Here is a 60,948-nt window from a genome sequence, read left to right as displayed (position 1 = left end):
TGATGTGAATCCTGCACTCCTGTCTTATTATCTTTTGAGCTGCATTGGGTCATCCGGGATCCTCTCTGGAAGCTGCAGGATCTTACTACTCCATGACCTTACTACTCCATGACCTTTGGTTTCTCTTATGGCCCGATTGGAACTTATTAGTGCCCAGGGGCGGACTGACCATTGGGCCACTCGGGCACTGCCCGAGGGCCCCATGCCACTAGGGGGCCCCATCAGGGTTGCCAGCCTCAGTAAAACCAGGGACAGTTGGTCTAAAAATCCTGAGATTATAGTTGCTCCACCTCTCCAATACCTTTTTAGCCAATAGAAACATGTCTGTGTATACTGTGTGATTGTATACTGTGTGTGTGTGTTTGTGTCTACTGTGTGGCCCCATAACATCTGATTGCCTGGGGGCCCCATAATCTGCTATTACCCGGGGGCCCCATGAGTTGTCAGTCCGCCGCTGAGTGCCATTGATATTGAATATTAAAAGCTGGGACTTGTAGCGCGCTGTGGTGGTTTGTGCATTTTCTAATTCAATGAGCCATTTTGGACAAATGGACCTTCAGGCATGATAACGTCATTGCACTGTTGTTGCCCATCCTTTACAGACGAATAATTTTACACAGGAGGCAGTGCTAAGTAAATGTTTACTATTGCATTACTATTGTCAGGAATTTAATGAGCCTTAATCCATTTAATTGCTAGTTATAAACCCTCCCATAGAACAGAAGCCTTGTATACACTTTTGGCACTGGTACCTTGTAAACTTTTTAACCACACCAATATTAACTGCTGGAAATACATTTTTCCAGTGAAGGGCTTGTCCAATTGATAGCCCTTATATAAGTGGATGTTGAAGGCTTCTGCAGGCAAGTGGTCAAGATGAACCATCACTTTGGTTTCATGCTGCTCCTTTGCTCTGGATGGCGTCTGTCTCACGCAGCCACCACAAGTGAGTATAACTAGCAAAAGTATGTTCATGCATTTAACAGGATGAATGCTAATTGGGGGGGGGTTGCTCCACTATGATAATCAAATGGGGTGTACAATGGTATCTAGGCACAGTGTGAAGAGGGGGCGCAGAAAGAAATGTAGGCACATTGGAGAGATGGGTTGTACAAGGGGGTGTAGGCGCAGTAGTAGTAGAGAATAAGAGGGGGTGTGCAGGGGCACGGTGGTGAGAAGGGATGTGCAAGCAGAGTGGTGACATGGGATATACAGGGGAATGCAGGCATTGTGGTGAGAGGGAGTGTGCATGCAAGGTGATGACATGGGATTTGCAGGGTGATGCAGGCGAGGGGGTAAGAGGGAGTGTGCAGGCATTGTGGTGACATAAAGTATGCAGGGGAAATGCAGACATGGTGATAACATGAGGTATGAAGGGAAAGGAAAGAGGGTTGCTAGTATTGTGGTGACACCTAAAAACCTTTGGAAAAAGGGCCTGAAAATGGGGGTGAAATAAGGTGGCAGGGTAGTTGAGAGGATAGTAGGGCTGGCATACTGGTCCATTCCAGAACATCTTTAGCGGTTGTGGCTTGCATAAAAATAGTGGTGATAGTTGTGGCACATCACAACAAGCTGAAGAATTTAATAAAGCGGAGCTTCATCCAAAAGGATAAGTTTTGCTTTAAGGCCCTTTTTTGGGGGAAGGGGGAGCAGGTTGAAGAATGAAGATCAATATGTACTCCATATGGAGTTTGATTGACAAGTACACATGTAACACTATACTTGAAGTAATGTACTGATTATGTAATGTCATATAACCAAACAAACTATGTCATATAACCAAACACACATATTACCAATTGTAACTACAATAAAGTAACTATATACTAACTAATACATATTAAAGCGGGAGTCCACCGGGAGTTCCGCCATTTTTTTTTTAAAAGCCAGCAGCTACAAATACTGCAGCTGCTGACTTTTAAAATAAGGACACTTACCCGCCCAGCGCGCCCGAGATGTCGGCACCCGAAGCCGATCTCTCGATCGTCTCTCGGGTGCTGCCGCCGCCATCTTGGGTATGGGAATCAGGAAGTGGAGCCTTTCGGCTTCATTTCCCAGTTCCCTACTGCGCATGCGCGAGTCGCGCTGCACAATAAGGATGGACCCGCTGCCTCTGGGATCTGTGTGTTTCCCAGCAGGCAGCAGGGGACTTTCGGAAAGGGGCGTGATCTACGCCCCTTTCCGCAGAGAGCTATCCCGGAAGTGGGTGCAGATACCTGTACTGTACAGGTACCTGCACCCCCTCCCCCCTGAAAGGTGCCAATCGTGGCGCCGGAGGGGGGGAGATTCCAATGAGCGGAAGGTCCACTTTAGGGTGGACCTCCGCTTTAATATGACTGAGACTACACTAAACTTACTTAACAAGATATAAACAAAAAATATATAATTCCTCTAACTACCTAAACTGATCTATTCTTGTCTTCTCATGACATTCTATACCAAGATACCTTATATGTCATACTGAAATTGGCTACACAAGAAACATCCAGCAATGCTCAGCTTTAGATGGGGCTATATTTTACTGAACATTTGATCAAGGTCATTCATACACACTATATTTATTATGACTAATCATAAAACCAAATATGTTTTGCAAGTTTGCCATGAATATAATAGAACACCTATAAGTGCCGAATTATGAATTTGAAATACCGTATATACTCGAGTATAAGCCGAGATTTTCAGCCTCTTTTTTGAGGCTGAAAGTGCCCCCCTCGGCTTATACTCGAGTCATCGCCGTCTGCCTGCCCGATCAGCGTGTCGAGCAGACAGACGGCGGCCATTCTACTATTCAAAAGACGCGCCTCCCTGTCTGTGATAGGCGGAACACTCAATTTCCCAGCAGTCAGTGGTCCGCCTATCATGGACATCCGCTCATCCTCATTCTACGGACGAGGATGAGAGGATGTCCGTGATAGGCGGAACACAGACTGCTGGGAAATTGAGTGTTCCGCCTATCACAGACGGAGGCGCGGCTTTTGAACAGTGGAATGGCCGCCGAGGCGCCGACGCCGTCTGTCAGACGAGAAGAGCGGCGATCCTGGCATAGCAGAAGCACACAGGCTCGGGACGCAGGCGGGACGCAGGCTCGGGACGCAGGCTCGGGACGCAGGCTCGGGACGCAGGTAGGCTGGACACACAAGGCTGCACACACAGGGATGGACGGACACACAGGGATGGACGGACACACAGGGATGGACGGACACACAGGGATGGACGGACACACAGGGATGGACAGGCATGTCTCACCCTCGGCTTATACACGAGTCAATAAGTTTCCCGGTTTTTTTGTGGTAAATTGGGGGCCTCGGCTTATATTCGGGTCGGCCTATACTCGAGTATATACGGTAATATTCTAACACAGGTACCTGGTTTTGACAGGTACCCGCTCCCCACTTCTGCTTGGAACGCTTAAAGGACCTGAGTGGAAGTTCTCCTCCCTCTTCCATCCTGTAGTCTTCTGGGACATGTCACAGGTCCCAGAAGACTGTAGGACTATTCACAATGAGTAGCATGGCTCGCACATGCGCAGTGGGCACCTAGGTGTGATGACACAAGCTGTCACAGCTGGGCACCCACAGTTAAGATGCTGATGCCGGGGACCAAAAAGGGATGGATAAAATTGCTTGGGTGAGCACGGCGCTGGATCTTGGGGCAGGTGAATGTCTATTTATTAAAAGTCAGCAGCTACAATTATGTCCGGAGCTCCTCTTGCCTACTTGCCTACTGGGCACTTTTATCCCATTTCTGCCAAGGGCAATTTTCACCTTACAGCATTGTCACACTTTGATTGACAACTGTGCGGTCATGCAACACTATACCCAAAAATGGGATTTTTATATACAGCTTACCTGTAAAATCCTTTTCTTGAGAGTACATCACGGAACACAGGAGCTTCATTACATAGTGGGTTATATAGGCACCTCTGGTGATTGGACACTGGTTGACCCTAATTAAGGAGAATTCCTCCCCTATATAACCCCTCCCATCTGGGAGGCACCTCAGTTTTGTAGCAAAGCAATAAGAAACCCGTAAAACCCAAGAGGGGCGGGAGCCCTGTGTCCCGTGATGTACTCTCAAGAAAAGGATTTTACAGGTAAGCTGTATATAAAAATCCAATTTTCTTGATCATACATCACGGGACACAGGAGCTTCATTACATAGTGGGATGTCCCATAGCAATGCTCAGATTGAGGGGAGGGAGACACAGATCATAAACATAGACCGCCAGGGACCTGAGGACCTAAACTGCAGCCTGCAGTACACTGCGCCCGAAGGCGATATCCTCTTGCCCTCTGACATCCACCTGATAGAATCTGGTGAATGTGTGGACTGATGACCAAGTCGCAGCCTTACAGATCTGAGCCAGGGAGGCCTGGTGATGCACTGCCCAAGAAGCACTGACAGCCCTAGTAGAGTGCGCTTTCACCTGAAAAGGAGGAATCTTCCCCTTTAAGCTATAGGCCTGAGAAATAACCTGTCTGATCCACTTTGAGAGAGTGGACTTTGACGCTGCCTGACCCCTTCTAGGGCCTTCTGGCAGAATAAATAAACAGTCAGTTCTTCTTATCTGAGCAGTTGCTTGAAGATAAAGACTGATTGCTCTAACCACATCTAAAGTGTGTAAAGAGTCTTCCTCTATGGACTGAGGGTTCTGAAAAAAGGATGGTAGGATTATATCCTGATTCAGATGGAAACCCGGAACCACCTTAGGTAGAAAGGACCCGTTGGGACGCATAACCACCCGGTCCTTATGGATAATTAAATAGGGGTCTTTACTGGAAAGAGCTGCCAATTCTGATACTCTTCTAGCCGTGGATATGGCTACTAAGAAGACCAGCTTTTTAGTCAAGAGAGCTAAAGAAGCCAGATGCAAAGGTTCAAATGGTTGGCCCTGTAAGGCCGAGAGAACCAAATTCAGATCCCATGGGCATACCGGAGGTTTAACTGGCGGTTTTATCCGCATAGCTCCCTGGATAAAAGCCCGTACTAGGGAGTGTGATGCAAGAGGTTTTTGAAAAAATACCGACAGGGCCGAAATCTGCACCTTGATGGTGCTTATGGCCAAATTCATTTCTAGGCCTGACTGGAGAAAGGCCAAGATTCTGTTAATGACATACTTTCTAGGATGCCATCTCCTGAGTTCACACCAGGAAACATATGTCCTCCAGATCTTGTAATAGATACGCCTGGAGGCCGGCTTTCTGGCATTGACCAGAGTAGAAAGGACTGGCCCCGAAAGGCCACAGTCTCTCAGAATGTGGGTCTCAGCAGCCAGACCGTCAAATTCAGACTGCGTAAAGCAGGATGGTAGATTGGATCCTGTGAGAGCAGATCTGGCCGGAGAGGGAGGGTCCATGGCCTGCCCACTGCCAACTTCATGATTTCTGCAAACCATGGTCGCCTGGGCCAAGCTGAGGCTACCAAAAGGACCGACTTCGACTCCCTCTTGACCCTTCCCAGGAACCGCGATAGCAGCGGGCTCAGGGGGAAGGCATAGATCAGATTGTACCGATCCCAGGGAACTGTCAGAGAATCTGACCCCTGGGCAAGCGCATCTCTTGTCCTTGACACAAACTTGTCCAGTTTCCTGTTGAATCTGGACGCAAACAGATCCACGTCTGGAGTGCCCCACCTGTGACATATGTTCTGAAACACGTCGGGGTGCAGAGCCCATTCTCTTGGGCATAACTGCTGGCGGCTGAGAAAATCCGCCTGCCAATTCTCCACTCCTGGGATGAAGACTGCAGAAAGACACGGAACATGCTCTTTCTGCCCAGACAAGTATGCGATTCACCTCCTTTTGGGCCACCAGACTTCTGGTACCGCCCTGGTGATTGATGTAAGCCACTGCGGTGGCATTGTCGGACTGAATCCGAACCGGGAAACCTCGCAGTCTGTAAGACCACTCTATGAGTGCCATGTAAACTGCCGGAATCTCCAAGATATTTATGGGCAGCAGACTTTCGGTCGCAGACCATTTCCCCTGCGAGCACGTTCCTTTGAATACGGCTCCCCAGCCTGTCAGGCTGGCATCCGTTGTGACAATCTTCCATGAGAGGGGAAGAAAAGTTTTGCCTTTCAGCAAATTCCTGGTTTGTAACCACCAGACAAGACTTTTGCGTGTCCCGGGGGATAAACGCATAGGAAGATCCAGGGATTGGGGCTACCTGTTCCAAGCCGCAAGGATGCATCCTTGCAGAGGCCTCGAGTGGAACTGGGCGAATGGGACAGCCTCGAAGGAGGCGACCATCTTTCCCAATAGTCTCATGCACAACCGAATGGAGGAAGATCTTCTGCCCAGAATCAGGCGCACCAGATCTCCGATGGCCAAGGCCCTTAGCCTTGGAAGAAACACCCTGCCCTGAGCGGTGTCGATAATCATACCTAGGTATTCCAACCTGGTAGTCGGTTGTAGGGACGACTCTTCTAGGTTTATAATCCAACCTAGGCGTTCTAGATGTTCTAGCGTTTTGGTGACGCTGCGACTTAGGAACGCTGCAGTTCTCTCCACGAGAAGCAAGTCGTCTAGATAAGCCATGACGGCTATACCCTGAACTCTTAAGATTGCTAAGAGAGGGTCCAGAATCTTCGTGAAGACTCGAGGGGCTGTAGCCAGCCCGAACGGCAAGGCCACAAATAAAAAAATGGCGCCGCTCTACCGCGAACCTTAGAAATTTCTGGTGTGCGGGAAAAATTGGCACATGGAGATATGCATCCTTGATATCTACTGATGCCATGAATTCTCCCCCATGCAAGGAGGAGACCACAGTGCGGATTGACTGCATTCGGAAGGTCTGGATGTGTAAAAACCGGTTTAGGTCTTTCAGATCCAGGATAGGTCTGACACTTCCATTTGGTTTTGAAACGGTGAAGAGATTTGAATAAAACCCTGAACCCTGATCTTTCTGGCTCACTTCTACTATCACACCCTGGGATAGTAATTGATCTAAGGCCAGGAATAGCGGTTTTTGCTTTACTGGATCCCTGGGGATCCTTGACCTTAGGAAACGAGAAGGTGGAATCTCCTGAAACTCTAGCTTGTAGCCCAGAGATACTGAAGAGATCACCCACTTGTCCTGAATCTCTTCCCGCCAGGCGCCTGCAACTGCAGGAGCCTTCCCCCCACTCTGCCGAGTGGGGGCGCCCCTTCACAAGGAGGTTTTGGGGCTCTGCTTGGCAGGCTTTCCCCCCAAGTCTTTTTCTGTCCCTGGACTCGGCCTTGAGCCTTTCTAGCAGAGGAGGACTGAGAAGGCCGTCGCCACTGTTTAGAGCTTGATGCTCTAAAGAGAGAGAGCACGCCTGAATGAAGGACGCTTGCTCTTTTTGACTGGAAGGAGAGTAGACTTACCTCCTGAAATATTTTGGACGAATTTATCTAATTCTTCCCCAAACAAACGCTCCCCTTTAAACGGGAACCCAGTCAAATGCTTTTTGCATGACAGCTCAGCAGCCCAATTCTTTAGCCATAGAGCCCTGCGCATGTGTACCAACATGAGGGATAAACGTGATGCTTGTTGGACAGAATCCAAAATCGCATCAATTATGAAACACAGGATGTGAGGCAATTCTGCATAATCTTCTACTTCCTCACTGGGAAGGAGCCCAAACATCTGTTTAACCTGTTCCTTGAGGAACTGACACAACCCCACGGCTGCGACTGTAGGTTGCACCACAGCGCCAGCTATGGAAAAGGAGGTTTTTAATAAGGTTTCCAGCCTTTTATCAGTTGGATCCTTGAATACCTGTGCATTATCCAAAGGACAAGTTAGGTTTTTATTCACACAAGAAACAGCCGCATCGACAGATGGGACCCCCCACTTCTTGGTGAAACTTTCCTCCACAGAATAATGCATGGAAAACCCTTTTGGGAGGAGTAAACAGTTTATCGGGATGTCCCCAATCCTCATACATCAATTTATCCATTAAAGGATGAATCGGAAAGGAATAGGCAGTCTGTGGGGCTTTCCTGACTCCCAGGGAAGAGACAGAGGACATAGCGACTTCAGCAGCAGGCATTCTGAATGTGGTACGCACCAATTCAGTATAATACTGCACCTGCTTTCTGAGTGCCTGGGAGGAGGGGACTATCTCCTCTTCCTCTGACTCATCCGACTGCTCATGATCCCTATCCAAAGATAGGGATCCCTCCTCATTTTCAGAACAACTATCCGAGAGAGGGATTTCAGCAGAGGGAGGGGATCTACCCCTTTTCCTGCTATCTTTTAGGGAAGCAGAAATAAAATTCATGATTCTCCCTTCAAACCCTCCAATGTAGCCCTAAGGGAGTCCTCAATGACATAAACCGGGGCTGCGACATTAGGAGAGGCTGCAAAACCTGACAGGTGCACTGACTCGTTATGAGAGGCTGGCTCCAGTCTTGCAGAGGGGGATGGTAATTTACAGGCACTTTTGGAACCCCTGGACCTAGGCGGTGACTTGCCAGTGCTCTTATTACCTCCCCCTGAAACCCTCTTACGAGGAGACATAGTACTAAGCTACAAAGCAGAGGTACTAGTACAAGTGCGATCACTGTTGCGCTTAAAGTCTCACAATAAATCAATATATGCTTAAACTGCACAACCTGATGCTGAGTAGGTGTCTTAAGGTTTGCCTGGATCCAATCCCCACGGATGCTTACTGCCCACAGCTCCTGTGTCTCCAGTTACAGTCCCCTGACGCTCTGGGCTTTTTAAAAACTGCCGCCTGGCGCCTGCGCAGTACAGCGCCGTGCACACTGACATGCACGGCTCGCAACCACACCCCCCCCCCTCCTCCATAAGGCCGGGAGCGCGCCCGGCGCGCGTGCATGCGTCCGCGCGCATGCACGAGGACCGCGGAATCCGGGGGGGAGGAGAACCCAAAACGGAGCAGCGTGGGACCCCTGAACTGCGTGGGACCCCTGTTTACCTTCATCTGTGGCAGGGACTGTAATGGAGACGTGAGTAGCTGGAGAAACCAGGCTTTCACTGAGCGTGTTTGTATTGAAAGGCATGTAAGTATGCATCAGGCTGCTCTTACTCCCTCTAGTGGTGGAAACCAGGTAAGACATACAAACTACTCACAATTAAGAAATCCATTCATATATTTAAATATATAGGATGACTTCCCTTACCTGTCCCCGCCGCAGGAATTGCTGATATCAGACCAATTCCAGCCTTCACCCATCACGGCGGGTATTGTTAGCCAACCTTCAGGTATATCTGGGGCTCTTACGAAAAGATCCTCCCACCTGGGCTATGTAGAAAGCTCTGCCAGAAACTTACGGGCGCTCTGAGTAAACAGTACCCCAAGTCTGGTTTTCCCAGAGCCCAGTCTTCCAATGGAGAGGACTTACAGGCAGAACCTCGTTTCTTCGGCAGACGAGGCCCGGGTACCATATCATCATGGGAGTCAAATATCGGCCCGAGGTATGGATCCGGTTTGTTGTAGCCCTTCGGCCCTCGCAGGGACCTGCATAGAGCTAAGTTTTACGTGACCATCACCCAGACACTGGTGAAAAAACTGAGGTGCCTCCCAGATGGGAGGGGTTATATAGGGGAGGAATTCTCCTTAATTAGGGTCAACCAGTGTCCAATCACCAGAGGTGCCTATATAACCCACTATGTAATGAAGCTCCTGTGTCCCGTGATGTATGATCAAGAAATACATTTTTATAATTTTTTTCACACAAATAGAGCTTTCTTTTGGTGGTATTTAACCACTTCCCGACCGGCGCACGACGATTTACGTTGGCAGAATGGCACAGGCAGGCAAATTGACGTACAGGTACGTCCATTTGAAATTGGCGCCGTGCCATTGCATGCATGCCGGCGGCGGCACACGCATGCCAGTCGGGACCCCTGTGAGTCCGGTCGTAGATCAGTGTTCACTAAGACACAGCCACGCCCCCCCACAGTTAGTAACACACCCCTTGGGCACACTTAACCCCTACACTGCCACCCCCTGGATAACCCCTTCACTGCCAGTGTCATTTACACAGGAATCAGTGCATTTGTATAGAAATGATTGCTGTATAGATGACAATGGTCCCAAAAATGTGTCAAAAATGTCTGATGTGCCCAGTCACAATAAAAATTGCTGATCGCCGCCATTACTAGTAAAAAAAAAATATTAATATTATTAATACGCTATAAATTTTGCGCAAACCAATCAATAATCGCTTATTGCGATTTTTTTACCAAAAATATTTCGAAGAATACGTATCGGCCTAAACTGAAGGAAAAAAAGGTTTATTATAGCAAAAAGTAAAAAAGAATGCAGTTTTTTCAAAATTGTCGCTCTTTTTTTGTTTATAGCACAAAAAATAAAAACCGCAGGGGTGATCAAATACCACCAAAAGAAAGCTCTATTTGTGGGAAAAAAGGACGTTGCACGACCGTGCAATTGTCAGTTAAAGCGACGCAGTGGCGAATCGCAAAAAGTGGTCTGGTCTTAAGCCAGCAAAATGGTCTGGTCTGAAAGTGTTTAATCACCACTGGGTTTTTCTTTTTTTGCTAAATAAACCAAAAAATACAGAAAATGTGGAGAAAAAAAATGTTTTTCATTGTTTGTTATAAAATTTTGCAAAAAGAAAATTTTTCTCCTTCACTGATGTGCGCTGATGAGGCTGGACTAATGGGCATTGATAGCACCAATAGGCATCACGGATGGGCACTGTTGGGACTGCACTGATAATCACGCGTTTCTACAGTTGAATGGGAAGTTATACACAAAAAACCTTTCTATGTTTGCCTGCCTTGGAAGATAAAGTTTGAGATATCACTAGAACCTCAATTGTCAAGGAACCAGAGATCTTAAGGAGTCCAGCCACGCGGCCCGTGATTGTGATAAAGATCTAGAAGAGATTATGGCGTAGTCAAAAGTGTGAGATCCAGTGTATTTTGGGGTTATCCTAATCCAAACCTTACCATTCTTCCCATAATTTACCATGTGCAATAAACTTGTTCTATATGTTATAATTTATTACAGTGAATGATGTCCATAATGCTGAGCAAACAACTACAACTGAGATGCCAAGTAAGTGAATCTGGTACATTTCTAATGTAGCTGAAGATCAATATTCATGTTCAAATACTGAAGATCAGTTTAAAGTGATTGTAAAGTCTCTTTTTTTGTTAAGAATAATAAGTATATCATAATTACCTACTCTGTGTAATGGTTTTGCACAGAGTAGCCCTGATCCTCTCCTTCTCGGGTCCCTCTTTGGTGCTCCTGGACCCCCCCTCCTGTTAAGTGCTCCCACAGCAAACAGCTTTCTATTCAGCTTTCCATTCAGACACAGAGCTGCGGCCCAGCCCTTTCCCCTCTCTCTCCTCATTAGCTCACTGAATTTGACAGCAGCGGGAGCCAATGACGCTACACTTCCATCTCAGCCAATAAGGAGGGAGAGCCGAGACACTCCTGCAACATCCATCGATGGAGATGGGGCTCAGCTAAGTATTGGGGAAGTTGAGGGGGACTACTGTACACCCTGTTAAGTGGGCAGGTCATTCTTGGGGAGGGAATGTCTTCCGTGGAGAGGAAGGGCCAGACTCAGCAGAGGGGTAGAGCAGAAAGGCAGGAAGATTGGTTGGCAGTAAATGGAAGAAAAACCCTACCCCATCTTTAGCCAGGAAATTATCCACAACCATGCTGACATTGGCTTCTTCTTCAACATCTGCATTCTCATTGGGCTCATGATTGAGGTAGGAGTATCCCCCCCACCCGCAGAAATTCCATGAACCCCCTCCCCAGCCTGCATTTTTCTGGAGGTGGGGTCTATGCGAGGTCCTGCATAAGGCTCCCCACAGCACACTATGGCATGTGTGCAGATTGCTGATGTGTCCATCCAAATTCCTGATCCTCTTACCTCTGGAGAACAGCATTGGCCAGCCTGAGTGTCAGCTCTTCTGCCTCTACTAACACATTGCAGACCTAACACATCTTATCCTCATTCCTTTATTATACGATCACTGCCTCAATCCCAAGACATTACCCAGGGCAGTTATATAATGAACTCTCATTGTGTGTATATATATATATATATATATATATATATATATACCATCTTGTAAAAATGGGCACATAGCCAGACTGGACTTTGGATGGAGTAGAAGGACATGGTATGGAGCAGATGGGACTGAAGGAAGAGGAGGTCATAGGATGGAGGGAATTGGGATGAAGGAGATGAGACCGGAAGAGGACATGGAATGGAGGAGATGGGATTGGAGGATTGGAGGAGGACATCGGATGGAGGAGGAAGAGGTCATGAGATGGAGAAAGAGGACATAGGATGGAGATAGGACTGCAGGAGGAGGAGGATGTGGGGTGGAGGAGATAGGACTGGAGGAGGAAGAGGGCATGGGATCAAGGAAATGGAATGGAGGAAACGGAGTGGAGGAGGAAGAAATGGGATGGGGGAGATGGGACTGCAGAACAAGAAGGAGAAGGAGGACATGAAATGGAAGAGATGGGACTGAAGGAGAAAGAGGACATGAGATGGAAGAGATGGGACTGAAGGAGGACATAGGATGGAAGAGATGGTATTGGAGAAGGGAAATGGGACTAGAGGAAGAGGACATGGGATGGAGGATATATTAAGTTCTAAGAGTGTTAAAATAAAAGTGGGTGCACTGAAGGACTCAGTGGGATGGCCAGTGTTAGAAACTATTGCCACGTTTTTATTCCTTCCAGTATTCCTGCTGGGGAGATGTCATTTCTTTTCTTCCATACTGACACCACAAGTGACAGGATGTCACCAAAACAGGCAGTGAGGGCAATTCCCTTCATCAGACAAAAAAAAGAATGGCAGGGATGCTGACCGTTTTCACCTCTGTCAAAAACTGAACAAAAAAGATTTGGCTGGAGTTGGGATTTTAGTATAAAGCCGCGTACACACGGGCGGACTGTCTGGCCAACTAAGTCCGTCAGACAATCCGACGGACAGTCCGTCCTACTTTTGAAAGAACGGACTTGACCACACACGATGAACAGACAGTCTGTTGAAAGCTTGCGCGATGACGTGTACAGCACGTACGACGGGACTAGAAATAGGACGTCCAATACACTGCAATGCAACCTTTCGCCGTGTAAATCCTTTCTGAGCATGCGCCATACTTAGTCCGTCCAACTTGCCTACTCACGAGCGGACTGTCCGCTGAAACCAAAGTTGGACGGACAATATTACGGAAATTCCGAAAGACTTAGTCCGCCAGACTGTCCGCTGAAAAAGTCAGCTGAAGCCCACACACGAGCGGACTGTCCGCTGAAATGTGTTTCAGCGGACTAAGTTGGACAGACAGTCCGCCCGTGTGTACGCGGCCTATGTTTACATGTTTGACATGTGGACTTTATAGGAAGCTTTACAGATAAAAAGCTAACATTTTAGTAGAATTAAAATTTTAGAAAATTGTTTGCTTCTGTCGATGACTTAAATACAGACTATAGAATGACAGTAAACGTTTTTTTGTTTTTTTTATCTCTGCAGATACAACTTTTTCACTTCCTGTTGAAACCCGGAGATGTATTTCCAGACCAGGTTCAGTATTTTCCGTGTTACTATAATAACAATAAAAATTGAGGTTGTGATGGGTTAGCACTAGTACTGTAATAAGGAAATCAGTCAACTACATTATTTTAAAAGAAAAATAAAACTATAAAAATAGATTTCACAAAACACGTCACATCACCACTCCACATTTCCCGAGTCCTTTTATCACCATACCCAATTTTTCTAAAATATTAAAGCTATAGCCCTCATGTATAGTTGGGTAATAACTGCCCAGTGGCACCACAGATTGAAGAAGACTAAACAGGAACACGTAGCTGTTTTTCAATAAAAGGACTAAACACTAGTAGATTTTCCAGCAAAGGTTTGCACAAACATTCATATGAAAATTATTACCAATACATTAGATGATGTGGCAAACAAAAAGTGAATACATGAGTGCAAGCAAAATATATTAACTAAAAATATTACACAGTAGCGCAAATTAAAAACACCAGTAACAAAAAGTTCAGCTATTGTGAAATATTTTTAGTGTATATATTTTGCTTGCACTAATTTATTCACTTTTTGATTGGCTTTTTTTGTTGTTTTAAAGTAGCAGCAGTGATTTTATATATATATTTTTGCTAAATAATCTTTCATAGTGTAGTGTTTTTGAGTTAAGTTACATTTGATAATATGAAAATGCCACTGGAAAATACTTAAAAATTAGATTTTGGAATGAATAGACTTTCCCAAAGGAACACTTTTCTCATCACTACGGTCAAAAACAAATGTCAGTTTGACCCAACTAATGATTAGAAGATATTTAAATGGATGTTCTTAAAGCGGAGTTCCACCCAAAAATGGAACTTCCGCTTTTCGGATCCCCGGTGTCACATTTGGCACCTTTCAGGGGGGAGAAGATACCTGTCTAACACAGGTATTTTGCTCCCACTTTCGGGTATAGATACCCGAGCCACCCGCGGGTATCTATGCCACTTTGGGCGCCTTCTCCACCCCTTCCCCCGCTGGCTTCTGGGAGAAACACAGGTCCCAGAAGACAGCACGGACCAGTGGGATCGCGCAGCATGAGTCGCGCATGCGGAGTAAGGAACCAGGAAGTGAAGCCACAAGGCTTCACTTCCTGATTCCCCTACCGAAGATGGTGGCACCAGCACCCGAGAGCCGAGGGATCGATCGGCCTCGGGTGCCAACATTGCTGGTGCCCTGGACAGGTAAGTTTCCATATTTTAAAAGTCAGCAGCTGCAGTATTTGTAGCTGCTGACTTTAAAAAAAAATTTAAAAAAATCAGCGGAACTGCGCTTTAAAACATAAATTTTCCAACAGAATTCTACTAGTGTATGGCCAGCTCTAGGTGGATTATAATTGGCTAGTGGCTAGCACAGATTGGCGGTAGTTTCCAAAAGCACCACCTTAATCTGGAGATGCCCTTACCAGAAGCTGTAGACCCTCTAATTAAAGAGAGGTCAAATGCACATATGGCCACATACCCTGGCCAGGGTGAACACAGAGCTCTCCCACCACTTCGGATAACATGTAGCTTGTATTCTTTATCTTGCCATTACTCCATTAGAACCGTCAATTAATATAAGAAAAAGAAGCTCCGCATGGTGTAATATTGTACTGTTTAGTTTAACAATAAAAAAATAATTAAATTACAATTAAAAAGAACACAATTTGCAGATAAAAAACAGCCCGCCGCCGCGTCCCGCTCCTGCATACCTTCCTAAAAATGCAGCAAAAACGCAATCCCTTTAAATCCTATAGGACTCTTCACATCACTGTTCTGTGGGTGTGGTGAGTTTCATGCTGTATCTTTAGTGCTATTTTCAAAACCCCACCAACAATGCAGCTGACCATTGAAATGAATGGAAAAGCTTGGCAAAGATGCATTTAAAGGAAGGATGTGCTGGATGGAGCTAGAAGGAAGTGTAGCAGTACCTCCGCAGGGGCTACTTAATGATGTGGCCCACCTGTCACTCTGCCCAGCCCGACATTCACTTCTCAGTCACTTTAGAATCAATGAACAGTCCATATGTTTGTTTTTGTTTGTTTTTGTTGTTTTTATTGAGGGGATAAACTTGGATGGGTAAAGGAATATATGGGATGCCCCATAGGCGTGCGCACAGGATGTGACAGGTGTGACCGGGCACACCCTAATCACCACATTTGGTGCAGATTCCTACTGTTTAGACCCTCGGTATTTCAGTAAAGCCCCATAATGGAGCTCCTAAAAAAATAATGAAAAATAATAAAAGAAATAAAATTGTAAAAAATAAAATACTGAAAATAAAAACTAATGACACCAGCCACTGCCTTACTGACATCAATCTCTGCCCTACTGACACTGTTCATTGCTCTACTGACACCATCAGTATATATACACACACATGCACACAAATGCATATGTGGTTGGGGTTTGGGGTGCACACCCTAATAAAATAGGCTGTGCACACCTATGGGATGCCCAGTGGAACAATCAACTGGGAAGAAACTCTTTGTACATATTTATTTTCCAGACTCCTCCTGGACATCTCTTGCTTGCAGACTATTGATTTCTCCCTCTTCCTCCTGTACAACTCTTTACTCTAAGTGCAGCTAGCACATGTTTAGCCCTCAGTAATTACCATTTGCAGGCCAGGCCCCTATAGTGTAGCAGAAAATATGGAACGTCTCTTTAGTGCTAGCTGTCCTAACAGTTGGACTACTGCTCCCAGTCAGCCCTCTTCAAGCTCTGCCAGCCCTCCTGGCTGCAGCTGCCGACTCCACTGCCCGTAACATCACAGTTCACACTGCTGGCTCTGCACCCATCCCAGACTGCACACTCCCAGTCCTCTCAGGCATGCATCCCCAGTCCTCCTGACTGTGAATTTCACTCACCAGCCCTCTTGGTTCCCTCCTGAAGACTTGCCCGGCAGTACTAGCTCCTGCTGTCCTCTCTGACTCCTCCTGTGCCTCCTGCCATGATCCTTCATGCTTTCTTGAAAGGCCCAAAGTCACCTCCCAGACTGGGGAGCTCCCTCAAAGGCAGCCTAGAACTCCATCCTCAGTTTCACCCGACAACTCTTCCCCAGCCGGGCTGACTCTAGGTATTTAAGGAGGCCCACCCCCTGCCAAACCAGGTTGGGGATTGGTCAGGGCTCCTTAGAATACCCCAGGCAGCTCCACCTCACCTCTCCTCCTCTCCTTCTAGAATCCTCTTTAAGGAAGAGGGAGGTCTTGGCGGGACTGCCTGTGAGTCACTAGCTGCTAATCTCTGAGCCACTCCCAGCCCACACAATTCAAAACAAACATTCTAACTTCCAGCTAGGCCTGTCTAGATTTTACTACACTTACCAAAAAGACGGATATGCTGGAGCTGGAGAGAGTCCAAAGAAGGGCAAAAAAAACGAATAAGGGAACTGGGCGCCCTACATTACGAGGAACGACTACAAGCACTAAATTTATTCTTGCTGGAGCGGAGACATGTTTGAGAGGGGACATGATAGCGATCTACAAATACCTCAATTGGTGATCCCAGCATAGAAAAATAACTATTCAGTCTCAGGGAGTGTACAAGGACACGGGGCCACACAATGAAATTGGAGGAGAAACGTTTTAACCTTAAATTGCGCAGGGGGTTTTCAATGTCAGGGCAATAAGGATGTGGAACTCTCTTCCACAATCGGTGGAGGGAGAGGGGAGTATGGATATTTTTAAAAGACTCTTGGATGTGCGTCTTAAAAAGTACAATGTACAGGGATATGAGTAATAATAGACACTGACACATGTGCACCTGCACACATTGAACTGGAGGGACTAGTGTCTTTATTCAACCTTGCCTACTATGTAACTATGTAAATGCACTTGCTTTTTTGGTGTGTTTTTTTTGAGTCGCATGTCCATGTTTCACATGTGCAGGGCACCTGGAAAACACACTGGAAATGCACAGAAACACAAACGCAATATTCCCAGAGCACACGTTCCTGCAGAATGGCTGTGGATGTAGACTGGTAATGCAGCGACCACTGGCTGGAAACCGAAGACAATCAGAGTGACAGTATGTCACCAGCACAATATGAATATCCAGAACTGGTCCGAAGCTTTATTCAGCGATCACATCATAACATCTGAAGCTAAATTTTGGAGCCATGAAGGACCCCCTTGCATACCTGATGAAGGGCTCCTGTAGGCTCAGAAATGTTGCTTCAGATCTTATGATATGATCTCTGAATAAAACTTTGGACCCGTTCTGTATATTAATGGTGTGCTGGTGAAATACTTTTGCTTAGAAGAGCATCAAAAATTAGTCAAAAACGGATATGAATTTTTACTGTGTTTTTGCTACAGAGCAATGTGAAAGCAGCCTGGAAGGCATAAAACACAGAGAAGCCAGCTTGCTCAATAGCAGTGAAAATAACATTAATGTCATGCAAAAAGTACTTAGAACTGTAGCAAAGAAATTACATTTTACTACTAAAATGCAAGTCTACTTTGCACTTTCCTTTTGTGAAATCCTTATGATTTGGTAGCTCTTGAGCTGGTCACACACATGGGAATTTTTAATCAATTTCAACCACTTTCCTTCGACTTGTCAATTGTGAAGTCAAAACTGAGCTTCAACACACCTTATTGTAAGATCGAATTGCAAATAGCGGCACTTTTTGTGAAAGCGGTCCATACAAAACAGTTATTTTATGTCTTTGATTGCTTTGTAATTTAGTAAAAAAAAAATTGCTTTGTAATTTTGCTTTGTAATTTAAAAAAAAAATTATTGAAAGTTCAATTGTTCTATCAAATTTTTACATGTAAAAGGAAAGGGTCCAGGTTAACACTGAACCAAAATTCTCTAATATTTTTTTTTCCTCTTTTTAAGGAAATGGGCAAAGGAAGTTTGTAGCGGTGTCTATGTACAGTTATCATTCAAATCAAATAGCTGATCTGTATATTGTCACATGCGATAAAGCTGCAACGGTAACAGTCACAATTCCTTATTCAAGTTTTAGCAAGACTGTGTATGTTTCAAGAAACAGCAGTGCTGGGGTGACATTGAGCTCCTCTTATATTGTGAGCGAAGCATATGTGACTAACAAGGCTGTGCTGGTGACTTCAGATGTTGAAGTGTCCGTCTTTCTATATCTCCATGCTTCTGGCAATGGTGATGCCATGGCTCTTCTTCCATTAGAAGACCTGGGGACTGAATATTTCATACCTAGTTCATCAACATCTGGAGCAAATAAAGAGTTTGCAGTGGCCAACGGTCTTCAAGAGAATGTTCTGTTGACTATAACAGTTTCAGGACATATCGCATATAATAGGGTGAATTACTATAGTGGTAATAACATCTCTGTGACGCTTGGAAGGCAGCAAGTTATCCAGTTTTATAGCTCCAGTGACCTTACTGGAACCAGAATCCTGTCTACTGCTCCAGTTGCTGTTTTTAGTGGTCATAGTCATTATTATGGTTCCTCTGGAAGTTATGACCCAATCTTTGAACAGCTCCATCCCGTGCGGAATTGGGGAACATTCTTTGCTATCTTCCCATTGTTTAACCACACTCGAGACATTGTAGATATAATAGCTGCAGATCCAGGTACTGAGGTGAATGTCACAGATCTAGGGAAGACGACCCAGCGCACTCTACAGAGAGGATCCCGTGTTCAACTCACTTTAAAAAATGAGATCACAGTGAAGTCTTCCAAACCCATCATGATCTCTTATCTCTTCCAAGATTCAAAGTCACGGACCTTTGTGTCAGCCTATGACCCTTTTTTGACCACTGTTCCTCCATCGTTACTGGGATTAAATTACTACCAATTTTATACAAAAAATATCTACTACAGCTTCCTCATGATCATATCCCAAACTTCCTCTGTCTCTGGGTTCTACCTGGACCAGAAGCCCCTCAGCTCATACAGTTATTGGGTGAAAGAGTCTGGCGAATTCTGGGCCTGGGAGGTCTCTTTGGGAAAAAGTGACGGAAGACATGAAATATACCACAAGTACTTCACGTTTACAATCTATGTTTATGGTGTTGAATATTATACGTCTTATGGATATTCAATGGGCCAGGAGACCCACCATCCAGGTAAGATATATTTTTTTTTCCAGACACTTGATTCAGGGACAACTATCCTCAAGCACACCCCCACATACCACACAAAAAACAAAATGATAATAACAGTAAGGCAGTTGTCACACACAGCTACTGGGTAACTTTGTACCTATATTTACAATATGTGTAATATAATATCTGAAAATTTGCGAATGTATAGACTTTTAAATAATTTTTGAAAAAAAAACATCTTGATGTATATGATCTTATCAATGTGATGTACAGTCAATGCATGTAGGAAGACATTTGTGCTCATTACATTTGCAGATTTTGCTTTCTACTTTGCAATGCTACCCAATATTTGTTTTACTGCTGCCTCTGACAGTGCAGGCCTATGCATTAGGTGATTTATCATAATAATTAAGACAATGTGTTTTCTATGTGGCTGATATATTATTTCACCAGCTATGAATCAGCCATTGTAGTGGATAATCAATCTTGACTTTAGTGGTTTGTTTACAAATCTTTATATTTAAAAATATTTAAAACCCAATCATGGGTTCTGACCACCACCCCCAATTGACCAACATCCCTCATGTATATTACTTTTTTTATATACTTACACTCTACAGATGTCTTATAGATTGTTAAAGTGGTGTTCCAGCGGCAAATGTTTTTTAATTAAAAGTCAGGAGCTACAAACACTGTAGCTGCTGACTTTTAATAAAGGCACTTACCTGTCCAGGGAGCCTGCAATGTCGCCCTCCCCATCAGCTCGGGTGCAGGCGCCACCATTGTAACTAAGGGAAACAGGCAGTGGAGCCTTCAGGCTTCACCGTCGGTTTCTTACTGCGTATGCGCGAGTCGTGCGGCGCTTTCTGAATGGCCCGTTGTCTTCTGGGACACACACAGGTCCCAGAAGGCAGCAGGGTGAGGGAGAAAATGATTCCCTGGGCCAAGTACTGGGTGTACTTCACATAAGGTAAGTAAAAATTCTTTATCCAAAAACGAGTGGTGGAGGGATTATCATTCCTTTAAGAACAAGTTTTAAAATAGGGTGGAACTCCGCTTTAAGTAACATGCAGGGTCTCTTTCCTTTTTCTATATTTTCAATGACACTAGGTGGCCTCCAATGTGAAATAATGACGCCAGCGCCGTTTATTTTCCTTGCACGTGATTGGGTATTCTGTGACGCTTTGTCTCATTTACTAAGCTCTGGAACAACTGCTCTTGCAGAGTGCAACTGCACTGAGACCAAAGCTATTGGCTAGTAGCCTCAACGTAGTTCTGTCGCAGTGAACGAACGTCATCACGTTCCGAACTATCTGATTTTCCGACAACTTTGTCCGACCGTGTGTATGCAACACCAGTTTTATGGTTAAAATCCGTCTGAAAAACTCAGACGGATTTTGTTGTCGGAATGTCTGACCGTGTGTACAAGGGCTATGAATGAAGAACACCTGACCTCAAAGGAAAATTGCCTAGTGACGTTTGATTTTTGTCAGCATTCACACAAAACAAATGCACATGCAGTTCCACAAGATGGACAGCTTTGAGATTTTTTTTTTTATAATTATCCCCCATACTGTAGTTGCAAAAATACCTAGGTCTAAATGAACAGACTATTTTATCACGATGTATTCTAATATATATTTTTTTTTTCTTTCCAGCATCACTACAATGTCTCTCTCGTGGAGCTGAGTACAGCCTTCCATACCATTTATTGGCTGCAGCCAACCTTAAAGTACTCGATATTCACCTCGAAGATCCTCAGTGTCAAGGAGACCTGGAAGGGAGTGCAGTACTTTTAAAAATACCATTTACTCAATGTGGATCCACTCTTCAGGTGAGAGTTTGAACCCCTGCAATAACTGAAATATGCGCATAGTGAGGGAAGCTAAAGAACGACACATCCATGTCTATATGAGTCAGTGCAACCAGCGCAATTGCTGAACAAAAGCTGTGAGCAGATAACACATATGTCAGACTACATCAGTTGTGTATTGTATAGATGGAGTTCTCTATATGCTTTATCTTTACATGAGTCACATAGGGCATACTGCAAAGTTCACATACACTATATTACCAAAAGTATTGGGATGCCTGTCTTTACATGCACATGAACTTTATTATCTATTTTTTTAATAAAAGTTTTATTAGGAATAAAAGAAGCACATATGCTTTAGAACCAATAGAAGCAGTACATAAATGAAAGCAGGGGTCAAGTCCTGGGGAAAAAAGTGTGGGAACTCCCACCCAAGATCCACTCCCCCACCAAAAAAAAAAATATGATACGCTCATATGCACGAACGCTTCAAAAGTGGTATTTTTCATCCAATTTTCGTATTGTGTGTATGAAGCTTAACTGTTAGTACATAAAAAAAAACAATCCTCAATGAACATAAATACGGTAATTCTCTGAATAATCAGCATTCATTCAATTGTGCTTCCATGCAAATGTGAACATCATGTTCTGATCTTTACTGGGGAATTTTATTTTGGCATATAGAGTGTTTATGTGGTGAGTTTACACTTTTCATTGAACAGAGTTTGGATAACACAGGGTTAAACGGAAAGGTCACAAATGAACTGCACATTATCTGGACAGAATGCTTGGGGAGATGGTGTTGTGTTCCTGCTTAGGAGATGTATGTTAGCTTGGTGGGGCAGCAAACTCTGCACGGCTCCAACACACACTCGCTGCTATTCCAACCCTTCATATATTTCCACGTAAACTTCCCTCCGGGCATTAAACTTTGCTAGGGATTGTGCTCAGCTTACCACCCCAAACTGATGTTCCTCCCTCAGCTCACCTCTCTCCCTGCATGTCCTGATAGCAGAATAGCTGATCTACCCTTCAGCTAGACTTAGACCTGATCTACCCATTAGCTAGCTGTGATTGACAGGTAGAATGAAACGGAAGCTGTCATGGGCCCCCTACTGGCAATGCCTGAATGGTCAGGTGTGCGGCACTTACTATTGTGAGCTGTGTCGGCGGCTGCTGGTGAAGCACCTGCCACACAGCTCACATACTTCAAAGTCTTGCAGGACACGGCTGCTAACGGGAACTGAGTTCCTGTTGTGGAAAAAGTACAGGAACTCCGTTCCCATGCATTCCCGCAGGAATTTTGCCCTGAATGAAAGCATATATTGTAACCTTTACATAGGGTATTGAAGAGAACATAAGATCATAAAAGTATAGAACATTGTATGGTGAGTCTTGTTAAGAATGAGCAGCAGGTCCATCTTTAGCTGGAAAGGCACATCAATTTAATCATATGGGGGAGTCATATCTCTCTCTTCTACCCTTCTGCTGCTCTGTGCTGCTCTTGGTCCCTGGGCCCTCTTCTTCCAGTATCTTTGCTATGCGTGTCGGGACCCTTCGGGGTAAGACCGCTCTATATTAAGATTCCTCTCAATTCAACTCATATAAGGGGTACACAGGTGATTGTAAGTATCTCTGGGAGATGGATGGGGATGAACTGTTTAGCAAGTGGATACCATATTTCACAGTTTTGGGATGGGGATTTAGTATTATTTTAGAGAACCATGTCCATCAGTGGGTGAAATAAATTAGGATGTTGAGGAAGTAATGGGTATACTTGCGTATTTATGGTGAGCAAGTTGATGCTGAGAATTAGGGCGGGGTTGGCATATGCCAAAAGAAGTAGGGGAACCTGAAATGTGGTAAAAAAAAAGAACCAGTATGCATTCATATAACGTAATGTAGTCAGTATTAAAAGTGAGGTTATTGTATGTCAGAGGGGATATTTGATAGACAAGAGATAGAGAGAGAATGGGGAGGTGGGGAAGAGGGTATAGTGGGAAAGGTAGGAGGAAAGGGAAGGGGTGAGGGACCATCTCTCACTCCCTCCAATTAATTATATGGGGAGAGAGGCTGCTGGTCGTCTCTATTTTAGGCAGTGGAAGTGATAGGTTAGGCGTTTATAGGAAATGGAGATCTTTAAACCATAGGAGCCATATAGGTATTTATTGACTTCAAATCACTATGAGGTCCCGTTAAGGGCTTGGGGTGGCGGATTGCTTAATTTGCTGCAGTGGTTTGGAAGTGGGTCCAACAGGCCCATTTGGTAGAAAATTTGGTGGGGGTGTCTCGGGCTATGCTAATCAAGCGTTCCATCTCCGCTATTTTATTTATCTTTGCTAACCATTCTTTGATTGAGGGAGGTTGGGGGGAGCCCCAATGAAATGGAACACATTGTTTTGTGGCATTGACCATGTGCATGGAATAGTCTAATTCTAGGTAGTTACCTGGGTAATGATGCGGTGTACCTCTGACCAGAAGTTTTGCATAAATCGGCATGACCACCAGTTATGTAGCATGGTCCCACAAACAGATTGACATCTCCAGCAAGTGTCTGGGAGGTCTGGGCAGAATTTGTGTAGTAGGGTGGGGGTTATACACCACCGCTCTTGGATTTTATAGCCATTTTCTTGGGTGGAGACATTTATAGAGCCCTTGTGGATGTTTAGATGTATTTGTTCCCAGTCTTCTGATGGTAGAGATATGAAAGGTCCTTTTCCCAAGCTGCACAGGCTAATCTGTGGTTAGAGGGGATATCTTCAAATAGGAGGGCATGTGTTGCTTCTCATCAGACAAAGAGTTTCAAAGGATGTGAGTGCTCTTGAGACAGAAAATGTTCTAATGTTCCGTCTAAGGAGGGGATGTAATGAGGTCCGGAGGGGGGGGGGGGGGGTGGAGGAAGGTAGGTTTCGTGACATAAAAGAAAAGAAATGGTGTATAAACATTGCCGTGGGAACAGTTTGGATTTAAGAAGTGGGAGTGCACGCTGGGCGGGGGGGGGGGGGGGGGAGTTTGGGTTCAGGTTAAGACGGGTAGGGGTTAGGGGACCAGGAATAGATGAAACGGTGGTGGATTTGCACACTGTATGCTGCTAAAACAAAGTATGGTGGGTCCAATTACAGGGTGTGTGCGGATTTAGGTGGGGGTGTGAAAGGTCTAATTGCAAGTGTACAGAGTAATGGCTAATAGTTTTACCTGGTACTGAAATTCCAAGTTATACTATGTCAATATTATCCAAAATATCCACTGTATCCCAGCCAGTGTTCAGTCTATAACAAAATAAAAAGTGGAATGTTTAGGTCCATTATTTTTCCATTTCAGATTATATTATTTAGGAATATGGAACTGTTTATGTGTTTTAAATTTTAAATTGGACCATTGTAGTCTTACAAAACTCTCTTATGTCAAGGGGCATTTTACATTTGGATTAATCTCATATTGTAGTAGACCAATGCTTTATAAATCGACCACTTAGTCAGTCTAAATTGTGCACCCAATAAGTTGTTTTCTTTATTTTTCATTCTTTCTTCTTCTTTTTTTTTTTTACAGCACGATGAGAATGGGAAGTCATACTATAAAAACACCATTTATGGAACCATCCCCAACACCAGCGTTCATCGTATTGAGGTCCCAGTGAAGTGCGAATTGGACAGCAACCAGACCCTCAACTTCAACCTGTTGCCGCAAATTGCTAGTTCTGTTTCTAGAGGAGGCCATTTCAACGTCTCACTGAAACTCTACAAGAGCGACAGCTTCACTGATCCAATTACAGAGTTCCCAGTTGAAGTTGACCTTCACAGTACCCTTTATGTGGAGTTGATGGTTGAGTCACATGACAAGGATCTGCAGTTACTTGCTGAACATGTCAAATCATCTCCATTATTAAATGGCACAGAGAAATCCTACAACATCATCCAGCATGGGTGAGAATTACATATTGTTTAAGATAGGAAAGGTACAGATTACAGCCTAGTTTAAGGACTGGGGTACCCGGGTACCTGGGGCCCAAATTAGGAAACAAAATTGAGGGCCCACTCTGGGTAAAGGCTGTGGGGAAGTGGGTGTTGGTTAGGAAAAGGTATAGTTTATTAACAGATTTATTCTTAACATTCTGCAATAAAATAAGGACAGTTAAAAAAAAAAAAAATCATCACTAAGGTTGTGTTTCAGTCTTCCAACAGCTGAACCTACCCTATTACTGTGGCTACTTCCAAAAGACTGCTATGGCGCAAGGTGTAATTGACAAAAATAGGGCCAGACTGTCATCTTAGTAGTCCATATGAATTTATTGTTAATACAATTGCGACACGCTGAAGAATAATGTACCCAACACATTTTGGGGGACAGAAACTACCTTTTCATCAGGACTAAAACCAGATCTATCAATAATCACTATAATCAATAATCAAGATAGATAAGAAAAAAAGAATTATGGTCCTAAATAGTAAAAAAAAATAAAAATAAAAAAAAAGAGCATTACTTCTCATAAAATCCATCACAAATACAGAGTAAATGTAACACCCTCACAGTTGCTGGTATAGGTACATTTAGTTTGGCTCCCATGTAGACAGAGGAGCATGGGTTAATTGAGTTTAGGAGAATAGGCAGTGCTTCACGAGCTGTGGCTCTGTTACCCCCCCTGTCTTTTAGAATTCACTGGAAACTTCCAGAACATAGTGGGAGGAGGGACAGAGGCTGCAGTCTAACTACCTATATATGCAGTTTCCACCAATCCCTGGGGGGCAGATCTAGAAGATGGGGAAACAGACCATAAATATTCTGAAGCCTGGCAGTCTGAGAGCAGGGTCCAGGGTCCAGCCATCTGGGGGTGACCCCTGTGCTGGGAGAAGGAGTGAGAGAAGAGGAAAGAGAGAGAGAAGTGTCATGGTTATGCAGTGATCTTCCTCTGTTTGCTTACCTCCACTCATGTGTTCTGACTAAGAGGCCAGTCACTTCCACCTGGTGGTTTTTATAACCTCTCTTCTAAGCATGGCTCCACCCCAGGCCCTATCAGGGAACCCTATATTAACCTGTGCACTGCAAGCCAGCGGGGCTGATCAACCATTGTGTATTCATTGTGTGTTTGCCTTCCTGTTCCTGCTTGCCGTGTGCTCTATGTTTGTCTCTGTTACCGACCTTGGCATGTTCTCAACAATTACGGTCTGCTTGTGACCTTGACCTTTTGGCATGTCCCTGACCATCCCTGTCTGCCTGTGACCCTGAACCTTTGGCGTGTGTACTTTGTTATTCCTGTCTGCTAGTTGCCCTGACCTCTGCCTTATCCCCTTACTATTCTTGTTGTTCCAGCCTGCTGCTTCCTTCTCCTGTAGTCTACTGTGAGTGTGAGACCCTAGGGGCCGCGACCTGGAGCCAGACTGCAGCGAAGTCCATCCTCACCACTGGAGGCTCTGGTTAACACCTGTTGGCTCTTAGACTCCACGCCCTGGGAATCTATGCTCTAGCTCCTACTGGGATCTGTGTTAGTGATCCAGTAGACCTGTGTCCTGGATCTCCCTGGGTACAATCTGCAGCAGTCAGTCCTAAGGTCCACTACCTAGCGGTGCATTTCCGACTCCTATGGAGTGCATCTGTCATCTGGTCTCAGGTGACCTGACAGTTTGATCAGCCATGGACCCAGCAGATAATCCATTGCAGGGCTTAGTTCGCAGACTTGAGACCCAAGAATCGCATCAGACTCAGGTGATGCGATTCCTTCCCATTTTGAACAGGTTCAGGCCTCATTAGGACCTCCAGTTCAACAACCTCAACTGCTATCTGCTGCTGCACCTATCGCATCAGTCGCAGCCACACATTCATTACAACTACCAGCTCCGGCCCATTTCTCTGGGGACTCCAAGGATTTGCCAGGGCACAATTCATTTTGAACTTCAGCCCCAAAACTTCCTGTCCGATCGGGTGAAAGTAGCATATATCATATCCCTCCTGTCCGGTGAGGCGCTAGCTTGGGCTGCCCCTCTGTGGGAATTGATTTCTTGAAACTTTTTTAGAATATCTTCGAGGAACCAGATCGTGTCTCCTCAGCAGCTACCTCTCTTTTATGTCTCCGTCAAGAGGCCGCTTCTGTGGGACAATATGTTCTTCAGTTCCGTATCCTCACAGCTGAATTGAGCTGGAATAATGAGGCCCTAGTTGCAACCTTTTTACATGACCTCTCTGATAGAGTGAAGGATGAATTAGCAGGAAGATCCCTTCCTGCTGATCTGGACAGTGTCATCACCTTGTGTAACCAGATCTATATTCGCTTTCAGGAGAGGGCCCTGGAAAAAATCACACTCATCTACAGTCTCAGCTAGGTTTAGCTGCAGACTTCAAGCTAGAAGCAGCCTGTTCAGCAAAAGGTCAGTAAAGCAGGCTTCTGAATTATTAAAGCTACTCAAGGTAGGGTGGCCAGACGTCCCTGGTTCCTGGGGATAGTACCTGGACTGAGGACACTGTCCCCGGACCAAGACTGTCCTTGAGTTTTGTCCCCGGATTGAGGCCTGGATTAATGTAGACATGGCATCCCGTGCTGGCTGGCTTTTATGTGCTGTCTATGTGTCAGGTCACCTTGAGGCAAGGTGACAAAAGCACACCGTAGGGATCAGGAGTGCACCGCAAGGTTGTGGACCCTACGGCTGACTGCTGCAGACGGGAGACAGTTCCCACTGGGGTTAGAGCGTAAGATTCCCTGGGGCGCAGAGTCTAAGAGCCAGCAGGGGGTTCACCAGCACCTCTAGTGGTGAGGATGGACTTGGCTGCAACTGGCTCCAGGTCGTGACCCCCAGAGTCCCCCAAGTCACACCCACAGTAGGCAACAGGAGGATAGGGAAAGTGAGGTACAAAGCCAAAGTCGGGGCTACAAGCAGACAGGAATAGTCAGGGACACGCCAAAAGGCCAGGATCACAGGCAAACAGGGATAGTCAAGGACACGCCAAAGTCGGTAACGGAAAACAACAGAAGAGCACACGGCAGGTAACAGGAAGCTAACACACAAAGGTTGATCAGCCGGGATGGCCTGCAGTGCACAGGTTAATATAGAGCTCCTTGATAGGAGCTAGGGTGGAGCCATGCCAGAGGATGGATTACAAAAGCAGACAGGTGAGGGTCGGCTGGTCTCTAGATGAACACATGGGAACAGGTAAGCAGACAAACTATTGCATAACCATGACACTATGACTCTCCAGGGCAGAATGTCTCTTCCTTTTTATCCATGTTAATCCAAGATAAGAGATTGGGAGAACTGGTATCACCAAGACAGAAAGAATGAAGAAGGAAAATAATCTGGGCTCAAACCAAAGGACATCCATCATGTTGCACCATGCACAGCCATCATGGCCCAAAAGGAAAGCAAAATGTAGTACAGCAAACAGTGATCTCTACACTTCAAGAGGAAAAGTCTTGTATAGGAATGGATAGACACATTTAAAGATGCTTTACGATTCCTAATCTTGGCCAACACATTAATGGTTTTTAGCCGTCACCTATGGCTATGAGTAAAAGTTATTTAAAGTTCCTTTTTGACTCAGTTCTCCATTCCCAACGTCTATTTTCTTGGTTTGTTACCATTTTCCCATCTCAAATTGTATGAAAAGCCAAATAATAAATTTATATTTTCGTGATTCTTTTTCCAGGTGTCTCCAGGACTCCACCTTGCAGACCTATCCGACTACAGACAGGCGATTGCAGAGATTCAGCTTCCATGTGTTCAAGTATAAAGATGTCCCGGGAGTTTATCTCTCCTGCGATGTTGTCATCTGCCACAATCGAACTTCTGCAAACCGCTGTGCTCAAGGCTGCCTTTCCTCAAGACAAAAGCGTCATATTCACAACTCAGATTCAGCCACAGTGGCTGCGGGTCCCATCCTCCTCAGTAAGTTAAATTGATTTATCTAATTCCTCTCCATATCTTTATTCTGTGTTGCCTTAAAGTGGTTGTAAACCCTAACAAACCAGTTTGACCTACAGGTAAGCCTAGATTAAGGCTTACCTGTAGGTCCCAGAAATATCTCCTAAACCTATACGGTTTAGGAGATATTTACCCAAAGACAGCCACCGCCGTCTACGGCGCATGCGAGTGCGCATGCGTGGGAGTGACGTTATCGCGGCTCCAGTGAATCATAGCTCCGGAGCAGCGAGACCCACCAAGAAGATGGGTGCTCGGAACTACAGGGGACAGCGGTGAGTTCTCTTACTCCTGTGTCAGGTAAGTGACACATAATGGACTACTATGCGATGCATAGTAGTCCTGGCCAGCCGCCTGCCTGATTATCTCCTTACCTTCCCCGGCAGAGTAATTTTCCTCCGCTCCCCACCCAGTAGTATCCGGGGCCCGGAGAGTGAGATCTGAGAGGCTGAGAGGCCGGCGGAGGCAACGATGGGCATAGAGGGGCAGCTGAACTCATCTGATGTCCAGCAGCAGGAATAGAGGGGAAGCAGATCCAATGGTGGGGCTGCCAGTGCCTTCAAGGCTTCAACACAGATGTGCTTTGGGGGTGTCTGTGAATAGACTACATTGCACTGTCTGTCTCTCTGGCATAATGGATGGTATCAGAACTCACAGGCAGCAGCACTTATTGGTCAGAAGTTAACAAAATCAGCACCCAGCAGCCATGGTATGTGACACACTGTGACAGAGCCAGCCAGAGCTATGATAGAGTGCCTGCTGCCTGTGAGTTATCATAATGCTGATGATCTTTACCAGTTTCCGATCGCCTGATAGCAGATTTGCTGCTACAGGGGGGGTGGCGCTGCACATGATCACTTATATACGTGATCCTGCATTTCTGGGTGTCAGAGCCAATCAGCAGATCCAACGGACTCGCCCAGTGGTCTGCCTATGTAAACAGGGCAGTTTGCCATTCTGTCAGTGTGGAAGACATTGATCCTGTGTTCCTGCAAAGCAGATACAGGGATCTATGTCTTCCCTTAGTAAAAGCACCTGCCCCACAGTGAGAAAACACTTGTTAGGCACACATTTAACCCATTGATTGCCCTAGATGTTATCCCCTTCCCAGCCAGTGTCATTAGTACAGTGACCGTGCATATTTTTAGCACTGATCACTGTATTAGTGTCACTGGTTTCCACAAAGTGTAAAAAGTTACACTTAGTGTCCGATTTGTCCACCGCAATATCGCAGTCCCCCTATGAGTCGCTGATTGCTGCCATTACTAGTAAAAAAAAATATGTCCCCAGATTTCATTTTAAAAATCTGGTCACCTTATGCTAAGGGGATAAGAACCCAAATGTGGACAGCAATAAACACCCTTTAACCCTTCACCCCTCTATACTAAAGAAAAAAAATTGTTGGATTTATACCTTAAATTAATAATGTTCTCTCTTTCTGCAGATAAAAGTAAACCCAGTCAAGGAGTGCCACCCTCGCTTTTCGTGGCCGCGGTCTGTGTCGTCGGGGTCATGGCAGTGATGGGCCTCGTGGTACAGAGACGTTACTATAAGAAGCAGCAATACATAAAGTTACACAACTGCTATGAGTGACCGAGCCCTGAAGGGGTCACTAAATCCTGGGATGGGACAAGGACTGCGCAGGAAGGGCAATGGGCAATGTGCCAATGTATGCATTTGCTTTTGTGTCTTCAGTGTCTTTTATAATTTGTTTGGAATTAATTATTTTTTAAACAGAATTTATTTATTAATTTTTCTAATTTCTAAGAGAATTTATTATTACATTCATCTAATCACAAAAATGGACAATATATTAAAAATGGGACATTATGTGAATACAGATAATGGATATAAAGATAAAAAAAAATAAGAATAATAAGTTTGCTCTTTACAAATGGACTCTTATGATTTGCAACTGCCAAAATGTACCCTAGTTTGTTTAAATTTTGTTTTTAGTCTATTGTTCATGTCATCTCCAGCAGTATGAGACCCTGCAATACCAGCAAGTGATCACTAGGAGGCTTACCACCATCAGGATAATGGTCATAGTCATCATTTCACTTATAATTTTGTAAAAAAAATCAAAGCATCATTGTAAGATGATCATGCATCAGTTAGTAGTAGTTATAAATGTAATGCAATTAAATGAAATTTAAATAAAAATAAATCATAAGCATGAAAATAACTTGTTGTCTGTGTACTAATAAATTATTACTAATAATATAGACCTTTTATAAACCTGCTGATTGTGTATGTCATTTAAAGGTTAACAGTATATAGTTTGGAGTTAATTTTATTCAGTTTAGTTTCAGATCAATGTTTTATATTATTTTACTTTTGTCTTGCTTTTTAGGTATTTTTTTTCCCCCATCATTTGTCATGAACCTAATTACACTCTTGGGGAGTATTTATAAAAATAATATATTTATGAAAAAAATGCTGTTCATGCATCAAAACAGCATGTAAATTCACTCTGTGCAAAACTGAATGCTCTAAAGCCCCATACACACTATTAGATTTTCTGCAGATCTTTGTCTTCAGATTTACCAAAACTATATAATATCAGGTCAAACCTTAAGAGTTTCAATTTGTATGCAATCAGGCAGGCCCTTGCACTATATGTAGAAAAGATGTAGCTGGATAGCCGCACTCCGAATTATTCAACTTTATTTCAAAAATGTAATTAAAATCATAGCATCTAGGCTGGTAAACAGACTAACTGCACAGCCGCTGACATGTTTCACACCGAACACAGCGCTTAGTGACTTTGACAGTGGTGTAGTGGATAGCACTTTCACCTAGCAGCAAGAAGGGTTGCTGGTTCGAATCCCAACCACGACACTACCTGCCTGGAGTTTGCATGATCTCCCTGTGTCTGCGTGGGTTTCCTCCAGGTACTCCGGTTTCCTCCCACACTCCAAAGACATGCTGGTAGGTTAATTGGATCCTGTCTAAAATTGTCCTTAGTATGTATGAATGTGATTTAGGGACCTAGATTGTAAGCTCCTTGAGGGTAGGGACTGATGTGAATGTAAAATGTATATGTTAAGCGCTGCGTAAATTGACGGCGCTATATAAGTACCTGAAATAAATAAATAATATGACTAAGCACCATGTTTGGTGTGAAACATGCCAGCGGCTGTGCAGTTATTCTGTTTACCAGCCTAGATGCTATGATTTTAATTACATTTTTGAAATAAAGTTGAATAATTCGGAGTGCGGCTATCCAGCTACATCTTTTCTACTTCAGTTCCTGTTGCAAACAGAGCCAGCACCCTGTGGGATTGTGGAGACAGCTGTTTTGGGAGAAGTCATTACCTTAGAGCGGTAATTCTTTGTATTTATATCAGTCTGGACCCTTGCACTATATGGTTTTGGTCAATTTGAAGACAAAAATCTGAAGAAAATCTAATAGTGTGTATGGCGTCTTAAGGACAAATCCGTGGAATTTTGTGTGAAGGGCGTTGGCTGTGAACTTGGTATGCATACAGAAGGCAGAGCTTTTTCAGCCAACATACATGAAACAATGTGTTTTTTCAGCTCTTTAGCGCCACCCTTTGGGAAACTTCTGCTAATGTTGCGCTATGGTTAGCATTGATTCGGAGCATGCGTGTTTGTACTTTGGATTTTTTTCCGACTGACTTGTGTATACAGGATCGGCACACATTTGTTGTCGGAAAATTTGAAAGAATGCTATAAAACATTTGTTGTGGGAAATTCCGACAACAATTGTCCAATGGAGTGAGCAAACGTTCTGATTTTCCGACAAAACACTGCTATCACACATTTGTTTTCGGAAAATCTGATCGTGTGTACGAGGCTTAAGGCTAACATTTCTGAAGATCAAATGTGTGACTGAGGAAAATGCAGCAGTATAGCCACTAGATGGAGATGAGGAGCATACTTACCCACTTGACCTCCGGAAGATTTCCTGACCAGGCCATTTTGTGCAATACGGCACTGCGTTACTTCAACTGACCACTGCGCAGTCCTGCGACGCTGTACCCAAATAAAATTCTTTTTTTTTCCCCACAAATAGAGCTTTCTTTTGGTGTTATTTGATTACCTCTGCATTTTTTATCTTTTGCATTATAAACAAAAAGAGAATAACAATTTAAAAAAATATATATATCTATTCATCTACTTAAACTGAATACTCCTATCCCATCTGCCCTATTTTTAATCATATTCCTAACCCAGCCTAATCCCCTAATTTAAATCCTAGCCTAACCATAAACTTCCACCTGCTCTGGTCTAATTCTAACCATTACATCTATCCCGGGCTAAACAACCTAACCTTCCTGTCTTCCCCTATGTGAATCCAAACCTTTCCACCTGCCCTAGCCTAATCCTAAATGTACCACCTTACCTAACCTTTCACCTAATAAAGCCTAATCCTTCCCTTCCATCTGCATGAATCTAATACTAAACTTCCTATTTCCCCTTACCTAATCCTCCCATCTACCCTAGCCTAATCCTAAATAAACTTTTATCTACCCAAATCTAATTCTACCCTCCCATCTATCCTAGCCTAATCATATTCCTAGCCATCCCATCTATCCCAGCCTAATCCTAAACATTCATCTGCTCTAACCTACTCATAACTTTCTCATCTGCTCTAGCATAATCCTAACCTTCTATTTATCCAAACACAATCTCACTTCCCTATCTGCCCTAGTCCAACTCGTATCTACTCTAGCCTAATCCTAACCTTTCTGTCTGTCCTGGTTTAATCTCAACCATCCCATCTATCTCAGCCTAAATCTAACCTTCCCATTAGCCCTGATCTAATTCCAACCTTCTCATCTGGCTAGCCTATCTTTTCATCTGCCGAAATCGAATTCACCATCCAATCAACACTAGTCCAATCCTAGCTACCCTATCATTCCAAGTCTAATCCCGACCTTCTCATCTGTTTTAGCTGAATACTAGGCTTTCATCTACCAAAACCTAATCCTATGATCAGATCTGCACTAAACCATACATTCCCCTTTACCCAAGCTTAAGCCTGAAGCTTCCATCTGCTTTAACCTTATTGTGGCCCTAAAACCAACATGTGGGTCTTTTTTTTCCAAGGAAGGAACAACATTTACATACAAGGTAGGATTTTGATCACTCCATCATATGCTAAGTGCCATATATGTAAATATTAGTCTCTGACATAGAATACTTCAGAACTCTTTATAAATGTATACAAAATAATTTTAATATTCAATCACATAATTGTTCATTTAGCAAATGCACATACAAAGGCATGCGGAAAATGTGCTATTAGCTTTCTAGGTTGAATAAGGAAATAACACAATTTAACCTGATCAAATATCTAAAGAGCTTTAAAAAAAATGAACTTTGAATGTCTTGTTGGGAGAAAAATGCAACAATGTCTATTGAAGGAATTTATTTTACAGGCATATAATAAAGTTTTGGTCCCTTTCATTTAATTATTTTTATGTTTTTTAAATTAATATTTTCCTAAACTGAAGTTTGTCTTCTTCAATCCCTGAGGATAGGGTTCTCCAAACTTTCTAAACAAAGGGGCGGCTTATTGTCTTTCAGACTTTACTGGGGCCAGGTGGAAGCCGGCGGGAGTGGAAATATTCCTGGCATCAGTAGAAATAAACATTACAACATTTGATTTGGTGTTAGGGCGAGGAGTAGTGCTTTAATTGTTGGTATCTACGGGAGGAATAGTGCCCCATTATTGTTGTCAGTGGGAGAAATGGTGCCGTTGGCAGAATATTGTTTTGTATCAGTTGGAGGGGTGGTAAAACTCCATAGTTTACATGTATTTTGCCACCCCCTCAACCACTGGTCAGGGGTCTCAAGGGTGACCCGCCCCATGCTCCAAGGTGGGCCCATGTGGCCTCCCTGTCCTGTCACATACTGTTTTACACTTGGACGGGGGGCAGGGGCATATACAGGAACTGATCCTCTCCATTTTGCTCTTTCGACCACTAAAAGTTGGCTTCTCCTCCTCTTCCTTCCACCAACATTCAGCGGCTGCAGGAGGAAAATGTTCATTATGCTATTCAAAATAGAATAAAAAATTTGACTTCTGAATCATTTCATTGTGGCCCTTGACCGGTTACCAAATCACTTTTGTGGCCTTCACTCTTCAAAGAGATGAGCACCCCTGGGTTAGATAATGTAGGTTGCTTGAAGGGTCCGTAAATGGATATAAAGGGATAGGATGAGCGGTGGGAGTACCCAAAGATCATAAGCTGGCGATAGGAAGATGCAAAGATAGTGAAGTTGCAGAACTACTAATATGATACAAGTCAAATAGAGGGCATTATGTTGGATTTGAAAGAGGGTTTTCAGTAACCCCCTCTTAAGTAACGTGGTTTCGCGCAGGGGAGCCAACCTTCCGCAGTAAAATTGCACCTGATCTGGTGTCTATTGCAAAGCATACACTGCTTGCAGAGTAAAGCTTTTATTGAGTTTTGTGGCAGTGCCTCGCCTAGTACTGACCTAATCATATTGTAGACCAGCAACCAAAAGTGAACCTTTAGACAGCCCCCATACTTGAATAAATGTTCCAGGCAAGGTACACCTCCTAAAACAATTGGACCCATGTCAGGGAGATAGGACTTTGGAGATTAAGAAAGTTACAAGATACCAACAGAACAAAAGCTTGTATTTGGCCTCAACAGATGCATCAGCAGGACTTTTTTAGACTGCCATCTATATGAACAATATTGTTAATTCTTGAGAGAGTATGGCAGCGTAATTGAAGCTTGGTGATCTATTCTTTATGTCTTCAGGTACTATTGTTTTTTAGTTTTCTCCGGTAGGAACGCCTTAGAATCATCAGGCCTGTCAAAGACAATGTTCCTATTATGCCAACCAGAGCTATGAGCACATAGGTCAAGACTTTATGAGCAGAATGGCTTTTCCAGAGAGGGTCCCCTGTGGAAGAAGATAAGAAGTCATTTTAAATTTCTTTGTATCAATGACCATGGTAGTTTGGGGACATGATACCTTCTAATTTTAAAGCAATACAAAACAGACTTTGTGAAAAACTGTACTGCTCTTTAAATGCATTAAAGTGCATTAAGGTGAAAACCCTCCTGTGATGCAGCACCCCCCCCCCCCCGAGCCCCCCTTTTTACTTACCTGAACCCAGTCTTTCCAGCGATGGGACGAGCACACCAGCTCCAGCCGGTGCCTCGGTCCTGATTGGATAGACTGATAGCAGCAGGAGCCATTGGCTCCCACTGCTATCAATCAATCGAATGACTGGGGAGTCGGGGGTGGGGAGGAGTCCTGCTGTCTGTGTCAATAGGTGCAGCAACAGGACAGGTGAGCACGCCCGCACAAGTGCCCTGAGGGAAAGCGGCTCACCAACGGGGCAGGAGTGCCACTGAGGTACCCCAGAAGAGGATGATTGGGTCCGCTCTGTGCAAAACCAACTGCACAGAGGAGGTAAGTATGACATGTTTGTTTTTTTAAAAACAAGTCTTTACAGATCCTTTAATCCCCCCCCCCCCCTCCTTTGCACTGTTTGACTCCAAAATGTTATTAAAGGGCATTACAGCAGACACATCTTATCAATGCAGGTGCCCAATCTCCAATAAAACCCACTAACTAGGCTGCAGGGTATGTCAGCAACAGCTACTATGTCCTATGTGGTACACACAACTTTTAAAGAGCCAGTTTCATCCAGATAAGAAAGAGCTACTGCAGAACCTGCCCCCCCCCCCCCCCCCCGGACACTAAATCCTAGGATGCAGGATGCGGCTAACAGTATAAAGTACTATAAGTTGTTATGTTGCTCTCTATGTGTAAGAGTGCTTTCATACTGCGCCGCCCCTATTTTGGCGGCAGTAAAACGCCGCTATTTTTAGCTGTGTTTTACCGTCGGATTTGCGGCGCAAATAAAAGCGCCCCGCTAGTGGCCGAGAAAGGGTTAAAACCGCCCGCAATATGCTGCAATAGCTGCATTTTGCCAGCGGTATTGCAGCGCTGCCCCATTGGTTTCAATGGGTAGAAGTGGTGGAGGAGCGGTAAACACATCGCTCCTTCAGCGCTCCAAAGAAGCTGCTGCCAGGACTTTTCCTGATGTCCTGCCAGCGCACTGCTTCGATGTGAAAGCCCTCAAGCTTTCACACTGGAGACAATGGTGCAGCAGTTTGAGGGCGGATTGCAGGCACTACTTTCAACGCTATAGCACCTGCAAAACGCCCTCGGTGTGAAAGGGGTCTGAACACAGTGTTGTTTCAGTGTTGTTGGATACAACTGTAGCACTACCCCCTGAAGGAGCCGCTTGGTAACTTTGGGTTCTCTGTTCTGTGTCTCAACTCCAAGAACAACCTCAACCGTTCTGACATGCTTGGTTGAATAAAAGTCACTGCAAGCACATATAAAGACACAAGTATGAATACCTTTAACCTGACTGTGGGTCACTACCAAAAAATAGACAAACACCGTTTTAGTGTTAGATGCATTTAATCTATTAATATAGGTTATAATAAATGGCGGTTTGAACATAAATAAATAGAATTGGGCCGAACACCCCTCTGGTTCCGTTATTTTTTTTTAAAAAGATTGTTTTTACAGGAGCAGTGATTTTAATGATGCTTTAAGTGCAACAATAAATATGAAAAACTCCTTTAAATATAGTGCCTTAGTCTGCCTGTAAAGTGGCGAATCTGTACCATGTATAGAACCTCTTGCAGCAAAACTGACATTTATAAAGAAATATAATGACATTTAAATTGCTGGCAATACAGTACTATTGCCGGAAATACAAAAATTTAAAGAAACGGCGTGCCCCCCCCCCCCCCCCCCCCCCGATCCATACCAGGTTCTTTGGGTCTGATAATAATTTTAAGGGGATCCCCATGATAAAATTAAAAACAAAAACGGCGTGGTGTCCCCCAAAATGCATACCAGATCCTTAACCGAGCATGCAGCCTGGCAGATCAGAAAAAGGGAAGGGCGAGCGAGCACCCCCTTCCTCCTGAATCATACCAGGGCATATATCCTCAATATGCACTCCCAGCCCAAAGCACCTTGTTGATGGGAACAAGGGCCTCTTCCCGACATCCCTGGGCGGTGGTTGTGGGGGTCTGCGGGCAGGGGGCTTGTTGGAATTTGAAAACCCCCTCTAACAACCCTCTAACAACCCCCTCTAACAACCCCCTCCCAGATCTCGGCCCCCCTCCATGTGAATGAGTAGTGGTACGTTTTACCCCTACTCATCTACCAAAAAAAAGTGTCAAAAATAAAGAGGCAGTTTCTGACAATTCCTTTATGAAAAAAAAATCAAAAAACAATGTCCCCTGATGTAGATACATCATCAATCATGATGCCCGCCGCATCGCCGGACCCCCAAAAAATAAATAAATAAACGCAGCGCCCATGACAAAGGCTAACCGCCGAATGCCTGCTCCACCATTTGACAGCTCTTAAATAGGTAAAGCATGGGGCCACCTAGTGCTGTCACCTGGTGGCACTGTCCCCTTTGTAATGTTACTGACCGATGCATGCTGGGTTGACTGGAGTCAACATAAAAATCAGCACATCAGCAATAAAGGGTGCAAATAAACGTTACCTATAATATGAATAATAATACTAGACTAGATTAGAGTGCACTCTAACGGATTGGCTAGGGTATAGGGTAGTGTCTCTTGAGAGGTACCTCTTCTACTAAGCAAAAAGGGCAAAGGTCTCTGCATAGCAACTGTTAAGGGCAGTCTTTAGCCCTGACTCTTCAGCCGGTTAAACATTGGGGCCCAATAACCATTGGTGCACTTGGAAACAGTCAACAAGACCTGCTGGCAGTAACAGAGCTACTGTATAAATGGCTGTTTAAGTAGCTCTTAAAGTGGTTTTAACCCCACTTGGTAATTTTCAGGCACTCATCTGTCTTCCTTAATGCTAAGTGCCCTCTGTATGTGTTTTATTTTTAAAAAATTACTTTCTATACCTTATATACTAACAGTGCTTGGCGATCAGGCGACCGCTTGCCATTCCCTCTCTCAATCTGACAGCTACAGCGGATGGGGCTGAGAACTCCCCCCCCCCCTCCCCGCGCTGACGTCAGTGAGGAGGAGAGGAATGGCGCTCTGAAATATAATTTAGAACAGCATTTTTTAAATAAAACACATACACAGGGCACTTAGCATTATGGAAGACAGGTGAGTACCTGAAAATTAGCAAGTTATTTCTGCAGAAGGGGAGGGGTGGGCACTGACACAGCTGACAGGCAGGGAGGGAGAGGAAGAGGAGGACAGAGGAGAGCTTCGGATGCTGGAGGAACGTAAATTGACCACGGTTTCAGGGCTCAGCAGCATGATAAACCATTGTCAGTTTACAGGGTGGAGTGGAGAACCAGGCAGGATCAGCCAGGTATTTCAGGTGATGCAAGGGGCCAAATTATACAGCACAAGCACTGTGCTGTTATGCATACTTTAAAGGAACAGGATCCATTTTTTTAAGGGTAACGCTCCACTGGCTCAGTCTTTAGTGGCAGCAGCAGTTTTTAGACTAGATATCTGCTCACTCTTGTTTTCTGGTGCAACTCCTGTCTGTATCACATCAAAATCTGTATCTTGGCCATGGCTTCGTCTCTCCGTACTCAGGTCACAGTTCTGCCTCTGGTTCCCCAACCATGCAGTAATCTCATAACAGTGGCTTAGTCTCTCTCTAGTTAGAAAAGTCCCCACAGCATGGACCTGTCAGCTTCTGTTTTTCTTTACGCAGCATTCCTCCAGACCTACATATCCTAGTGTCCACCACTCAGCTGCATCATCAAGGGAAGTGGAAAAGGTGCACCTGTGCTCCAGACCAGTCCTCCTCTCTTTCTATTAGACTCTCTGCTGACTGCACTTCTCCCTCTATCACGGCACAATTGTACCAATCGCCAGTGTAGCAACTGCAAGTAAATGGGGAGGGGCAGTTCAGCTGGCAGCTTACAGTGGAGGGGGGGTCTAGGAATCCTTACAGTTGGCTTCTACACAACTGGCCTGCTGTGTTCCTTATTGAATTAGGTGAAAATATGTGCTGTATTATTCACCTATGCATAAGCAGCAAGGCGTATGCAAGGGTTGCTCAGACTAGTGCAATGTAATTTATACTTCAAAAACATGTAGCACAGCACTGGTTTACTGGCTCCTACTGTTCACATTTAGGCATGATGTCTGCTACACATTAAAGAGCCTTACTGAAAATAAAAATAAAAACAGACCCTGCAAGGCAAAGGCACAATGAGCTAGTATGCATAGCATACTAGCTCATTATGAATAACTTACCTGAGATGGAAGCCCCCGAAGCGACCCTCAACGTCCTCCTCCGACGCCGCCATGATACCCAGAGTGACTTCCAGGTATCGCGGCTCCAGCGCTTAGACTGGCCGGAGCTGCGATGACGTCACTCCAGCGCATGTGTGCGGGAGCCGCCACTAACAGCAGGATTGCCGTTAGCAGCAGCATGCCTAATGCGCCTGCGTGCTGCTGTCTACGGAAAATGCGCCATAGACATCGGTGCCTGTCATTTACAAATATGTCCTAAACCATGTAGGTTTAGGAGATATTTCTTGAACCTACAGGTAAGCCTTAATCTAGGCTTACCTGTAGGGCAAAGTGGTCTGTAAGGGTTTACACCCACTTGAATCCATGCTGAATGAGCATTACTGCATTGATGTGATGGCTCCACCATACACCTTCCCAGTGCAGAGCAACATGAAAAGACCAAAGATGAAATGTAATCTCTTTTTTTCTCTGCATTTCATGGGCTTAGTCACACGAACCTACAAGATAAAATGTGTATGCACTGGTTTGCGTTGTGTAGAGGCAGAGATAGATATTGCAATGTGTTGCCACAATGCATCATACTGTTTAATTTTTTTTTAACTTCGTGTATTTTTTATACAAATCATTATGGTGCTATGACATGCAGTTGTAGCACCCTCTACCTTAGGTAGATGCCAGATATTGTTTTTTTTGTAGAGCAGGTACATTTAAGCAAGTTACCTCCTTCTGGCCTCTAGAAGATTCTAGAAGCAGAGGAGGGGACGAGAGGTGGAGTTGCCTGAGGTGTTTCAGGGAGCCCTGACCAATCCCCAACTAGGATTGGCAGGGGGCTGGCCTCTTTGGAATATTCAGGGTCAGCCCCTCTGGGAAGGAGTCGTTCGGGTGAAAGAACTGGAGATGGAGTGTTAGGCTGCTGGGGCCTTGTAGGAAGTCCCCAGTCTGGGGGGGATGACCTTGGGCCAGGGGCTCAGAGCTGTGAAGGAACTCCACACAACCCAAGGGGTGCCCTGAACAGGAGCAGGAGAGGACAGTGGGGAACACTGCCGGGCAAGTCTTCAGGAGTGATCCATCAGGTGTCGGTGAGTGACAGGCACAGTCGGGAGAGCTGGGAGAGGCATGCCGGAGCAGACTGGGAGGCAGTCTGCTGTGACTGTGATGTTACTGGCATAGAAGTCGGGCAGCTGCAGCCAGGAGGGTTGTCAGGGCCTGCACAGGACTGACTGGGATCAGTAATCCAACCTAATACAGCTAGTACTAAAGACTTTCCTTTCACCATTGGTTGCTACACCAATGGGGCCCGTAGTCCCTGTCAGCAAATGGCGGTTTGGTCTGACTGTGTTAGAGTTGGGCCTACCATGTGCTAGCTGTGCCAAGAACCAAGTATTGTACAGGAGAGAAAGAGAAATAATCTGCAAATAAGCGTTTTGCTGGAGGAGGCTGGAGCTCTAGAAGACATAAAAAGAGGTCCCAATTGATCACTATATTGATTTCTGCTATTGATTCTGGGCCGCCCATAATTCTTTTACCCCATCCCAGTTCTAAACCCTCAATAAAATACAAAAAAAAACAAAGCTGATGGACTGTTCATTGCCTGGAGAGTGGCTGGAAGTGAATGCCAGGCTGGGCAGGGTGACAGGTGGAACTACTACATTCTACAGGCCCCTACGGGGGGACCGGCTACATAGTGTTGTGGGTTGCACTGTTAAAAATGCAGTATATCTACATTTTTATGCAATGCACTGCAACCAATCACACACAATGCAGTGTTGCGGTGCAGATGAACACATCTCAATGGAGATAGCATGAACAAGCCCTAAAGGTAGAAAATCTCAGATAAATGATAAAATAAGAAAGACAAAAAAATCTTACCGGAAGTAATAATAATGGGTCCTTGGGATAGTCTAGCTGATTCCAGGTGCTCTGTAGAAGCGTGAACATCACGCCTGTGTCTTTCTCGGAGGCAGCCTTCAGTACATCGGTTTGGGGAAGTTCCAGTGTGACAGATGATGGTGTTACAGGACAGATACACTTCCTTCAGGTTGTAAAATTGAAATACATGAAAACTGAATCGCTGGAACCTCTGGTCAGAGACGGGATGTTCCTGCAAGGTAGTGTCCTCGGGACATCTAGGAAGGTATTGGAGAAAATGGTAAATAAGTCTCCTTTCTGCAAAACATTTGATATCATTTGATAAATAGTATCACTGTTAAATGTGAAATGATTAAAGTGGGTCTAAAGGCAGAAGGTTTTTTATTTTAATGCATTCTATCCATTTACCAGTTCCCGACCGACACACAACGATGTACGTTGGCAGAATGGCACGGGCAGGCAAACTGGCATAAAGGTACGTCCAGTTGAAATTGCCGCCCTGCCATCATGTGCGCGCTGCCGTGAGTCCGGTCGCAGTCCCGTGGACTTGATCGCCGTGGGGATACCCGCGATCGTCTCACGGGGAGGCTGAACAGGGAGATACCGATGTAAACAGCATCTCCCCATTCTGCCTAGCAACAAGTGACACTGATCTCTGCTCCCTGTGATTTGAGCAGAGATCAGTGTTCACTAACACACAGCCACGCCCCCAACAGTTAGTAACACGCCCCTAGGACACACTTAACCCCCTACCCTGCCACCTCCTGGTTAACCCCTTCACTGCCAGTGTCATTTACAAAGGAATCAGTGCATTTGTATAGCACTGATTGCTGTGTAAATGACAATGGTCCCAAAAATTTGTCAAAAATGTCCGATGTGTCCGCCATAATGTCACAGTCACAATAAAAATCTCTGATCGCCACCATTATTAGTAAAAAAAAAATTATTAATAAAACTATCCCTTATTTTGTAAACGCTATAAATTTTGTGCAAACCAATCAATAATTGCTTATTGCGATTTTTTTTTAATCAAAAATATGTAGAAGAATACGTATCGGCCTAAACTGAGGAAAAAAATGTTTTTTTATATATATATATTTTTGGGGATATTTATTATAGAAAAAAGTAAAAAATAATGCGCTTTTTTCAAAATTGCTGCTTTTTTTTTGTTTATAGAGCAAAAAATAAAAACCGCAGGAATGATCTAAAAGTTCTATTTGTGGGAAAAAGGTCGTCAATTTTGTTTGGGAGCCACGTCGCATGACCGCGCAATTGTCAGTTAAAACGACGCAGTGCCCAATCGCAAAAAGTGCTCTGGTCAGGATGGGGGTAAAATCTTCCGGGGTTGAAGTAGTTAATATGTCATTAAATGTGTTTTCTTAAACACTGAATTTAACCTGATATCCACCTTTTTCAGTCTCTTTGGTGCAGAGCACACATTAGGGGAGGAAGAAGCAGCACAAGGAGCGAGTCAGTTGTGCCGCAGTACTTGTGTACTAACAAGGAATATGCTGCTTTAACTATTACAAAACTATGTGGGATAGATTTATTGGTGCACACAGAATCTGGCGCAGCTGTGCATGGTAGTCAATCAGCTTCTATCTTCAGACTGGTTTCTGTGCAGACTTGCACCAGATTTTGCACTCTCCAGTTTTAGTAAATAAACCCCAGTGTGTCGTGCTGTCTAGTAACCACAGGGGGCGCTCACTTTGCACGAGCAACATTTACAGAACACAATGCATTTCGGCTTTTTCTGATTGGACCAGATAGAGAGGTGGGGTGGTGACCTTATGATCGCCACATCGTCCAGTCAAAGAATACTTTGCATTCAATGAGAAAAAATGCAAGGCGTTCTATGAAATGCGCTTATTCTGAGAGAGTGACCCCCTGTGGTTACTATGCAGAAGGGCAGCCTCTTGACATAGGACCCAAAAGACAATGGTGATCACTATAGTATTGGCCACTACTACAGTGATTCTCCTCTTCCACAGTGGCCCCACAGGTAGGACATATGAATAGTTACATTGGTTCAAACTGGGCCAATGTAACTTAGAAAAAAATACAAACTAGACCAATGTAACTTAGCAAAAAAATCCATACCTGGAGCTCCGTTTTAAATTAATGGTCACGTTTTCATATTTTTCTAGAGGTATAATCAAACTATATTATCATGAACAAAAAATGTAGATAAAGTATGAGAGCACACTTACCCTTCTCGGATCACATTGTAATTCTCATCTGTTTCCTCCAATGATGGAGCAGCTTGGCAATTCTCTACAAATATCTGAACATCTTCACCCTCAGACTCCACTTGGAACTCCACATATATCCTGCTATGAAGGTCAACCTCGCAAGGAAATATCGTAATAGAGTCCGTGAAAGCTTCATTCTTATAGAACTGCAGGGAGACATTATAGTCAAGCAAGAAAACCATGTCTGTTACTTGAGGGCAAAGGTTCCACCCAAGTGTCTTGTTGCTTTCCATTTCACACTTCAGCGGGAACTTAATACGATGTACTCCAGTTCTTGGAACTGTTCCATAGACAGTATTTATATAAACCGTCTTCCCATTTTCATTCTGTGTGTGCAAAGAACTAAAATAATAACCAAAAACCAAGTGGCACATGTGCAAAATATATATGAAGCATGGGTGTAGGGGGGTTCCCAACATAAGTTAGGCAAAAGTTGCTGTAATCAGTCTTTGATTTTTTATATCAGGGCTCCCCACTTCAGAAATAATGATCTGATGACTGGTGAAAAAATAATCAAGCAGTAGGAGAGGTGGAGGCAACAGAGGTTATAAATTGGAAGAGGCAGCGAGATTCTTGCATGTCTGTTCCTCAGGTACAGCTTTCTCTCCAGTAAGGAAAACAATGAGCAGCACAGTATTGACATCACCAAATCTCACATAAAGTCTTAAAGGTCTTAAAGGTAGCTTGGCTACAAGAATATGGAGAACAAGTCAAGACATCAGCAGGAGTTGCATCTGCAGCTGCTTTCACTTTGACTGCTATGCTGGATGTTGTGTTGCACTATTCCGTCCAGTCAGCAGGGGAAAAGCTGTAGCCAGTGTTTCATCAGATTAGGCGACCCGTAAAAACGGAAATTACGTTTTGTCGCCGCCATCTTGCTACACCCTGCACTCCTCCACAGTAAAGATACACTGACAAGGGGGCAAGCAGACATCTTGTTACACCCACCAGAGTTTAGCATTTTATACTTTTTTTAACAGTAAACTGAGTTTATATAGTGAAATACAGTACTTAGAACTCCGTTTAAGTGTTTAGATGTGGAATTTTAAAAGCTGCAAACTTCTGTTCGATTAGTAGACCTGTGAGATCAGAAGGCTTGCTTCTAAAATGCTTTTAAAATTCAACATCTAAACAGTCAGATGGAGTACTAAGTACTGTATTTTGCTATATAAACTCAGTTTAAAGGGGAGGGCCAGCTGAAATTTATTTTTAAAGTTAGCAGCTACAAACATTGTAGCTGCTGACTTTTGATAAGAGCACTTACCTGTCCAGGGTGCCCGCGATGTCGGCTGCCCGAGGCTGACCCGTCCCTCGACTCTAGACTCTCGGGTCCCATTCTATCTAAGGGAAAAAGGCAGTGGAGCCTTGGGGCTTCAATGCCCGTTACCTACTGCGCATGCGCGAGTCACGCAGGGCTTTGTGAATGGGGCGCGCTGTGCTCTGGGACACACACAGTTCCCAGAACACACCGCGCCCCATTCCCCAGAAGACAACGCTAGGAGGAAAAGACTAAAGATCACCGCAGAGTAGGAAGAGGCAGATTAGGACGATCTGCCTAGCAACAGGCATTTCTGGTAAGTTTAAAAAAAATATCTTTTTTTTTTTACATCTTTTTTGGAACATTTTATGTAATTTAGTTTTTTAGGGGGGTCCTCCACTTTAAGTGTAAAAATGCAAAACTCAAGATGTCCACTTGCCCTCTTCTTAGTGTATCTTTACTGTGGAGGAGTGCGGGGTGTAGCAAGATGGCGATGATGAAACGTCACTTCCGTTACACATTCTGATGGGTCGCCTAATCTGACGGAACACCAGGAAAGCCTATTAACTTCTAAGTAAAATGCTAAGGATCATGGGACTTGAAGTCTAATGCCGCGTACACACGATCGGAATTCTCGTCGGAAAAAGCTCTGATGGCATTCCCGACGGAATTCCGACAGAATTCGGCTCAAGCTGTCTTGCCTACACGCGGTCACATCAAATTCCAATCGTTTATAACATGGTGACGTACAACACGTACGACGGGACTAGAAAAAGGAAGTTCAATAGCCAGCAGCCGATAGCTTCTGTCTCGTAGTTAAATCTCAGCATGTGTGATTTTTGGCGTGTCGGAATTGCATACACACGATCGGAATTACCGATAGAAAGTTTTTCCGTCTGGAAAATTGAGAACATGCTATCAATTTTTGGCTGGCGGAAAGTCGGACAGATAAATTCCGATGGAGCATACACACGGTCGCATTTTCCGCTGAAAAGCTCTCATCGGTCTTTTTCTGGCCGGAATTCCAATCGTGTGTACGCGGCATAACAGGTAAGTGATATTGTAGAACTTATGGACTCTTTGCACTATAATCTCTAAGAGACACCGGGGCAAGAGGGTGCAGTGGAGCTGCTTTTCTGAGACTGTTAAGCTAGGCTCAGGGTCGGATTAACATGGAGCTATTGGAGCTGCAGCACCAGGTCCCTGCCTTATTATAGGCCCAGGCTGGCCAGATTCACTGTCAGCGCTCTTTACAGTCCCTTGTTAACACAGAAGCCCGGCTTCTGACAGCACACTTCTCCCGACAGCTCCTTCAGAACCTCCCTGCACAGCAATCTCTGCATTGCACTGCAGATAGCAACAGGAATATTGTTATTGTTTATTAATTATCTTTGGCGCTTTGGTTATTTATTTTGCTTTTGTACAATAACTGTAGTAAAATCTTCAAAAGACACCCCTAGACCGAGCCTGAATTTGTTGGTGAGCTTCAACAGCAAAGGTCCGACGGAACAAATCCATCGGACAATTCAACTGTGTGTGGGCTCCATTGGACCTTTGCTGTCCAAAAATCTGACGGACTTTAGAAATAGAACATGTTTCAAATGTTTTGGCCGGAACTCCACCGGACCCAGTTCCTATCGAGAAATCTGTTTGTGTGTTTGCTAGTCCGACAGACAAAAACCGATGCTAGGGCAGCTATTGGCTACTGGGTATGAACTTCCTGATTCTAGTCCGGTCGTACGCTATTGCGGTCTAATCCGTTGGACTTTGGTGTGATTGTGTATGGCCAAGTCCGTTCATTTGGAAAATCCGTCGGACCTAGTCCATCGAAAAGTCAAATTGTGTGTATGCGGCATTATTGTTTCAAACAAGTTATCATTTGACGCAAAAAAAACAAGTGGTGCAGTACATACAACTCCATATAACTTACCAGAACTTTGGATCCACATCTATTGAAAGGTACGTTAATTACCACAAATTGTCCTTTCTGAGTTCCTTGGCATGTGGGGTCCTCAAGGTGGACATCAGCCATGTTTAATTTGGCCTCCGACATTAAGATGAGAGGCAGATGGAATTCAGCTCCATGTGAGTAACAGTTGAAAACTGCGTATAAGAGTATAAAATATCAGCATTATCTATCAGAGCTGAAATATATTTGCCTATTTTATAACTCAGACTCCTTTTGCCATCCAATGTAACATCATTTTTCATTGTAAAGATCATTTTTGGACATTTCCCACCAAAAGACTAGTCACCACTTTGTGTTCTCCCTGCAGCTAATATTTTCCCTATGGATGAATTATGCTTTATTCTGCACTGTGTCTGTGTGGAAGTGGCCATCGTGGTAGAGACAGGGCTTTTCTTACTCATTTCAGAGCTGCCCCCTTGATGATTTGTGATCTGATGGCTAATGGGGAAATATTGAGGGAGCGGCAGGAGAGGTAGAGAAAACACAGATCCATGGAATGAATACAGCAGAAGCAGGGAAATCCTTGTATTGCAGCTTCTCAGGTACAGCTTTGTCTCCAGCAAGGAGAATAGCAAGCGACACAGTAATAACAACACTACATTTTGTAGCAGATCTGGTAAGACTAGCAGTCAGAGGCAAGCGTGGTTTAGATGATCTCACACTGAAGGTATATCGGTATGTACAGGAGTCCCTAGGCACAGGAAGTACTCTTTTTAATGAGGAATTAAAGAAAAAAGGTAGATTTTTTAAGGGTACAACTTAGGCGCAATAAACATTTGCAGAAAAAACTAAACTGCACAGCATATTAAAAGAGGAGTTCCCCTTAAAATAATAAAATTAAAGTCATTAGCTACAAATGCTGCAGCTGCTGACTTTTAATAATCAGACACTTACCTGTCCCAGGGTCAAGCGATGCGGGGTAACAAAGCCCTGCTCGCCCCCCCCCCCTCCGCTCGCCGGTGACGGAATTGAAACTGTGGGTACCCGGGTGTGGCTTCACAGCCGGGCACCCACTGGGCATGCGCGAGCGGCACCACGTGCCATGATTGGCCACGCAGTCATCTGGGACCTGTCACGTGTCCCAGATGACTGACAGGAGGGAGGGGGCAGAGCTGAGCCCTTACTGCACCCAGGGGAAGTGATGTCACCAGCCCAGGCACTGAAGGAGACAGACTACGAGGGACCCCCTAGCAACAGGCATTTAGAGGTGAGTTAAAAAAAAGAAAATTTCCAAATGTTTTTTTTTTTTTTTTTTTTTTGAAATTTTATTCATTTTTTTTTGTGTGGAACACCACTTTAACCTTTTGCTTACTGGGCACTTAAACCCCCCCTCCTGCCCAGACCAATTTTCAGCTTTCAGCGCTGTCACACTTTGAATGACAATTGCGCGGTCATGCTACATTGTACTCAAATTAAAGTTTTAGCATTTTTTTCACACAAATGGAGCTTTCTTTTGGTGGTATTTAATCACCATTTGGGGTTTTATTTTTTGCTAAACAAACGAGAAAAGACTGACATTTAAAAAAACGGAAAAAAAAACGTTTCATAGTTTGTTATAAAATTTTGCAAACGAGTAATTTTTCTCCTTCATTGATATTCGCTGATGAGGTTGCACTGATAGGCACTGATGGGCTGCACTGATAGGCACTGATGGGCATAGATAAGGCGACACTGATAGGCACAGATAAGGTGACACTGATAGGCACAGATAAAACAACACTAATGGCACTGATAAGATGGCACTGATGGGCACTGATAAGACGGCACTGATGGGCACTGATAAGACGCCACTGATGGGCCCTTATGGGTGATGCTGATGGGTGGCACTGATGAGTGGCACTGATGGGTGGCACTGATAGATGTCACTGATGGGCACTGATAGATGGCATCGATGGGCACTGGTAGGTGTCACTAATGGGCACTGGTAGGTGATATTGATTGATAGGCAGCATTGGTAATGACGCACTGATTGGTGATTTGTAGACGGCACTGTGGGCACTGATAGGCAGCACTGTGGGCACTGATAGGTGGCAATGAAGGCACTGATAGGTGGCACTGAGAGATAACGCTGTGGGCACTGGTAGGTGACACTGGTGGGCACTGGTAGGTGATGCTGGTGAAATATCCATGATTGGGACCGATGTCCCTCTCGCAGCTGCCGGTGATCGGCTTTTTTTTCTTCTCACACTATCAGTGGCTGACAGCTGATCACGTGGTAAAGGGCCGGATTCACCTCTTACTCTGATCGGTGATCAGGTGAGTCTCAAAGATTCGCTGATCACAGAGTATGCCGCAGGCCACTTGAGCATACTTAGGGGAGCTTAGCCAATCTGCAGGCAGTTGGCCTGGCATGGGGCTGAGCAAGCCCTTAAATATGGATGAGTCTTGCTGGCACAGGAGTTAGTGGAAGATGGAGTAGGAGGAGACTGTCGGTGGCATAGGAGGGGTCTCTTAGGTCTAGGGGAGACCCCAGCTCCGGGCTGGGCTTGGCCTGGCTCAGAGGGACCCATTCAGCATAGCGATTTGATATGGAATTCTGCCTAAAATGCAGTGGGAGCAAGGAGGACTGTGTGAGTACATCAGCACACCCAGGGACATTCATGGCGAGAGACTGCCACATGTAGAAAGCTTTGTAAAAGGACAGCATTATGCTTAACCTTTTTATTACCTTGCCCTGGGAGTTTTCAAGAGCAGCCAGGAGGGCTGGTAGTGCCTGCAAGCAGTGCAGCTGGGATCAATTTTACACAAGGAGAGGATACACCCCTGCATGCAGTTTTCCCAAAGTTTTATGCTACTTCCAAGAGGGGCTGGGAGCTCCTAGTCTGCAATGGACTTTACTTTCTAGATCCACTAAGGACTGCGTGTATACAGGAGAGAAAACAGATATGGCATATTTCTTGTACAGATGAAGGAATTAGTCCCCTGTTGTTCTTGGTTCAAGTTGGGCATCCCATAAAGCCCTTCACTTATTGAACTCGTTACCCCTAATAAAACATAAAAAAACAAAAAGGGATCGAGTTCTTGTGTTTGGATGCAAGCGGAGAATGCGGTGTGCCTAGCTGTGCAGGAGTAGGAGAGCCAGTTACCAGCAGCCCCTCATGGACAGTGCTCCACTTATACTAGTAAAGAATATGCAATTTATTACCTGGATTCTTGGGTTGCAGCCCACTTGTTGTATATCCATAGGAAACTGAAGCTTCAAATCCATAAACATATATGCTGAATGGCAAGATTTTGTGAAATATTTCATGTACTCCATGAACTTTGCCTAGAGAGACTTCCCAAATTCTGAATCCATTCATCTCTTTGGTGAAGAAGCTGTATTGACTCAAAGGCTTTTGGTCCAGGAAAAACTCTGTGGGTGAAGATGCCTGAGACACAATCATGATATAATTGTCAAAGAAAGAGTCTGTTACAAATTTGTAGTGCTGACTTCTCATTTGGAGTGGTAGAACAGTTGTAAGAAATGGGTCATTCATGTCTTGAGAGAGATATGAAACCCAAACAGGTTTTGATGAATTTAGAAGAATGCTTTTGTCTACTGTAAGCTGGATGTGAGAACCTGGCTGAAGAGTGTACTCTTTCTGATTTACTTTCACTGTAGTATCTGCATACGCTGCCATTATATCGATGATATCTTTGGTGTGATTAGCGAGTGGAACCACAATAAAGGATTTCTCCCAGTCCCTCACAGGATATAGCTGCTGAAACAGGACATCACATTTTGTATCTGGACCGGCATAACAGACATGACCAGTGAAAACAGCCACTGGTGCTGAGGCCACGATTCTGGTGCCAGTTAAATCGGTGGAACTTTGAAACTGGATGACTTGATGGGGTGCAAGAGAAAAGGAAAAAGTGTCTCCAGTACTGTAGGACTTTCCGTTGTATGTGAGAGATCCTGAGACTGTAACATTTACCCATTCTATTCTGTTCACACCTGTGGCTACAGCAAACTGCTTTTTATCTCCTGATCCAGGGGTGAATATGAAATATTCTGTGCCCAGGTCTTCTACAGGGAGAATGGAACTGGCATCAGCAGTTTTGTCAACAATGTTGAACCCAAATACAGATATGTCAACATCTGATTTAACTGTCACAACTTTACCAGTTGCCAATCCATTACCAATGACCATGTATTGGTTGCTCAAGGACAACATGGTGGAGTTATTACTTTTGACATATACTGTGTGATGGAATTTTGGGTTTTCGATAGTGACATCGATTTTGGCTGCTTCACTGTGTGCAACAAGATGGAGCTGAAATGTTGAAGCAGTTGTTGGGAGATGATTTTCCATAAATACCACAATGAAGGTTTTCTGAGCTCCACCTGTAAAATATATAAGACAGTTCCATAATAGATAGATTCCAGAAAATTATCTCTCATTATTTTATGAAAAATAAGTAAAATAAAAAGTTTAAACCAACAGTACACAGATAAGATCCACTCAAAAGAAAATGAAAAAAGAAAACAAAAAAACATAAATTCAAAGAAAACAAAATAAGTTTAGGGGGAACATAATTGTGTATTGATGTAATTATTCTAAACCAATGCTGAATTTATGGACATTGTGATGGTTCAGTGCTTAAAGCCATCTATTGATGCAATCTGGTAATGCACTGATATAGTGATCCTAAAAACACCAAAAGACTTTAACAGGAAGTGACGCTTGTTTTGGACAAGAGTTTGACCCTTGTTACCCAGGAATCTGTGTGACCTACCCATGAACACTCTGATACGCAGTGCATGTTGGGTAGGGGATAAAAGGAGCTGCAGCAGACATATTTGGTCTCTTGGAACCACGTTGCCTGCCTGTGTGGAACTGTGTGTAAGGTTCTAGAACACATCGGTAGATAGTCTCCGCGGAGTGAAAACCGGACTGTTTGCGGGGCGACTCGATGGAGCTGGTGATCAAATCGGCGGGGATCGGAGATGCTTGTTGGAGTAGCGGAGAGCAGGATCCAGTCAGTGGAGTGGCACAGAGCATCTGGCCTAGTCAGGGGAAACAAGCTGTGGTTATCAGACCCAAGCCATCATCCAGAACTCTGATCTGATTGGTGAGCGGGTTGCAGCCCACCGTTTAATCTATTACACGTACTTAGATTTACTCATAGGCATCACTGGAACCAGTTGTTCCATGGAGGCGTAATTGAGCAACTGACACTTAGTAGGCTTGCGGCCCAGTTCACTTCAGCACCTAAGTGGGATTACAAGTTTCTGGAGTTATACCTGGAGTGCTTTAAGTTAACTTTCTTCACTTACCCCTTTGGATTACAATTATCTGAGGAACTACTTAAGCTAGTGAAGAAAGAAGATAAAAGAGGAAATACTTTAAGTGAGGCCTCACGTAGACTTTAAATAAGGGGAGCTCCCAGGTCCAGTATATTAACATACTTGCATGATGTTTATTGTATTTGACTGTTGACTTATGTTGTGCTGACGTTCTACGTTGGAACGACAATGCAAATTCTGTAACCACCTATTTGTACATTTTCAGTAAAAGCATTTCTGCTTAATAGTACAAGTGTGTGGCCTACTGTCTTTCGCCACCAGGTGGAGCCAGAGGGTCCTGAGGGACAGATACAGGTACATTATACTGTTTACATTGTCCTGTATTATTGCACCACAGCTGTGCCAAGGGGACAGAGGTATACAGAAGGGGGTTTCTCAGTAGAGTGCAGGCCCAATTCAAATCAGCAGCTCCTTCGGGGATCAGTGCTACATAAGCTATACTAAACTACCCAAGTAGACCACCTACACTCCTCAAAAAAACATATCCCACTAAACAAAAATAAGATTTTTGTTCAAGGACATTTCATAGTTACATAGTTACATATTTAGTCAGGTTGAAATAAGACACAATTCCATCTGGAAGAACCAGTAAAAAATAAATAAATTATACAATCCCATATACACAATCCTATACCCACAGTTGATCAAAGGAAGCTTAAAAAACCCAGCAAAGCATGATCCAATTTGCTACAGTAGGGAAAAAAATTCCTTCCTGATCCCCTGAGAGGTTCCATGGATCAACTTTACCTATAAATGTCAGTACCCAGTTATATTATGTACATTTAGGAAAGAATAAAGGCCTTTCTTAAAGCAATCCACTGAGCTGGCCAGAACCACCTCTGGAGGGAGGCTATTCCACATTCTCACAGCTCTTACTATGAAGAAACCTTTCCGTATTTGGAGAGGAAATCTATTTTCCTCTAGATGTAAAGAGTGTCCCCTTGTCCTCTGTGATGACCTTAAAGTGAATAACTCAACAACAAGTTCACTATATGGACCCCTTATGTATTTATACATGTTGATCATATTCCCCATTAATCTCCTCTTCTCAAGAGAGAATAAATTCATTTCCACTAATCTTTCCTCATAGCAGCTTAAAAGTGTGAATCTCTGTTTCAGCAAAGTAGTGATATTAGTAGTGATATTGAACATTTCTCAGGAGAAATACATTTCACCAACATCACTTCCTACTCAGCCCAAAGGGCACCTTATTACAACCTATCTGTAAAATGTTAAGGTAAAGTATACTGTATATTTATGTGAATTTATTTTTGAAATAGCTACTATAATAATTACTCTGCTTAAAACGGAGTTCCATCCAAAAGTGTAAGTTCCGTTTTAAGGACTCCACAACCCCTTACATGCCAGATTTGGGATGTCATTTTTTTTGGGGGGTGGGGGGAGTAGGTACCTAGGCGACTCGAGTGGAAGTTCGCCCCTCCCGCTCCCTCTCTGCAAAAGTCTGGGACATGTCAAATGGCCCAGAAGATTGCCTGGCAATTGAGGAGGCACAGAGCGACTCGCGCATGCGCAATGCACACCCCGCTGTAAAGCCGCAAGCTGTCACAGCCAGGTGCCCACGCTTGTGATGCCGGTACCAGGGAGAGGCCAGGGAGAGAGCCTAGGGTTCAGGAGGCCGCATCACTGGACTATAGGACAGGTGAGTGTGTGTTTATTAAAAGTCAGCAGCTCCACTTTTTGTAACTACTGAATTTTAATAAACACAAAAATGAGTCAACCCACTGTTTTCTTTTTCCATCTGTCTACCTCTTTGCAGGAGCTTGTAGAGCTCCTGTTCATGTCAGCTGCTGGTCTCATTCCTTCATGTCAGCTGCTGGTCTCATTCCAGGATCATGGTTTTTGGCTATGATGCATTCTGCCTGCCTGTCTGTCCACCTGCAAAATGATTGATGTGGACAGTATTTGGGTGAGACCAAACCTGATTTAAACAAGCCAAGTCTCATGCTTGTGATAGCGTGTGTGATAGCTATAGCTCCCTGTTTGCATGCCCCGTTCCTATGCCTGCTAGTTTGGATTCTCTTGCTGATGGGCACAAGTAGCTGCATTTGACGGGCACAAGTAGCTGCATATGATGGGCACAAGTGGCTGCATTTGACGGGCACAAGTGGCTGCATTTTTGACGGGCACACGTGACTGCATTTGACGAGCAAAGGTGGCTGCACATGATGGGCACAAGTGGCTGCACATGATGGGCACAAGTGGCTGCACTTGATGGACACAAGTGGCTGCATATGATGGGCACAAGTGGCTGCATTTGATGGGCACAAGTGGCTGCATATGATGGGCACAAGTGGCTGCATTTGATGGGCACAAGTGGCTGCATTTGATGGACACAAGTGGCTGCATATGATGGGCACAAGTGGCTGCATATGATGGGCACAAGTGGCTGCATTTGATGGGCACAAGTGGCTGCATTTGATGGGCACAAGTGGCTGCATTTGATGGGCACAAGTGGCTGCATATGATGGGCACAAGTGGCTGCATTTTTGACAGGTACAAGTGGCTGCATATGATGGGCACACGTGACTGCATTTGATGGGGCACAAGTGGCGGCATTTGATTGGCACAAGTGGCTGCATTTGATGGGCACAAGTGGCTGCACATGATGGGCACAAGTGGCTGCATTTGATGGACACAAGTGGCTGCATATGATGGGCACACGTGACTGCATTTGACGGGCAAAGGTGGCTGCATATGATGGGCACAAGTGGCTGCACATGATGGGCACAAGTGGCTGCATTTTTGACAGGTACAAGTGGCTGCATATGATGGGCACACGTGACTGCATTTGATGGGGCACAAGTGGCAGAATTTGATTGGCACAAGTGGCTGCACTTGATGGGCACAAGTGGCTGCACATGATGGGCACAAGTGGCTGCATTTGATGGACGCAAGTGGCTGCATATGATGGGCACAAGTGGCTGCGTTTGATGGGCACAATGGCTGCACATGATGGGCACAAGTGGCTGCATTTGATGGACACAAGTGGCTGCATTTGATGGACACAAGTGGCTGCATTTGATGGACACAAGTGGCTGCATATGATGGGCACAAGTGGCTGCATTTGATGGACACAAGTGGCTGCATATGATGGGCACAAGTGGCTGCATTTGATGGGCACAAGTGGCTGCATTTGATGGGCACAAGTGGCTGCATATGATGGGCACAAGTGGCTGCATATGATGGGCACACGTGACTGCATTTGATGGGGCACAAGTGGCGGCATTTGATTGGCACAAGTGGCTGCATTTGATGGGCACAAGTGGCTGCACATGATGGGCACAAGTGGCTGCATTTGATGGACGCAAGTGGCTGCATATGATGGGCACAAGTGGCTGCGTTTGATGGGCACAAGTGGCTGCACATGATGGGCACAAGTGGCTGCATTTGATGGACACAAGTGGCTGCATTTGATGGACACAAGTGGCTACATATGATGGGCACAAGTGGCTGCATTTGATGGACACAAGTGGCTGCATATGATGGGCACAAGTGGCTGCATTTGATGGGCACAAGTGGCTGCATTTGATGGGCACAAGTGGCTGCATTTGATGGGCACAAGTGGCTGCATTTGATGGGCACAAGTGGCTGCATATGATGGGGCACAAGTGGCGGCATTTGATTGGCACAAGTGGCTGCACATGATGGGCACAAATGGCTGCATTTGATGGACACAAGTGGCTGCATATGATGGGCACAAGTGGCTGCATATGATGGGCACAAGTGGCTGCATATGATGGGCACAAGTGGCTGCATTTGATGGGCACAAGTGGCTGCATTTGATGGGCACAAGTGGCTGCATTTGATGGGCACAAGTGGCTGCATTTGATGGGCACAAGTGGCTGCATATGATGGGGCACAAGTGGCGGCATTTGATTGGCACAAGTGGCTGCACATGATGGGCACAAATGGCTGCATTTGATGGACACAAGTGGCTGCATATGATGGGCACAAGTGGCTGCATATGATGGGCACAAGTGGCTGCATTTGATGGGCACAAGTGGCTGCATTTGATGGGCACAAGTGGCTGCATTTGATGGGCACAAGTGGCTGCATATGATGGGCACAAGTGGCTGCATTTTTGACAGGTACAAGTGGCTGCATATGATGGGCACACGTGACTGCATTTGATGGGGCACAAGTGGCGGAATTTGATTGGCACAAGTGGCTGCATTTGATGGCCACAAGTGGCTGCACATGATGGGCACAAGTGGCTGCATTTGATGGAAGCAAGTGGCTGCATATGATGGGCACAAGTGGCTGCGTTTGATGGGCACAAGTGGCTGCACATGATGGGCACAAGTGGCTGCATTTGATGGACACAAGTGGCTACATATGATGGGCACAAGTGGCTGCATTTGATGGACACAAGTGGCTGCATATGATGGGCACAAGTGGCTGCATTTGATGGGCACAAGTGGCTGCATTTGATGGGCACAAGTGGCTGCATTTGATGGGCACAAGTGGCTGCATATGATGGGCACAAGTGGCTGCATTTTTGACAGGTACAAGTGGCTGCATATGATGGGCACACGTGACTGCATTTGATGGGGCACAAGTGGCGGCATTTGATTGGCACAAGTGGCTGCATTTGATGGGCACAAGTGGCTGCACATGATGGGCACAAGTGGCTGCACATGATGGGCACAAGTGGCTGCATTTGATGGACACAAGTGGCTGCATATGATGGGCACAAGTGGCTGCATATGATGGGCACAAGCGGCTGCATTTGATGGGCACAAGTGGCTGCATTTGATGGGCACAAGTGGCTGCATATGATGGGCACAAGTGGCTGCATTTTTGACAGGTACAAGTGGCTGCATATGATGGGCACACGTGACTGCATTTGATGGGGCACAAGTGGCGGAATTTGATTGGCACAAGTGGCTGCACTTGATGGGCACAAGTGGCTGCACATGATGGGCACAAGTGGCTGCATTTGATGGACGCAAGTGGCTGCATATGATGGGCACAAGTGGCTGCGTTTGATGGGCACAAGTGGCTGCATATGATGGGCACACGTGGCTGCATTTTTGACAGGTACAAGTGGCTGCATATGATGGGCACACGTGACTGCATTTGATGGGGCACAAATGGCGGAATTTGATTGGCACAAGTGGCTGCACATGATGGGCACAAGTGGCTGCACATGATGAGCACAAGTGGCTGCACATGATGGGCACAAGTGGCTGCATTTGATGGGCACAAGTGGCTGCATTTTTGACAGGTACAAGTGGCTGCATATGATGGGCACACGTGACTGCATTTGATGGGGCACAAGTGGCGGAATTTGATTGGCACAAGTGGCTGCATTTGATGGGCACAGGTGGCTGCACATGATGGGCACAAGTGGCTGCATATGATGGGCACAAGTGGCTGCATTTGATGGGCACAAGTGGCTGCATATGATGGGCACAAGTGGCTGCATTTATGACAGGTACAAGTGGCTGCATATGATGGGCACAAGTGGCTGCATATGATGGGCACAAGTGGCTGCATATGATGGGCACAAGTGGCTGCATATGATGGGCACAAGTGGCTGCATTTGATGGGCACAAGTGGCTGCATATGATGGGCACAAGTGGCTGCATTTTTGATAGGTACAAGTGGCTGCATATGATGGGCACACGTGACTGCATTTGATGGGGCACAAGTGGCGGCATTTGATTGGCACAAGTGGCTGCATTTGATGGGCACAAGTGACTGCACATGATGGGCACAAGTGGCTGCATTTGATGGACACAAGTGGCTGCATATGATGGGCACAAGTGGCTGCATATGATGGGCACAAGTGGCTGCATATGATGGGCACAAGTGGCTGCATATGATGGGCACAAGTGGCTGCATTTTTGACAGGTACAAGTGGCGGCATATGATGGGCACATGTGACTGCATTTGACGGGGCACAAGTGGCGGCATTTGATAGGGAACAAGTGGCTGCATATGACGGGCACAAGTGGCTGCATATAATGGGCAAAATTGGCTGTATATGATATATATATATATACAACTAAAAATCGCTCCAGCTCAGCTTTACAAGATACACGTGCACACAATAAGATAACAAAAGGAAAAAGCCATGCACATACATAAATACTATAAATAACATTAAATATAAACACCTATGAGTGATTAATTAATTGATTGCAATAGTAGTGAGAAAAGTTGATCTACCCCTCTAATAAATCAAACATACCGTAATTTCTAAAAAGTTTTATAAATAACAAGTGTTAATAATGAAATTCGAAAAAATCCCAGTGAAGTGATAAAAAAGTCCATTAAAAGCCTCCCCTTCCCCCGATCTCCCCCCTCCCCACCCAATCTTTACCTCTCCATCGCCCTCTTACCCTTCCTTTCTCTCTCCGCTTATCTTTTCTTTTCTGTGGTAATCCAAATCTGACTGAGGGGAGGATCCGGGGGGAGAGGGCTTGCTAAGCGGTGGGCCCCTCCGTCCATTCTCCCCTCATCATGATGCTGGGCAGGAGTAAAATAGGAATCCTGAAAGCTCCCATGACCTTCCATCTCCTTGGATGGGATTATAGGGAAGTTATGCAATCCAAAGACATTACCCCGTAAAAGCACCTGGTCAAGTGTCATAGGAATCTTTATAGCACGATAAGAGGCTTGTTGTACATGTAAGAAGACCCAAGGGGCTTCATTGTGATGAAGGAGTAATGGGAGTTTGTTACACGTAGGGTGTTGCAACCCTATTGTTATCATTGTTCATACTTGTTCCTGTTGATATTTCTGTAATGTCGCTTGAATTAACCAATAAAATCTTTATGTAAAAAAAAAAGAAAAAAGTCCAATAAATGAAAAATAGTCCAGTGAGAACTTAATAAATACCTAAATTTCATAAGAATTCATGAAAAAGATAAATATTAGGTTAATAGTAGCAATAAAAATTAAAATAAAATTTAGAAAAATATGTATTAGTGATAATAATAATAAAAAAAAATTGGTGATAATAATAATTGTACTAATAATGTAATAAAAATAAAAAAATAAAAAGTATTCAATCTTCTGTGCAACCAAAAAACACCAAGGATTGTGACCAGCACCACACAAAATATGCGCTTACCAAAAGGCGAGCGATTTCATGCCCATAGTCAATCTCCACAGCACCTCCTCAGACCATGATCACAGTAGGCTCCCTTATTGGATGAAACAGGCCGGGACCGTCAACAGTAGCACATGAAGCAGAAAGGCAGTACTCGGAATCCCAATTAAATGGAAAGAAGACTCATCATAGCATAATTCCGTATAAAAAATAAGTGCATAAGTGGCTGCATTTGATGGGCAAAAGTGGCTGCATATGATGGACACAAGTGGCTGCATATGATGGGCACAAGTGGCTGCATATAATGGGCACAAGTGGCTGCATATAATGGGCACAAGTGGCTGCATATGATGGACACAAGTGGCTGCATATGATGGGCACAAGTGGCTGCATATGATGGGCACAAGTGGCTGCATATGATGGACACAAGTGGCTGCATATGATGGGCACAAGTGGCTGCATATAATGGGCACAAGTGGCTGCATTTGATGGGCACAAGTGGTGGTGGCGGTGATGGGGCACAATGGCAACATTTGATGGGGCACAAGTGGCTGCATATGATGGGCACAAGTGGCTTTACTACTAAGTGAAGGGAAGTGAAGGGAAATCTGTTACATGGGGACACATTGCAAAAAAAAAAAACCCAGACAGAGGTTTTGAGACTTTCCAACTCCATCCAAAGTTAAAAAATGTAAGTTTTGACTATGCAGTCCAT

The 60,948-nt window shown here is 44.7% G+C and overlaps 1 protein-coding gene across 1 annotated transcript; it reads left to right on the top strand.

The window, feature by feature from the left end:
* Positions 1-816: 816 nt before the first annotated feature.
* Positions 817-31,441, top strand: LOC143927606 (uncharacterized). The gene is made up of 8 exons (XM_077451769.1): positions 817-946; positions 10,972-11,019; positions 13,469-13,519; positions 18,349-19,560; positions 21,198-21,373; positions 24,902-25,275; positions 28,985-29,223; positions 30,701-31,441. The coding sequence occupies exons 1-8, from the start codon at positions 877-879 to the stop codon at positions 30,847-30,849; spliced, it is 2,319 nt and encodes a 772-aa protein (XP_077307895.1). The 5' UTR covers positions 817-876; the 3' UTR covers positions 30,850-31,441.
* The last annotated feature ends 29,507 nt before the right edge of the window (positions 31,442-60,948 follow it).

This window comes from Lithobates pipiens, unplaced genomic scaffold, assembly GCF_037356315.1.
Source record: "Lithobates pipiens isolate NorthernLeopardFrog02 unplaced genomic scaffold, aLitPip1_a1.2 Scaffold_23, whole genome shotgun sequence".
Lineage (NCBI taxonomy): Eukaryota > Metazoa > Chordata > Amphibia > Anura > Ranidae > Lithobates > Lithobates pipiens.
The sequence above is the reverse complement of the archived record's forward strand: the minus strand, read 5'-3'. Positions and strand labels throughout refer to the sequence as shown.

What these genes read in the sequence shown, in the direction of transcription:
- LOC143927606 (XM_077451769.1), top strand. Translation starts at nt 877, where the DNA reads ATGAACCATCACTTTGGTTTCATGCTGCTCCTTTGCTCTGGATGGCGT. An exon ending in GAGATGTATTTCCAGACCAG is followed by an intron (nt 13,520 to 18,348) that starts GTTCAGTATTTT and finishes CCTCTTTTTAAG; the next exon opens with GAAATGGGCAAAGGAAGTTT. An exon ending in AATGTGGATCCACTCTTCAG is followed by an intron (nt 21,374 to 24,901) that starts GTGAGAGTTTGA and finishes TTTTTTTTACAG; the next exon opens with CACGATGAGAATGGGAAGTC.